Below are 72,089 nucleotides of genomic sequence, written 5' to 3' on the forward strand. Positions count from 1 at the left end.
AATGCCTGTACTGCCATTGTATCTAGGAAATAACTAGCTTGCTTTTGATTTTACAGGCTCATAGGTGGAAGGGATTTGCCTTGTCTCAGATGAGACTTTGGACTGTGGGCTTTTGAGTTAATGCTGGAATGAGTTAAGACTTTGGGGAACTGTTGGGAAGGCATGATTGGTTTTGAAATGTGAGGACATGATATGTGGGAGGGGCCAGGGGCAGAATGATATGGTTTGGCTGTGTCCCCACCCAAATCTCATCTTGAATTGTAGCTCCCATAATCCCCATGTGTCATGGGAGGGACCCAGTGTGAAGTAATTGAATCATGGGGGCAGATGTTTCCCATGCTGTTCTCTTGATAGTGAAATGGTTTCATAAAGGGCAGTTACCCTCCACGCACTCTCTTGCCTGCCTCCATGTAAGATGTGTCTTTGTTCCTTCTCTGCCTTCTGCCATGATTGTAAGGCCTTGCCAGCCATGTGGAACTGTAAGTCCATTAAACCTCTTTTTCTTTATAAATTACCTAGTCTCAGGTATGTCTTTGTTAGCAGCATGAGAATGGACTAATAGCCCAAACAAAGACAGCTAACATGGTTTTTATGTGTCTGACTAATTGAGGTATAATGAAACCAACTCATTGTGTTATTAGTATACTTGAGGAAGATTCTTGGGCACACAGCCAGTACAGGTAAATTAAAATCCTCAACATTAACTTGGAAGTTTTTATTTGTAGGAATCAGTACTGGCCTCAAAACCATTTTTATATCAGATTCTGTATGTCAAAGCCACCAAATTTAGTAGTCTTCCTTAAAATACCACTCACTTTTCTCTCCTACTTAAAAATTGGATACATTTTTCTTCTCATTTTAGGGGTGTGAGGGGGGATGGAGGGTTATCAGATGGTAAGTGGCTTATGATCAAAAGAAATGATACCTGTGAAAATCTGTCAGAGTTTTCCTTCAGTCATATTGTCTTGAGTTGCAGGTGTTTGAATGAGAGAAGAAATAACTATCAAAGACTAAAGAGCATATCTTCAGTTTTATTGTTGGGAATCTACAATTGCAAAGTGGTTCAAAGTCATTTCTTATACCACTGCACAATACACACACACATTTAGGGAACTTAAAAAAAGTTATTTAAAAAATTCTGATAAGATTTACCTTTTTTTACTGGCCAAGCATAAAAAGTAAACCCTAAATGTACCTTTCTCTAATTTTCCTTGTACAATCTTACTGACATTTTTTATAGCTAATCCATATATGCATAGAACTGAGGCTATTATTTTACTGCAACAACTTTTATAAAAAGATTATGAGGTTTAAAAGTATGTTTTGTATCAAAAGTACTTAATATTTGTAAACACTAAGAAACAAACATACTCCCTATCCAAACCTCTAGCTGCCATTTGCACACTTTAAGGTGAAGCTTCCCGTTTCTTGAATTACTTAATGCAGAGCTGAGCAGGCTCATATTGTTCCACTCCCATCTTAAGTATTTGTTCTTTGGGCCTAAGTCATTTCATCAGCATGGGTATTTGCTGACCACCCACTCAGAGGAGTTCTCATATCTGGACTTAAGAATGATTTACAGTGACTGTTCAGATTTGGAGACAGAGTGACTTCAAAAATGTATACCTCTTCCTAAAGTCATGTCTTCGAGAACTCTGGACATTCCATAACTAGGTGTGTGTGGTATGAATAGAATGAGTGCAGTGCTGGCATCTTGCTGGAGAGGGAAAGGTGTAGGTTTAGAATTACAGCTTATCTTAGAAGGTTCTTCTCATGATACCTTCATGTTAGGAAGAAGAAAGGGGACAGAGGCAGAGCTGATAGAATCTCATAAAATAACAGTTAATGCCATGCATCGGGCACTTTGCTTAACAAAATACCTGTTTAACATGTAAATGCTCTTTATCTCTTGCTCTTTTATAATATAAACAAGTCCTGGTGTCCTATTCTTCCCTTTCCTTTCTCCCCGTCCTTTGACTGTCTTTTGCAGCCTCTGGCCTTTCTCATTATCTACTACAGCTTGCTACCTGACTCATCAAAGGCACATGGGTGTTGCAAGACAGAATGGTATCCTGTGTTTATATTATTAAACTTGCTATTATAACAGGAGCTAAACAGTGAAAAAATAGACACAAGAAATAAAGCAGAAATTTGTCATCCATGAGCTTGGGGCTATTGATAATTATGAAGAGAGGAGATATTAAGTATCATTCTGAACAGTAACTTGATATAGTTGAGAGTGCTGGACTTGAGTTCAAAAGACCTAGGTTTAGGTCTTGGATCTGTCAGCATTAGCTGTATGGCCAAGTCAACCCTTTCTGAGCTTCAGTTTTTTCATCTGGTAAGTGGGAAAAACATCTCTTTCCTACCAAAAGCAAGTTGTGGATATCAAATGAGACAATGTACTTAAAACTCCTTGTGAATGATAAAATTTTATGTAAACATAAGCTTTTTGATGGATTAGAAGTGGATCTGAGGAAGAAAAATATGGTTTAAAATTGTTAGTACAATTTTATTAAAATTTGGACATATAAACTAAATATAGTTGGCTTTCTCCTTATAGGGCCCTATGTTAATTTTTTTTCTAACTCACTAGGTTGCTGACCCTGAGTAATCATGTCAGTCTGTTCATTTTATAATGCTCTAACCTTCAGCTTCTAGGAGCCTGTAAAGATGGTTTTTGCTGTCACAAAGCCAGGTCCTAAAAGGCAGATTTGAATCTCACTTGAAAAAATGCAGTTTCACACATTAAAGGCAAGGAGAATTTTTGGCTATTGGTATAAAACAAAGATCACTGCACAAAATGAAAGAAATATTAAAGAAAAGCTTCCATGGCAATGACTTCCTGTGGAAAACTTGATCCGACCTTCAACTGCTGGATAAATTACTTTCATTTTTGAGATATATGTAGAAACCACATTGATATCTTGATCACCTAGAAAAACATATACATTATTTTAACTACAGAAAAGGTAATTGTCAATCAATAGTAAGGTAGTCCTTTGTAATTATAAAAGGGAAGCTATTTCATAAGCAGGGGTAAAGTGTCACAGAAGACAGGAACGCTGGTGATCATAAGTACAAAGAATTTGATTGCTTTTTCATGCTCCCGATGTAAAATGTGTCTGTTGTTCAATATTGGGTAATTGGGGGAAGTAGAGTTGCCTCAGCTATGAGATTACCAGAAAGAGGTCATTGACATCATAGTCTTTGAACCACTCCAGAACAAGGGTGGCTTCCTTTTGTTTGCCTCCCCAATAATTATTTTCACGTAATTGATGATGATGATGGGACTTAGGGGGGTTTCCTTTACCAAAGAGAGGAGAGGATAAATGCTAATTGCCTATAGCTACAACAAACCCATGGGGGACCCAACAGAATTTAATTTTAAAAATATCACTCCGGTACTTAAGAACCCTTCTCTCTTCAGTGATTTTCACCTCTGGGTATACACTAGAATCACTGAAAAAGAGTTTAGCCCCAATCCAATTAACTTGGAATCTCTTAAGAGATGCGGCTGAGCCATTGGTATTTAATTTAAAATGCTCCTGAAGTGATTCTAATGTATAACCAGTGTTGAGAACCCTTAGGTCCAGGGCTTCCTTATCCTTCTGCATGAGCTCCTCTTTCTAACATCCATCAGTCTAGGCTTGAGTGGTGGACAGCTGATGACTATCAACCTCTTTGTCTCATAGGGCTTTTACGCTTGCCCTTCCATCTTCTGTCACGGAAGGGACAGAAGAAGCCAGCACCTTCCCTCCCAGAAAGGGCTGCCTCCTTTGGTCTGGTCCTGCCCTCCACCCTCCTTGGAATAAGTAGCTAAAATGACAGGTCCAGCATGATAAGACTGAAGAAGATCCTGGTGGAACTTCCCAGAAATGCCAAGAAGCTACCTGTGTGTCTTGTAAGCATGCTGGTCTCTGCCCTAGGAAAAAGAAGGGGAAGTGTGTTCTATGTCAGTGGTCTGTATGCACATAATGTGACTCAACAGGATTTCTAAAAGTGAGACTGGCATATAATGTCCCTCAATGCTGCCAGAAATACCAACTGACATCAAGTATGGTTATTCCTATGATTTGTACCACCAACCCACTGTGCTGAAAGGGAGGTGCTTACCCCATCCATTTCTACCTGACCGATTCACACAGAAAGCTTCTTCAAGAAAGAAAATTTAAATGATTTAATGTGATGGTTTTCTGTATTCTAAAATTCCAGAGGTGTGATTTTTCTGTAAATGCAAAACTCATTTATATTTCACAATTTAAATAGGTGCTTAGATGTGGTTAAAAGGATTTGAAAACATTTTCGATTTACAAATGGTTTCTCTCTGGGGTTGGATGAAGGCATGTTTGTGCTCGGGGAGTGACAGGGTACATATTCCTCTCTGCTGTGCTGTGCTGCTGCTTTCCAACAAGCAAAGCAGGAGGGAGTCAGCAAAACAGGGAGTCACTTTGCCCTCCTGGCACCACTAGTAGCTCCCCTTCATGGCCCAATTTTGTTGTTCTTTAGAGAAAGGAAGAGACACTCATGCTTACCAGAGTCATGTCTTAATAATTCATCTTTTATCATCTGGAATCCATCTCCACCATTGGCCAGGAAGTTTGGGAGGATCACCTTATATATCTCATCCATTTTGAGAGGGTCATAACTGGGCACTCGACACTTGGTGCAAAGAACATCTAATTTGACTACTCTGTCTCCAGGTTTTCGGGAAAGATCATATACCACATGGATTCCTAGAAAAGAAATTAGTCTGTTTTCACCAGATCCAAAGGGAGATTTCTGTTTCCTAAGGAATTTTGGTCAAACTCTAGAATTGGGGCATGGGGCTGTGGTTTTTCCTTTGGCTTAAACTTGAGTGAAATTTTATCAAGAGAATTGTGACATTGCAGCTACCCTTTATCATGAGTCCTTCCAGGACATAGGAGAACCACTGGAAGGAAAACCAGCTTTGGACCAGAATGGGTAAAGGGTGACTCTACATGGAGAAACCACATCTTTTTCTGTTTTTCCCTTAAAATGCTGAATTGGCCTACTAAATTGATTCAATGGCCTTAGAAAGTGAAAAGCAGATCAGAGGCACAGAGCATTTTACAATGTTGAAGACCATTAAATGGTAATCACTTGGGATTGGGTGACTTTCACAAGGCATAGAGCTATGCAGTGCTTTGCTAGAGCATCAGAAAACTGCTTTTCCCTCAACTCCCTTCTGGGAAAATGGAGGATGTTTGGGTTGCCCCATAGGCAGTAGGATAGGGCCCCACTGCCTTCTGTAGCCCTTCAATCTCAACAGCAATGTGTTCTGCAGAGGGAGAACTCAGCAAAGCAATTCTATCTATCAAGCGGGACCACAACCTAAGGTTAAAAAAATGAAGCCAGATTATGGTTTCCAGGTAAACTAAGATTACTTTTAAAGGATTAATTCACTGGACTGTGGAATTATTAACAAAAGTGTTTCAGAAGCCCTTGGCAATTTAGGAAACACTTATTTCCGTTCAACTTTCACTACAGCCCATGAGATAAACAGGAAAGGTTTTCTCCCTGTGCCCAGAGGGGTTGAGAACTTGCCCCAGGTCACAGTGGGACTAGAACCAGGCGTTAAGGTGTGTCTGTGCAGTAGGCTGCTCCTTCCAGGAATCATCCTGGTTAATACAGATTGGACAGCATTCCTTTAAATCTTGGCATAGTTCCAGGCAACCATGAGTAGAACAAAGGAGAGGACTTTTTTTTTTTTTTTTAAGAATATTGAATGCTTAAATAACTAAGATTTTATTAGAAACTAGACCTCAAAGCAGCTGACCTGCTTAGAGGACCCATCTGATGTCCAAATCAGACTTGGCAAATACTGCTTATTGTCAGGGCTTTGGGGCTTTGACCCCAATCTAATCTCAGTGGCTCTGAGAGTCCACAGCCACTAAGGGATGAGGTATTGGTGTTGGAAAAATCCAAACCAACCTGACCACATGAATTTTGGTGAGGGGGAAGCTGAGCCAACCAGCAGGAAATCCCATGTCACTTTGGATGGGCCAGCCCTACAGGATGGGTGACTTACCGCCCACCTGCAGGAACTCTCCAGTGGACTGGCCATAGCGGTGCACGCTGTGCTCAAAGGCCTTCTTCAGGGTGGAACCTTTTAACTGGACCAGGTCAAATGTACCTCCAAAGGGCAATACAGCAGCCAGGTTCTCCCAGGTAATTGTGCCTGAGGGTAGTCACAGATGAGGCAAGAAGGAAAATAGCTTGAGAAAATGCTAACACCATGACCAGTTTCCCTCAGCACTGGGGGAAGAAATGAAGGGGACATGGGGAGGCTTATAGAGCATCATCAGCTATGTCTAAGTGGTTCCTGACACTTAGGGAGGGAATGAGTTTAGGAGGCCTCTGACCCTGCACTCCACCACTGGGCAAGGTGGCAGGAGCTCACAAATGACTGTGCCTCAGAAGGTCACCATGCTCAGTCTTAGATCTGCTAGCTTGGGGCTGGATCTCCAGTAGTTTGTTTTGCAGAGTTCAGTTCCTCCAGACAAACAGTGTGTCCCTGCAACCTGTCCCTGTTGTCTGACAATGGGATGCGTTTGGGGCCTTATACTGATAACCGATTGGTTTTCACAGTAAATCAGGGAGGACTACAAGAGTGTCTTGAGTATTTGTGTAGTTGATTTGTTTTGCCATATGATATAATCTTGGATAGCTGTAAATATACTAAGGTAACATTTTAATCCAGTGGTATGTCTTTTTCAGGACAGAAGACTGGTGATTTTTGTCTCTTTTCAGATGCCAAGGTGGAGACTGTTGATATTTTGCATAAATCAGAAACAACTAGTATAGCTTTGTAAATCAGAAGTTCAGACCAAGCTTGAGTTCCACCAACAGCTGCAGCTTCTGTGTGTGAATACATGTAAGCTTGTATGTGTCCTTCGGGCTAGGATGGCTAACCCTAACTTAAAGGAATGACATTCTGGTACATGGCTGGCAGCAGAGATGAACTGAGGCTGCACATGGGTGTGTTCAAGGCAAGAACCACAGCAGAAAAAGATCAGAGAGAGAACATGACACACTGAGGAGCTGGGCCTGGGAGCATACCATTGTTGCGCTCATCAATGGGCGACCGGATACCACCTCCATTTAAAATGCACATGGATACATGGTTCCAGAACATTTCATCAGCGTGTCTGAGATTGTTGTTAATCTGAAACAATAGCACAGATTTACACTAGTTACTCTGGTTCTTCTTCCTTAGGATCAGCTCCAGGAATCTGGTTAGCTCTCCTGAGGAAATAAAGCTACTTTTCCCCTGCTACTGTGTTCCCAGGAATTTCTCAACTATAATTAGAATTAGTTTTACACTCCCAGAAATAAAAATACACTGTTACCAGTCCATGTCAAACTCTTAGTTCCCCCTCCTGAAACTCCCATACTGTCAGGCCAGGTGGCCTTAGCAAAATGGTCTCTCGGTTGTAGTCCTGGTGTCGGGACTGGGCCTCCCATGCAAGGTGGCCTTCAGAGCCGCTCCTGCACAGGCTTCTCCAGGGCAGGCCATGCCCTCTGCCTGATTCTGAGGGCTTGGCCTAGAGCCTGCTCAACACCAGATCTCATGCCAAAGAGAACCTGGCCTCCATGTCTATGTCTCCAGCTGATTCCCAAGTTGGCAATTTTGGAAAGACAGGGACAGCCTTTTAAAACTGGGGAGAATCACATCCATTCTTTTCTTTTATAAAATATATGTTTAGCTATTAGAAATAAAATGAATACATTCTCATTTAGGAGGAAAAAAAAAAAAGCCAGGCGTGGTGGCTCACACCTGTAATCCCAGCACTTTGAGAGGCTGAGGCAGGTGGATCACCTAAGGTCAGGAGTTCGAGACCAGCTAGCCAACATGGTGAAACCCCATCTCTACTAAAAATACAAAAATTAGCTGGGCATGGTAGTGGACACCTCTAATCCCAGCAAGTTGGGAGGCTGAAGCAGAAGAATTGCTTGAACCCGAGAGAAGGAGGTTGCAGTGAGCTGAGATCATATCACTGCACTCCAGCCTGGGCGACAGAGCAAGACTCCGTCTCAATAAATAAATAAATAAATAAATAAATAAATAAATAAATAGCAAAAGCTCTCCTTTGTTCTAGCCTCTTTAACAGAGGGATAAGCACTGCCAACAGCCTGGGTTGTTTCCCTTCAGACTTCTCTTAACATTTATATACCAGCTTCTCCTTAACTACTTCTCTGGCATTGACTGCATGATGCTGAGGAGACACCAGCAGTCTGGTCTTGGCATGAGCATGATTGTTGTCATTTACATGGCAAACATTTATTGAGTGCAGTTGTATCCTGGGCACTGGGCAATGCATGCCAAGCACTGACAGAAATGACTTCCCTGGGTCCAGGCTGTGAGCCCGTGAAAGTGGTAGTCCGACATAGGAGACCTTGGCTCAGTAAGGCCCCCAGAAAGCTACCATGGCCATTCTGCCTGCAGACAAGTAGACAGGGGCTTGTTCTTCATAGGTGATCTTGCTCAGCCATGGGACTTGTTATTACCATTAAAACTGTGTGTTGACTTTCTGTGCCTGTGAAAGAAGTTCCTGTCACACAAGGCCAGGGTTCTCTGGAGTCAAGTGAACTGATGAGGGAAAAACAGTCTGGCCAAGTTGGATCCAAGCAGATATGCTTTTATCTATTATGTTGATATCTCCAGGGTAGCAGAGTTTGTGCATTTGCATCATCTTACAAAAGGAAAGCAACATCCAAAATTCAGACATCTAAGAACACCTTAAAATAAAGGTTTTAGTTCTTGTAAAGCAGTATGTTGGTTGTTACCTGATCTCCTTCCAACACCTTAAGAAGGTACTGAGTATGAAGCTACAAACATCAGACCTTTGTTTAGGCACTAATGTTTTATATATTTTTCATATTTATTTAATTTTAGAGACAGAGTCTCGCTCTGTTGTCCAGGCTGGAGTGCAGTGGTGCAATTATAGCTCACTGCAGCCTCCTGGGCTCAAGCCATCCTCCCACCCAAGCCTCCTGAGTAGCTGGGACTATAGGCACATGCCACCACCCTGGCCAAAAATGTTTTGAAATCCCTCATTCTGTAGCTATCAGTCTATCCCTTCTCACATCCTTGCTTCCTCTTCCCTCTTCCCTCTTCCTTCCTAGCATATGTCCACTCCTGCAGATGACTTACCATAGCATCACAAATCAGGTTGCCCATGTTGCATTCTCTAAAGCGGCACGATTGAGAGGAGCCATCCAGATAGACAATTGTTTTCCCCAATTCCTGGGTAGAATAATTGTCCAATTTTATTCTCCATTTGTTAATGTCTGCTTTTATGCTTGGATCTAGAAGAAAGAAAAGAAGGTAGCCTACAATTAAAGCAAATCTCACACTGGGCTAAATTCTGGAAAAGGAATGAAACATCATCTATGTTACTTGCTGTGAGAACATATTTCTTTACCATATTTGTGTGCATTTTGGTTTTGACCATGAAATTTCCTTAGAAACTTCATTTTGTTTCCTGGTAATAAGACCTGGAATGCATCTTAATTTAAGAATATGCTGAACATCTACCAACTCACCACAGCTGTATGAGCTACCCATTGGCCCACCTGGGACAGCGTTAGTGGTGGTGGTAGGAGCTCTGAAAGGCCCAGGGGCAGTTATAAAGGGCCTGCTGAGGTGCAGCTGGGCTATCGCTGTCAGCGTCGTCCTGGGCCCCTTTCCCATCTGGCTACTGAGAGGCTTGTGTTGTGACTACAGGCTCCCCTGGGTGCTATGCACCGCACCTTCCTGATGTGATCATAGTCAACAGAAAAGGGAAGGTGAGAAACAAGCACAGAAGTGTGTTCTGGATACATACAAAAATCAATGATAGAAAAATGTACTTTTATTCTGAGACGCAGACATAAAAATAAGGTACTCCCTCATTTGATAAAGAAACTGATGCCCATGAGATTGGGCAACTTGCCCAAGGCACGCTGCCTCTAGTTGGGGGGCCAGGACTTGAGCTCTGCTCTGCCCAATTTGAACCCCTTTACTTCAGTTATCATCTCTCCTGTAAACACAAGCTGAGAGTGGCTTTTGCATGTCAGGATCAAGATTTTAAAAGGCAGAGGAAGCAGTGATGCATGTAATCTGATGCTGAGAAGACTTGAAGAAGCAAGTGGGGCTTTTGGCATTTGGGTGTGTTTTAAATCTATCCATGAAGAGGGCAAACTCAAGGAAGAAGATAAATTCTTCAACAGTATTATAGTCTTTTCCTGAAACATTAAAGGAAAGAATGAGAAGGACAAAAATATCCGCTATCTAAATTTTAGATTGGTGGAACATTCCCCTGAACTTCACTTACCTTCAGGAATGCTGCTGTTTAGAAGAATGGGATTTCCATGGGAAGAGATGACGTTTCCTCTTTCATCAAACTCGATCTTCAGATAGCCTAGGTATTTGCCAAAAGCATAGGCCTGGACTACAGGAACCTTCCGCCCATCATCAGAAGTGACTATGAATGGGTACTTCCCAGCAGGCACCTCTTTGGAAGGTGGATTGCCTGAAATAAAAGAGCCACAGCTGATCAAGTCAGCCCTTGTACATACATGGCTGGCTGTAGGCCAGCAGGCCACTGGCTGGATGACAGAGTTTTAAACTGATGATTCGCCATCTGTTGTTCTACATAGCTAGTCTTTCAGGGCCCTGTCTGGGCATTTGCCCATTTCCGAATGCCTTTTTGGTATATGAATCCTACCATTCTCAACTCAGCAAGCTCTTCCTCAGACTCGGGCATTGTGCCTGTGCTGTGGGGCACACAAAGATGAAACACTGTTAAGAGTATCCTCCAGGCTCACTGTGGCTCCATTCTCACTAGCCAGGTGGATTAGCCAAGCCGCTTTACCATACTGTACTTCAGTTTCCTTGCCTATAAAGTGGGAGAAATTCATTTGAAATGAAATCCATTTTAAACAATCCCTATTTTACAGGGGTGTTGAGAGGATTAAATATCTAAACTCCCTAGCTGGGTGCCTGGCATATTGTAGGTGCTCAATAAATATACAATAAGAGTGCATTTTTTCCCCTTATAAGGAAATAGCAATCTCTAGAAACCCCAGACATATACTTCAGAGCTTAAAATCTTTAGTAGAAGATGCAGAGATGACAAAGAGCTGTTTTGGGGATTTGCTGCTAAATTTTGCATCCCTTCAGGTGTCTTTTAGAAGAGCCACATTCACCCTGAGGGCCAACCAGCATGCACACTTCTGATCCCAGCCAGCCATCACACTGGTCAGGTTCTGCAGGCCTCTGTCTCAAAGGGGAGATGTGGGAGCTGCTCATCACCCAGAGGCTAGAAGGCCCACCACTGCCTGGAGTAGTGGAGAGTATGCAGGAGGGTGGAGAGTGTCACCATACAGGGAGCAGGCAGCCCAGCCTTTAATCACTTGGCACATTTAAGTTCCCTAACTGTAGACATGCTTCAGGAACTCTGTGGCTTACATCTTACCTCCAGGGAGACTATGGCACAGTTCAGCTGTTTCAAATTAGAGACTATGGGATGGATTCAGTTGACCACATTACTGTTTCTATCATCTCCCTCTTCATACCCATGGCTAGTCATTCCTATTAGATATTCACAGAGGGTCCAGAGAACTTCAGCAAATGTTGATTACACACAAGGACCTGTTATGAGAATCAGCCATGAGTCAGGCCCTGGGCTTAATCTCATTTAGTCCTCCAAGCTTCCCATGGTACAGGTCCTCTATTATCTGTACACTGCAGACAAGAAAATGGATTGTCCTAGACAGAGTACCCAAGGTCACACAGCTGGTACGTGATGAGGGTTCGGAGGAGGCAGACTGAAAACCCAGGCTGTGAGGTATTGGAGCTTACGTTTTCTCCACTACCCACAAGCCTACCATGTATTTTTTTTTTTTTTCCTAAAGTCTGCAAGCTGGTTGTGAAAGGCCACTTACCAAATCAAATGCAAACCCAGGATTTGCATATTTGTGTTCCAAGCTCTTTCTGGGCTTCTCTTTTCACATAAGACAAGTTGGGTAACATGTTATGAAGAACCCAATCCTGCCATGCTCCTGTGCCAAGAGCGGCCCCCCTTTCAGCTCAATAACCACAGGGCAGAAGCACTGCAAATACTAATGCTTCACAAGCAGGAAATAGTTGTTGCCAATATTAACGTCCAGTTTTCTTGCTCTCACTGGGAAAAAAAAGAATAAGGTCTTGGAACTTTACTTTTACAGAAGCACGCAACTTGAGATCCAGTGAAAGCCTTTGTTCCATCTCCATCTGTAGTGGATGTAGATGTTGTCTGTGACAGTGGCAGATAACGTGATGCATGGAAGACCAGCATGTAAGGTTAACATCCTACTCAGCCTCATTCTGCTCTGTGCTGGTCCTCCTTTGGGCAAGCCTGGTGCCTGGTCTTTACTTCAGGGGACCAGGTGGTTATATAAGGCAGCCTCTGTCAGTTCGTCCTCTGATCATAGACGCTTGGGACTGTGCAGTTCCCCAAATGTCCACAAGGTGGCGGAGAACAACCCGCCCAGGGAGAGAAGGCACTAGTTGCAGGTATCAGGAGTCTGTCAGTTTCCTGGAAACCCAAGAGCTAGGAAAGCCTGATCTTTTTTGGCCTTTATCTTTCTGCCTTTCGTAGAAATATCTGAGCTTAGAAAGAATGTGAAAGTTAGGAATCCAGTAATCCGGTTAGATGCCTCAGCATGCACTCTGCAAATAGGAGCCAGCAATCTCAGCTCCAGAAAACATTCACTCATTTGGAAAGACCTTCATGATCCTTTTGTCATTGGCATATTAAATGGGCTTAATCAGGAACAAGGAAAAAGGAAGATGCTAACCATGCAGCTGGTCTGGTTTGGCTAATCTCTGCCTCCTCCACAGCTGAGCTCTTTCTGCTCCCCTTCAACTCAGCAATCCCAGGAAACCACTGACACAGAAACCAGTCCAGGGTTTCACATTTTCTACGCCATTCCGTGCTGTTCAGCTGAAGATATTCGTGCCCAGAATATTTTTCCCACAAAGAGCTACACATCTGACTTGTCATCTTGGTAGGAAGGAAGATGTTCACCAGAACTCTGTTCCAGTCATCTAGCCGAGAATTCATCCAGGAACCAAATCCAAAGGGGCTGTGGAGTTGTGGACTGGCATCTGGAGTTTATAAAGGCTTCATTTCCCAGCATGGTGTGGGTGCTTGAAAGAGCCTCAAAGGACTCTGTTCTGGGAGCCAAGGAATGTGGTGAACCTAAGTGTGGGTCTGGACAATTGCCCTCCTGCTGTCACATGGTAATAAACAGAAGGGCCAGGGAGCAGCCTTTTCTTTCTCTTTCTCTCTCTCTTTTTTTTCTTCCTTCCACCTTCCCTCCCTCCCTCTTTTCCTTTTCTCCCTCCTCCCTTCCTCTTTTTTCTCTCTTCCTTTTCTTTCTTTCAACAGGGTCTCATTCTGTTGCCAGGCTAGAGTTCAGTGGTCTCCAATTCCTGGGCTCAAGCAATCCTCTCGCCTTGGCCTCCAAAAGTGTTGGGTTTATAGGCATGAGTCACCCACCTGGCCTGATGTGGTTTTCAATGGACTGAAGTATAGAATGTTGTAAGGCAGCCATGCTATGATTTTAACACAAGAACTGGTTTAAGAATTCCTGAACTGGGACCACATAAGGGGACTGGATAAAAAGGATTGGTTATTAGGTTATTTAACATGATTGCTTCTAAGGGACTTGACTCTTTTAAATTACTTGGAAGTGCACACTCCAAACTTAAATATGATCGTGCACTTCCTGGTTTTAGATATTTCAAAAACATTAACAGTTTTAACATGAATATCCTAACCTATAAGACCTACATCATGTGGCCCTTATCGCACCAGCTTCATCTAGAACATTCAGCCTGCCCTTCAGCATTCTTAGCCTCTTCCCATTCCTAGATCACACCCATGTGCCCAGGAACCTTATGGGGTAAAGAGCTTCTGAAGCCAGAGGGCTACATGTGAATTAGCTACATCTTTTTACTTCTTGTTTATTCATCTGTAAAGTGGAAAAAAAGTAAAAGCACCTATCTTACAGAGTTATTGTGGGGATTAAGGAAGTTAATGCAGCAAGTGAAGCCTGACTCGACTCAAGGGAAATTCTTAATAAAGATTAACAATGATTATTGACCAAGTTAACTCCTGGACATCTTTCTGATCTTGGCCCTAATGTTAGTCTATCAGGGAAACACTCACTGATGATCCTCTAGACTTGGCCAAGTCCTCCTTTTATATGCTCTTACAGCATCTTGTACTTTTCCTTTTATACCATACTTTGTAATTATATATAATATGATTTATTTGCATAATTATGTATTTTTAAAAAATCAGATCAGGGTCAGTATCTCTTTCAAGACATTTAGTTCTATGAGGGCAGAGGCAGCTGTGTCTCTAGGATTTGTCTAGCATGTGGTAGGTGCTAGATAGATATTTGTTGAATGACAACTTAAGGAGTTTAGCAATCACTTTTCTATGGATCATACATGGTTAAGATGCTTTCCCTGTGGTGGAATCATGTAGAAGCCAGCGATGCCTGAGTGCCAACCCTCTACCCCAGGTTCCCTCAATTCAATGTCCTCAACTATGCAGCTGGGTGGCAGCTAGTGAAGAGGAACCTGAACTGGGAGTTGGGATACAGGAGAATGGGTTTTGCTACTAGCTCAGTTTCAGTCTGGTTTCTGGACTATGGGAGAGACATTTAGTCCCTGGGGCCTAATTTTATTTTCTAAATTTGTAAAACAAAAGATTTGATTAGTGGTTTAAATTAGTAGTTTTTTGGTTTTTGGTTTTAAGCTATTCGTATCTTTAACACACAAGAAATCCTTTGTGGCAAGGCAAGCCAATAAAGCAGGAAAGCTGAGTTCCTCAGGCTGCACCCTGGTAGAGCTGGAACCCAGGACTAGGTTCCTGCCACCAGAGCCCCTCAGAGCACAACACAGAGACTGCTGGCCTAGAAGTCCCCTGCACCCAGTCCCTCCAGCTCTCCAGTCAGGCCCAGCTGCTGCCTCTGCTTCTGCTAGTCTAGGAGCACCTTCAGGTGAACAGGACAGAGCGTGCTCTCTAGTCATCACAGCCCATTCAAGAGGTGTCCAGCAACCAGAGGAGCAACCACTGTCTCTTCAGTCATCTCTGTACCAAACCATGATGCACAAGCTGTCATGTCAACTTTAGGGAATTTGAGGGGTCAGGTACTGTTATCTATGCCCAGACTATGTCACTCTGCACATGCTTCGATTTACTGCTCAAATTCTTTCCTCTGGCCTTTCAGTGATGACCCAGGAAGTCTAAAAGAGATTATGCATCTTCCGGTAGTATCCAGAGTGGGCACAAAGCCCTCATGAAATCCAATCCAGGCTATCTGCTCATACCCAAGCCTGACAGGCTAGGCAAAGCAGGGAACCCTGTAAGTAGGGAACAGTTCACCACACATTTTGTCACTCATTCAACAGATCTTCACAGAGCTCCAGTGAGTGCCCATTGTTTTGGATCTCCACTGCCTAGCAGGGCCAGGCCCATGGTCTGGTGCATCATCTTTTGGAATGGGTGCTCCATGAATACAAAGTAGGGAAAGTGAGCAAATCCTTAGCTTTCTGCTAGTCTCTTCTCTTCACATGGAATCTGGCCATCTCCATGGCTCAGCATCATTCCAGATACTAGGATTCCCATTCACTTCTTACATTATAAAACAGGCTTCTATACAACAATGTTTAAAAATAAGAAAACAAAAATTATTGAAACACAGCTACCTTCTGGTTCTGTCACTATGGCCTGTAAAAATGCAGTGGCCAAAAGAATGGGGTGGAGAGAGAGATTAATTTTCATTTTGGCATGCCCATGTAGTTCCATTTACTAACGGTGTTCTTTTCAGAAGTAACAACTTTGTGTCTTGAGGTTAAAAAGGAGGTAACTGTGACCATACATTGATATAGTCCTGATATATAAGCATTTGGCCAGAGGTCTTCCTACAGTGGTTGTCAGCTGCTGTGTGAAAGGCTGTGTGTCGTTGGTGAGTGGTCTGAATGAACAGTTCCCTTGAGTCATTCCTTCCCATCATGCTGGTGTGCAATGCAGTGTGGAGTACTTCAGATAAAGCTTAGAACCTGGAGGTCATCTGGAATGGATGGCCAAAGCTCTGGTTCCAAATCATGACAGAGTACTTGGAGAGTGTCTTACAGATGAGCAGTCATAATTCCTAGACATAAATGTTTCTTGGCCTGGGGGAAACATATACTGAGGACAAGAGAAATGAGTGAAGAATACCTACGCTGCTTGGGTTAAACCATTGAATTCCTGGTTTCTTATCTTCTAAAAGTAAGAAGATACATTTAGTCATTTGTGAATTTAGCTTAGATTCTCAAATTTAGGATTTTTTTTTTTATTTAACAAAAATATGTATTACAGTTCAAGTTTAGGACTAGTGGCTAATTTTATAGGGTTTAGAGGGACTTTAAAAATCTGTTATAAAAGTAAAACTAGCATCACAGAATATTTGGCAAATGCAGAAGAAAAAAATTATTCATAGTCCTACCGCCTTATGACTAATATAATTTCTGTGAATTAATATGTATGAGAAGCAAGGAGGGGAAATTGGAAATTGGTGTCAGAATACATTTTAAGGAGAAACTATTTTGTTCAGTGAAATACCTGTATTAGAATTCTTCAGATAGGATATATCCTACTGGTTTCTATTTCTCTAGCTCTCTCTTTCTCTCTCTCAATACTATATATAGAGAGAGATAATACATGAGCAAAACTGGGCCCTAGAACATAGTAGGTCTAAGATAAATATGTCAGTTTTCTAATATTCTCTCTCTCTCTCTCTCTATATATAAAATATATATTTAACAGATCAAATATGTCTATTATAGACATATTTATATATTCTGTTCATATATTATCTCACTTAATCCCCACAACTCTCTAAGGTAGCCATATCACTGTCACCATTTTAAAAAAAGAAAGCTGATGCTCAGAGTGGTTGAGTAACTTGTCCAAAGTCAGACAGCTAGTGGTGTCTGAGCCTGAGAGGAAACCAGTTCTTAGAGTTTAAAGCACTTTTCAAAACCCCATGCCACTTCCAGTGAAAGTTGGAGAAATTATATCCTTTGCAGAAGACCATCAAGCAGCAAAGTTAAGGAAACACAAACTTCAGGCCTGGTAAGAGATTCGTACCTATGAGTAGGCTTAAGACTTCACAGTAGCTGGCCATCACCTTTCCTTATAATTCAACCTTGCCAAATGACCTTGGACTGCCATTTGTTCTGTAGTCATTCTTTTTAGATTTTGGTTTTGGATAGTCTCACTTCATCTTGGAAAACAGTTTCCTGAGATAGCTAAAATGGATCAGTGTTATGTGGCTGCAAAAATTACAAACCAGAAGGTTCTGGCTTTGCTCTGTAAAGGAAGCAGGTGCTCAGGCTGGGCCATGGCCAGAAGTTTACTGAAAGGACCCAAGAGGGTGACCACCAGTACAAGTAAGTCCTTGTGCTTACCACATTCAAAAAGACCAGGAAAGCAAAGTCCTTTTTTTTTTTTTTTTTTTTTTTTTTGAGACAAGGTCTCTCTCTGTCACCCAGGCTGGAGTGCAGTGGCATAATCACAGCTCACTGTAGCCTCAAAATCCTGGGTTCAAGTGACGCTCCTGCCTCAGCCTCCTAAAGCACTGGAATTGCAAACACTGGGATTGCCAACATGCCCAACCACACTCAGTCACGAAATTATCTCTGAAGCTACCACCCACACCTCTGCCCCTTCGCTGATTCTCCCCCATCACTTAATAAACACAGATGTCAGCAGTTCTTACCAAATGCCCAAAGGACATGGTTCCTTGTCGATGAGTGTTTCCCTGTCTTGTGAATGTTGTAAGTAATAACATTGTTTTCTTGTTCTAAAAGGCAAGATTATCTAAACTGCAAGGATGAAAATTAATGGAGAGATGAATAATGATTGTAAACACCAACAACAGTCTTCCACCCTCTTTACTTATTCTTATTACAACAGGGATGCATCCATCCCATCAGACTATGCACCAGCCTGACGGCAGCATAAAGAAAACGCAGCAGGTGCTTGTCATCTGTCTTAGTTAAATTACACTATAGGCTCCATTTGTTTTAAGAGCAAAATTCTGTGGTCATTAAAATTATTTCTTTAGATACATGAAAAGTTTTGAATTTTATATTCAATATGTGTGCCTAAATCCAGAAGCAATGGAAATTAGATAATTTTTAAAAACCTGATCAATCAAATAAAGAAATCTTACTTTTTAAAGAAGTTGCACTTGTTAACATCCATTTAACAGTACTGGACACCTGCCTTCCAGTGTCAGCCTCGACACAGTCAAGGGTATAATGGACACTTCCAGGCTAGCAAGGAGAGAAGCAAAGCCTGCTGGACTGGGAGGGAAAGACGAATTCAAAAGACTTGAGGTTTCATAAGGCTGAAGGTGAGCTCTAAAAAACTACGGGAGTGAGAAAGCTTTATGGATAGGAGGCCTGTGATAAGAGAGTTGGAGAGTGGAGGCAGGGAAATATTAGGTAGAAAAGGGTGGGGTCCCTGGCAATGGCTCCACCCTCAAGCCTGGACCCATGGCCCAAAGTGAGAACTTTATATCCCCATTTTTCTGCCCGAATGTTGCCTTTTCCAAATCACCCTGGCCTGCCCTGTCCCCCATCCTGTCCTCATAAAAACCCCAGGCTCCACTGGCAGTGGAACGGCAGAGAAGGAGATAAGAGAAGAAGCAGCTTGACATTGGTGAAAAGCAGCTTGACTTCAGAGGGATGGCTTGACGGTAGGACCTTGGAGAAGAGTACAGCTGGGGATGGCCTAATGCCAGGAGGAGACAACTTCCCACACCATACCCTTTCCAGTTCCCCATCCCACTGAGAGCCATTTTCATCATCAATAAAATTCTCCACATTCACTATCTTCAATTTGTTCTTGCAAGCTGATTCTTCCTGGATGCTGAACAAGAGTTCAGGATACAGAGGGCTGTCACACTTAACTGTTAAACACTTAAACTGTCCACAGACAGCAAAGCTAAAAGGGCACACTGTAACACACGCCCTCTGGGGCTCCAGGGGTCACAGATACTCACTTAGATGCTGCCGCAGGGCTACACAGAGTTCTACTCCTGCCAGCACCCAGAAGCACTTGTCCCAGCCTCTGCACCTGCTCACCTACGTGCTCTCCCTCCCGTGAGGAGTTGAGAGCTGCAGGATGAGTAAACAAGACAACCCTTTCATGAGTCCCATGAAGGGGTCAAGGGAACGATCCCATTTCAGTTTTGGACATGGAGAAATTGCGGAGATAATCAAGTCTCCGCCTGTGGCCCCAGAAGTGAAGTTGCTGAAATGGAGTGGAGCTGTCAGTCACTGGGTTGAGGAGATCAAGGGACTCTGAACTTTGGGTATTGGATCAACTACCCACATGGATACTCTGCCAGGTGAAGGCAGGAGCTGGAGTGGAGAAGAAGATAGGAAATTGGGTACTAAATTCTCAGTGATGCGGGACATTGCTTGGAGGTGATTAGATGAGAGTGATAAGGGGGATAGATGATCTGAGCCTCAAAGGAGTTAGAGGAATAAAGTTCATATCAGTAGCCTAACAACAGTATAAGGTATTCTACCAAATTTTTTTTATTTCCCCAAATCCTGAAAAGTAAGCTTTCAGGCTGTATGTATGGATGACTTTCTATATAACAGGATGTTAGAATGGGAAGGATGACAGAATTAACAATTCGAATCCCTTTACCTGGAGGCTATGGAAACTGGTGCTTATATTCACCCAAGGCCACAGCTAGCCAGATTGATTTGCAGAATCCAAAACTCAGTTAAAATATTGGGACGCAAAGAGAGAAACAGCATCTTTGGAGTCCCTTCAAGGACAGCACAGAGAATAGAGTGCCCTGGTGTACCTGCTACAGGTACTTTTTACTCCTTTTTTCTCTGAAGGAAGTAACATGGACTAGTTCGTGACTCTAGGATTTAACTTCTTTAGAGAAAGCATTTGCATTTTAGCTCTTATCTTTGTAGCTTTATCATTTTGTAAGCCTCCTAGAGGGAAGTTCATTTCTCTTCACTCTGATGTTAGACTGGTCAGCCAGTGCTGGGGTTACCTGTATATGCATGGTAGTTGGAAAGGAAAGAAACTGGAATAACTTTCAACATTTGGGAGGGATCCATTCATGCACTGTTTTAGTCATGCCTTATTTGAAGCTGAGTTTTAAAAAAATATGAGCAAGCTACAATACAACAAAATTAATGTAATGGGTGGTAACCAGCATTTAAAAAATCAAATAACAGAACAGAAAATATGAGGGTGCAATCCACGAGCTTTGGAAAGGTTTACTTCCATGTGTGTTTCTGTATTGGATACGGTGTGTGCAGAAATGGTTCTCAGTAAGATTTAAAATTCCAAGGGATGTATTATTTTAACTGTATTTTTATTAACTAATCATATTTACCATATTCATTATTTTAATGTCATTCTAATTTCATAAAATTATTCAGCAGAGTTGTTTTCTTAAGGCCAGGAAAGTTTATTTAAACAGGCAAACATGCCTCATCCCTATTGTGTCCTGGAATTACCTTTAATGTTTTTGTTGTTGCTGTTGTTGAAACAGGGTTTCACTCTGTCATTCAGACTGGAGTTCAGTGGAGCAATCATAGCTCATTGCATCCTCAACCTCCCAGATTCAAGCAATTCTCCCACCTCGACCTCCTGGGTAGGTGGGACTACAGGCATATACTCCCACACTTGGCTAATTTTTAAAAAATTTTTTTGTAGATATGAGGTCTCCCTATCTTGCCCAGGCTGGTCTCGAACTCCTGGGCTCAAGCAATTCTTCTGCTTCAGCCTCCCAAAATTCTGGGATTGTAGGCATGAGCTGCTGTGCCTAGCCACCTTTAATTGTTATGTTCACTCATCAAAACGATGAGTATGAAAGTGGAGATTTTCATCAGAACAAGTTTAATCTTGGTAAGCAATCATGAAATGTGAAGTAAATGACTAAGTCTTGGTTATCTCAGTTTTCTCAGAGAGTGTAATTATTTACTTCAAGATTTACAGATAAGCAAACTCTAATTTTTATCCTCAAATCTTTCTTTCATCCAGTCCTTCATCATTAACTAAATTTATCTACTTAGCAAAGGCACATACAGTTGGCTGTCTCTCTGTGGGTTCTGCATCGTTGGATTCAGCCAACCATGAACAAAAAATGTTTTCTAAAAAAGGATGGTTTTATCTGTACTGAACATATACAGATATTTTCTATTGTCATTACTCCCTAAACAATAGAGTATAACAACTATTTTCATATCATTTACATTGTATCAAGTATTATAAGTAACCTAGAGATGACTTAAAGTATATGCGAAGATGTGCACAGGTCATATGCAAATACTACACCATTTATGTAAGGGACTTGAGCATCCATGGATTTGGGTATCCACAGGGAGTCCTAGAATCAATCCCCCACAGATACTAAGTCATGACTGTACTGTTATGGGAACAAAGGATAGGCTACAGAAATGATGGGAATCTGGGCATGGTCACCCAATCTTTTCAGGTCTCTCAGGGCACACTCATTGATGGACACGCACCACAGGCCATGAATGATCAGTTGTTGCTGTAAGACAGCATTGATTAAGATGGAGTAAAGACAAGTCAAGGGGAACACAGGAATGTTCATATCTGAATGAAGGGGTGAAACTCCTTTGAGTGTTCATGCGTTATTTTGGTCATGTCTCATTTAAAGCTGAGGTTTTAGAAACATGGATTAGCTACAGTACAAGAAAATCAATTTAATGAGTGATAACTGGCATTAAATGAATAAAACAGTAAAACAGAAAAGTCGGGGTGCATTCCAGGTGCTTTGTGAAAGTTTTCTTTCACTTGTATGTGTGTGTACTTTTGTGCATTTGTATGTGAATGCACACACACATATACGTTTGTGTGTTTTGGCTCCCTGTCTAAAATGTTCTTCTTACTATGGGTCAGAGTTTAAACATTTTGAAACCATTATTCTAAAGGAAGAAGGGGGAGGAGACATATCTAGCTCCCACTGTGTGTCCAAGGGTGCTGACACTGCCTCAGAGAAAAGCTAAAGGTTTGGGTTTTCACAGGTCTTATCCAGTGAGCCAGCACATAAGTAAAATAAGAACAGCTAACATACTAGGCCCTGTGCTAAGGCCATTTACCTATACATTCATTACACATATTAAATCACAGTGATCCTTTATAATAGGTACTCTTGTTACCACCTTCATTCCACAGATGAGGGTAATTAGGCATTGAAAGGACCCCATCATTAGTGGTAGAGTCAGAAGGACTTCATTGAGTCTTCACCCCTACCCGGTGCTTCCCAATGACCTGCTGCAATTATTTCCTAGTCTTGACTCTCTTAGTTCATTTAACCCTCATGGAGTTGTTGAAGCTGTTTGATTGCAATGTTATTCATGCTAACGATGTCCAGTGCTAGGTGTCATCCTCATCACATTTATGGATTGTCTGCTATGTGCCTGGGGCCGTTCTCGACATCTTATGGACATCTTTTCCCATGGAACAATATTTACCATTCTTATGAGTAATGTAAGTGCCTAATCCTTTTTAGTCTTATCTGTCAAAAACAAAAAAGCCCTATTACTGGTCATAACCCATAAATTGATTTCACCACCTCTCAGTTTAACTCAATTTGAAATTATTCCTTAGCCTGTGTTTACCAAGAAGTAAAATATCTGTGAAGGAATTCAGTTAGCACACATTCATACTGGTATTTTCTTAAGTGAAGGCCAACTTTAGTTTGTGAGTTATGATTTTGATTGACATATTTTTATGAGCAAGCAACCTCCACGACACTGCATACCAGAATATAGCTGTTTATAGTTTATAAACTGCTGTCATATATTTTTACATCTCATATAATTTTCATAGTAACATGGAACTTTGAGCATGATCATCCCCTATTTTGAAGCTAAGCTAGCAGATTCAGAGAGGCTAAGTGACCTGCTCAAAGTCGTTCAAGTGAATTAGGAATGGGGACTTTTCACCCAATACTGTGTTTCTTTCCTTTTTATAATTTATGTCTTGCTTTCTGATTGCAAAAGTAACATGCATTCATTATTGGAAAATACTCCAAAGTACTAGAAAGAAAATAAAAATTACTTTCTTAGTGATAATTCCTTTTAATGTTTTTGGGTATTTCCTACTTATTGTTTGGGGTACTTTGAGTTTTGCTTTTTATCAAAATAGCATGGCCTTTGACAACCCACATAAGGATGGTAGAAGCAGGAACCTCTTCAAAGGGAGGGCTGTTCCCACACCAAAGCCTTTCTTGCGAATGCTGATAGACAGAAGAGCTGTTTATCAGCCTCTTCTTCCTTCCCTTGGGCATACTTCAAAGATCTATGCAGTGCAAGGTGGGGGAAGTGGGAAAGGTGGAACCAGATTCAAAAGTTTTGGGACATTATAAGTTTAAAGTGGAAAACTCATAAAAGAGTTATTCTAATGAAAAGTACTTAACAACAATCTGAGAGAGAAAAAAAGAGAGTGGTGGGGGTAGTCAGATAGTGGGTAGGAAGAGTGCATGCTCTCCTGAGGACCCAGGGTCATGTGGCTTCCAGGATACTTATATTCCTAGTCTGCAAGCAGAGTTAGGACTCACACTCAGAGTTCCAGCTTCTGCTACCTGTGCAACTTACAAATCAAATCCACCTTGAGTTATAAAGGCCCTTATTTACATTATTTTGTTTATGCTTAAAGTTTTTTATATGACATGTTGCTTTTTGATAAGAATCTATCATAAATGACTTGGTTGGGGCTCAATAGTCTTTTTGTTTTACATATGTATGGTATATATATGTTTTATACATATTTTATGTCATATTTATTATATACATAAATATATGGAATTGACTTATCATGAAATCAATAAATTTCTTAGTAATGTTTGTGAGTAAGATTTACACATTCCCATTTAATGTATATTACATATATAATATATTATAGATCATATAATATACATTACATATTAAATAGCAGTAAAAGGAATAATAACAGTTACAAAGGCAAAAGAGACAAAATACTTATCTGGACATCCTGGCTCGTGCAATCCTTTTGAAACAATTACCTGTGTAAAGAAATGTGTTGGAGTGTCCTCCCACCACGACGTCCACACCCCTCACTTTCTGAGCGATGAGTTTATCCGTTTCAAAACCCGAATGTCCCAGTGCAATAATTTTGTTCACATTTAGAGTTTTTAACTTATCTACTTCAGGTTGTAATGCAGTGATTTCATCTTCAAACACTAAATTTGTTCCTAAGGAACAAAATAAATAAAATGGATATTTATTAACAATTTTTATTATATTACTTATTATACATATTAACATGCAAAGGTTAAACACCTTAATTTACTAAAGTTCAAAAGTTAGTAAAACCAAAACATATTTATTCATTAAATACAAAACCCCTAAGAAGTAAATAAAAATTCAAATCAATATCCTTGTTACATTCACTTGATGTTGTATTAGTTTAAGGTTATGGATATTGTTTTGCTCGAACTTGGTTGCAAACTGTGAGGAGGCTTCAGATATTGTTTTATATGTTTGTACATCTCAACTTCCACAATACCAATGCAGAAAATGCCTGAGCATGTAAGCATGATATACAAAATAGTATTAGCAACTCCAAGATGTTGGTTGGAAACTTGGAATAATCAGTGTTCAAATTTAAAACTGTCAAGAAGGTAGTCCTTGAATGCCTATTTTAATATGGCAGTTGATAAGTTTGTCTTGTTCTCTTTAATGCCAGCAGGCCAGGCACAGCGGCTCACACTTGTAATCTCAGTACTTTGGGAGGCTGAAGCAGGCAGATCACTTGATGCCAGGAGTTTGAGACCAGCCCAGGCAAAATGGCAAAACCCTGTCTCTACTAAAAATACAAAAATTAGTCAGGTGTGGAGGCACATGCCAGCTACTTGGGAGGCTGAGACAGGAGAATGTCTTGAACCTACCAGGCGGAGGCTGCAATGAGCAGAGACCATATCACTTCACTCCAGCCTGGGCAACAAGAGTGAGACTCTGTCTCAAAAAATAAATAAATAAATAAATAAATAAATAAATAAATAAATAATGCCAGCATTGGAGCATTATTGAGCTCTGCGTTAATAATGGGGGCCTCATCTAAATGTTGCTGGCACTGGGATTGTGTACATTCTTCTCTGGGTGCTTATTACTGCGCATAGTGGTAACAAACGATAGCCTTTTGGTACCCACTGTCAAGCATGGCTCTCATTGCGCAACCCGGGTGCTCTGTGTGCAGCAAGACAACTGGTTCCTCCCACTGGCTCTGCAGCCACACTTGAGCAAGCTTTGAGGTTTTATGGCTATGACTGGCATGAAGGTGACTGCAAATACAGGCATACTGCCCTGAAGTCGTGTCTGGTACTCTGTGACAAGGGAGTCCTCCAGTAGATCCAGACTCTCTTATGCTGATTTCTAAGAACCAGCACTAAACAAGGAGGGGAGGGTGGGAGAATGACATCTCATTAAAAACTTTCAAAATGCAGGAGTCTGCAATCTCCAGTTTGAAAAGCACTAATCCAAAGAGTAACAAGATTATTAGAAATGCATCCCTTGTTCCACTGTGATGTTTAGGAATGTCTGTGTGCTTCAGCAGGGGAACTCCTGAGTCCTTAAGATTAGCCAACTCCGCAAGTGCAAGTTATCATGGAAGATAATTCATGGCTGACATCATAGCCAGGGAGGCCCCAGAATTACAGCCTCATAATTAGCAGCTCACAGATGTGTTGGACTGGCAAGGCTGCCAGTAACTCATAGGCAATCTTGACAAATCAAGAGTTGTAGTTTTGCCACCATTGTCTATCATGAGAACATCAAGGACAATCAGCCTCCTGTTGGTCGCCCCGAGAAACCCAGGGCTCCCCGTTGCCCCTCAGTGCTATGTTGCTTTCTATGTGAGCCTTTCCTTGAGCATCTCTTTGAAACAACAAGGTGCACCTTCCCCCATGCTGCACTTGTCATTCCCCTCCTGCTTAATTCTTCTCCACAGCCTTACCACCTTCTGACACACCAAACCATTTACTCATTTATTGATTCCCCTGCTAAACATGTAAGCTCCAGTGGGCAACTTTTTTTTTTTTTTTTTTTTTGGTCAGTGTCCCTGGTGCCTAAAACAGTGCCTGGCACATAGACAGGTGCCCAGGGGAATGACTGAATGTCAAGAGTATGCTACCATCTTTTGCTTAAGGTTTGGCTGCCAAGAAGGAAAAAAAAAATTCAGAGAAATGCCTCTGAAGACAAAGGAATGTATTCTTCTATTGTATCAGAAATCTCACAGGACCAGGCATCCCCTATATACAAAGCATGGGTTATATTTCAAGACGTCACGAGAAGAGTTGTATTACAGGTATTTCATGATCTAGCTAAAATAAATTAGATTAAATGTGCTAGAAATACAAGTTATACCCCTGTGGGTGCCCAGTCCACTAGGACTGGGAGAACTGGGCTTGATTAGGGCCAAAGAACTATAGGAAGAATCCACACCAGGCTGCTGGGCCTGTGGACTTGGAAGAAGCAGTGCTCCTGGAAACATTCTATTCCACGCCATCCCTTTCTTGCACATTGGGCCCTATAAAATGCAGCCCTCTCTTCCAGAAGCTGCTGGAAACAGCATTGTCGCTTTGGATCCCCTCTCTGTTACAGCCTGGTAAAGGGCTGGCCAGAGTCCCAGCTGGGGCAGTTTGATTTCTGGAGGCGCTGTGCCTTTCCACCAAGAGCCCCACCTCCTACCTCCTTATGGGTGCCTTTTAAAGAAGAGACAATGCTTTCCTCTGAATCACACCTGAACTCCTTAGCCCTACAATCAAGCCCTGACCCAAATTTCTAGCTTTTCCTAGTCAGAACCCATGCTCCAAGAAATGGAACTACCTGCTATTCTGTGACTGTGGCCCCTATACCTTCCTGCTCTCATGTATTCATCCCAGCAATGCTTCCTGAGGACTTACCATATGCCAGGCATTGTGCACAGTCCACTGGGCAATAGTGAGACAGCAGAGGTTGCTACCCTCATGGAGCCTGCATCCTAGCATACGACCCTGACCTCACTTCTGGAATGTCCTGTGCCCCAGGGATGTTTTACACAGCTCTCAAGGGGACCAAGGAGGTCAAGTGAACGTGACCCCAGGGTGGGGTTGGGGGGTTCTTTAGCAAGTCCTCTCACTCTTCTCACTGACCACTCCAGCCCCAGGCGCTCCATTCTGCCTCCATCTCTGCCTCCATCTCTGCCTCTCTGCCAGCTGCAGGACCCGCTCGCTGCTCTCAGCAAACACAGCTAACTTTTCTATTGTTGTTTCCAATGGCCTGGACTTATTTTATAATAACAACAATAAATATATATTTTTGAATTGTCAATTATATGATCTTTATCAGTTATTTCTTAATGAAAACTCATGTTTCTAGATAACCCTAGCTCCTAGTTTCCCTTTTCTTCTTCAAATATGGAAAGACATTTAATTTGGATAATTTAAAGAAAATGTCATTTTTGTGCTCATTGCCAAAGTGTTTCAAAAAGTGTTCTTATAAAAGTGCCTCAAAATAGTTTCTTGAAGGGTCTTAAGATTATATATGTGTGTGTGTGTGTGTCTTATGTGTATGTATCATATATGTATGTGTGCGTATGTCTTAAGATTATATATATTATATGTACATGTGTGTATATATGTCTATAAATGTATATACATACACTTATATATGTACATGTATATCATAAGATCACTATATATATTTCTGGGAAAGTCAGATACAAGAATGTCATTAAAACGAGATAAATAATGAAAAGCGAGAAAGGTGAGTTAGCTAGACATGTAATAATCATCCTAGAAAAGGAGCGATAAGGTAAATTGAGGTAAAACCCCAGCTCTGGGCTCATGGCTCCACAGGAGAAGGGCAGTGAGTTTTGAGGCTCTCATTCTCTAGTAAATGAATCTGTACTGTTTAGCACTGGCTATAAATTGTCTCCTCTTTCCATTTTGAAAGCACTGAATTAGACAAAGATACTGTTTTTGTCAACAAAGAAGTTCACTGAGCAGAAGAGGACATCTCTTTAAGAAGTACCTTGGAACAACAGCATAGAATTTACCAGATTGCTTTTATCAGTATTATTCTAAGCGCACTATTTACCCAGTTGTTCCTACTTTTATCTACAGTCCATAAATATAATGCCAAGCTGTGATTTAGGGCATCTGTTTTCAAGCAATGAGTGCTATAAAAGGGGAAAATACCTGGATTTGAGAGAAAAGGGGTTTCTTTGGAAGTGTATCCAACGATTCCCACAACTTCATCACCAACAGGAAGAACTTTATATGGCAAATAAAGTCCTGATATTTGAGATGCTAGTGGCCCCTTTGCTTTAATGTTTGCACTCAGAATTGGAAATTTGGCCTCTTTGAGGAGTGGCTCAATCAGTCCTTCTACACCATTATCAAATTCATGATTTCCCAGTGCCTAGGTAAAACGGAAAAGAGAAAAAGAGTTAGGTACTTTGGAATTTTCAATGAGAGAATACTTTAAAAACATTACATTTGCCCAGTATCTCCCAAAACTGACTAAGCTCTACGAGACATATTCCATGATTTTGTGTCCTCCTCACTTGGGTCAGGCCCAGGGACATTCAGATCATCATATTGGTTGAGAACTGCTACCCGGGTGTCACACCACCTAGGAAAGGTGGTTTGCCAATGTGCATACACAACACCTGGAGAGCTGACCAGGGGTCCACTGTCCCACCATCTCAGATCGGGGGCAGGTTCCAATGTTCACATTTACCAGCCTCGGCCCAATTTTTCCATGTCGTTTTTCTTTTATAAACCCACATCTCAGATCCCATCATTTAAGCTGCTATCTGCTGGAGAGAATGATTAACATCAGCAGGACGTTAGCAAAAGGCAACCTGAAAGGTACGCTTGGCAGAGACCAAAGGCCTCCTTCCTCATTTCATCTCCTTGGTCATCATTCACCTAGGTTCCCACAATTGCTTCTTCCCAAGCACTCTTGTGGGAAGATGAAGATCCTCAATAGCTGGCAGGAGCTAGCATCTCCATATATTCCAGTGTGGCTCTGGCTTCCTCCTCCAGTCAGCTCTGGGCACCATTTGCTCCAGTCCTAGCAGTTTCATATTTGGGGAAGAACTCCATGGTGAAATGATTATGCAACCTTCAGCGGGTTCTGAACCTGTTTCCAGCGGAGGACTTCAGGAGGAGCAGGGATGGTGACAAGCAATCCTTCTTAGCTCTCTCCCATTCCTCACTGGTTGAAGAGTGGCTGCTGGGTGCAAAACCACCCATTGTCTGTCACTGTGCAGCTCCCCATAGTGAGTCGGGGGCTGGGGTGGGGGGACTGGGGGGAATCCATGCAGTGGCCCCAATGACAAAGCATGACATGTCAGCTGGCTTCCCAGAAAACCTTCCTGTCCTTCCTCCATTGGCCTCCTGGATACACCCATCTCCTCTGGCCCCCTACCTACCTGCTTGGGCTGCCAAGGCTGGTTTGCTGACTTAGTACTTAAACCAGCAGATCTCAAACTTTCTAAATACCACATCCAGTTTCATTTCACTTTGTGGGTCGTCTAGGAACAGGCATGAAGTGCTGGTTGGTGACCCATCCATTTAAATGAGGGCCCCGTGCGCTCTCTTACAGCCTCACCCTCTTCCTTCCTTGCTCATTCCACACTCTGTAATGGCATATTAGCAGGGTCTTTCTTTTGTATCAGTCTCCTGACTATATGAGTGCTCCTGGGCCACTGGGCCCTGCCACCTCTCCTGCTCAGTGCTGTCCCCCTCTTTGGCACACAGGCATTCACTGAGTACCTGTGCCTCCAAGGGTTATGTATATATCCTCATGTGAATGTGCTTATGCAGAGAAAGCAGCACAATGTCTTTACATTCCTACATTCTTGTCTCCCCTATTAAATTCAGAAGTTTGAAATTTGCCTTTTCCCCCATCTCTGATGATCTACCCATTTTTACCTCTTCCTGTTATGTAATTAATTTTCCTCTTAAAAGCTGATCTGGTCTTACACCTTCTTGCAGGCTTGGGTAATTGTTATTTTTTCCTTCTATTCTCAGAATGTTATGATTTTTTCCTATGGTGAAATAAGTCTCCCTTGTTACAGTACAATAACTCTCTGGCTTAACTATAAAATTATTTTGTTTTTAATGAATGTTTCTACAGTTCTTCAAGAAAGACTATCCAACTTGTTAGCCACCTTGCAGTTTAACCGCAACATTATATTCCCAGCACTCGGCAATAGCTGAAGTTATAGTTTTCCTTTATTTGTTTGATGCCTTCTCCACCTCTCCATCCTAACTTGAGCCTAATCCCCCTGAAAGTAGTGACTTTGACTGTCTTTTCATCTCCCTTGCCCCATGGGGAGAGGAGTCCCTGATTCATGGTGCTCAATGTGGTGGGATGGACTGAGTAAATGATCTCATTCCTACTCATACCTTCAACTGTAAACTGAAAATCTCCAGCCCTGACTTTTCTCCTGATGTCTAGATCTGTATGTCAACTGCCATGTGTCATTTCCTCCCAATGTCTCAAATGTGCCCCAAGCTTACCAGGCTCAAAGCCCCTTCCCTGTGACTCACTGTCTTGGCCCAAGATGCTACCATATACCTAGTCAATAAAGCCAGAAACCCTGGGGCGGTGGAGTCCTGCCCTCTCCCCTCTCCTTCACCGTCACTTCCTCTGGCATCCCTCTCCCTTACCTAAATGCTCCAGTTTCCATTCACCTATTGTTGCTGCCTTAGTGTGCTCCTGGACTATCACAGCCTCCTAGTTGGGTTTCCAGCTATTCTTGTTTCTTTCGCTAAACTGTTCTTTATATTGCTGCCAGAAAAATCTTTCTCAAGTGCAAACCTGACCTTGGCAATCTCCACCTTAGGTCTCCACAGAGGCACAGCCTTTATGATAGAAGTAAACACCCTAAGCAGGGCCCATGGGGCTCTTAGGGATCTGGTTTTGCCTTCCCCTTCAGCCTCATTCCTGATACCTACCCCATAAAGTATGAGGAAACAAGGCAGGGGTAGCTCCCTCCCAGGCTCCTCCCGCTCCTCAGCAGTGACCCAGGGCACATCTCAGATGGGCAGTGAATGAATAAAATAAAAGCAGTTAAGGAAATGAGCCAGCATTGAGTCAGCACTTGCCACATGCCAGCGTCATGGAAAGTGAATATGTACAGAGTACAGAAAATCTGATTTCATGCTGTGAGGGTGGTACTCTTATTGCGCTCATTTTACTGATGAGAAAATCTGAGATCTAGAGAAGTTAAATGAATTGTTGCAGATCACACAATTTGTAAGAGGGAGCTGGGACTAGAACCACTTCTGTTTGATTCCAAAGTTCTTAACCTCTGTGCTTGGTTGTACATTTGCATAAAGCTTAGCACATACAAAACACTAAAAAAAAAAAAAAAAAAAAAAAAAATTCCTAACTACTTGCACAGCGAATGTATCCCTCGCACTACCACAGTGCAAGTAGTTAGTACCACCACGTCAGGGATTCACTGTTGAATGAATAAATGAATGAACGAAAGAATCACTAACAAGTTTCTTTCTTCTATACATAGCTAACTTTTCCACAGAAATTAATGCAGACAAATTCCTTTATAAATACTTATTTTCTTTAGAAACTCGTATTTTCATTTCCCACCTTGACTTCCTTCTACCAGTTTTTCTTCTATTGCACTTATGAGAACTCAGTGATTCCTAAGCTCTTCAGGATCATACTACTCACCTCAGTACACCAAGTTCTCACCACACCGAGGTATACTGCAGGCACTCAAAAAATCTTGTAAATACATTGATCTAGTTAATTCATTTCTGTTATTTTTGATTAATAACATGAAAACATCTCAGGAAAAGACTGCCTAAGAGAAGAACGTAGAGCAGTGAAATATAGGGGATCATAACAGAGCAGATAATCTTACGCTGCTTTCTTTGGTCCTCTTGAACATTCCCATGTAACTTTCCATATTTCCATTTTTTGTAGCTAAACTGTTACTTGCCACTTATTGTTTAACCATCAGTTTAGGCATTTGATTTCCATGACCCTAAATCATATCTTTTTTTTATTTGTATAAATGTATTTGTATAAATCATATCTTTTTTTATGTGTCTAAATCATGTTCTGATGCTCTTTCTCTCTTGTTCTGTTGCCTTCCAAACATTTCATTACTAAGATTGAGCTCATTCATTCATGAACCCTAGTCCTTCCTTAATTCTAGCCCTATGACATCCTGTACGTGTTTACTAAAAACATTAAACTTCACCAAATGCACTTTTCTGTAATTTAAGAGAGCAAAGCCCAGCGAAGTGATCTTTAGTATCTTCAACAGCAAAATCATAGAAACATAATGTGAGCATCTGGCCCACCCCCAGCTTCTCACCCCCACCACTTTCTTTATGTAGAAGAAAGCCTAAAACACTATTTTTTTAAAAAAGAATTGATGGTTTTACATCAAAGAAACTTTCCACACTCACACAGAACAATTAACAAACCCTCAAAAAAATTGTTTCATTCACAAACAAGTGCCAGTAAAATATTAGTAGAAATATAAAGGTAACTTATAAATTAAAACACAGAAATGAAAACAAGAAAACCTGGGCAATTGTCCAGAGAGTGCTACTGGAGTGCCAGGCTGTGAATTGTGAAGCTGTTTGGCTAAGCTTTTCACCTGTTTCCAAGCAATTTGGTTTCACTCACTTTACAACGAAGACATTGCTTAACTACTTTTTACCAAGTTTGTTTCAAATCCTGACTTCCAAAAAGTTTTAATGGTTCACACACCAAATCATACCAAAATGGAGCCCATTTAAAAGAAGCAGGTAGAGTGAGTAGTTTTATTAATCATTCAGTAAACATCTGCTGGGTACTGGTGCCAGAGCTCACCTGGTGTCACAGAGAACATAGAGTCAATCTGATGTGTGAACAGACAGCCACAGTGGACAGATGGTTAGAGATGTGTGTGCAAGGTACAGGTGATACACCAGAGACAGACGTCTGCAGTAGAAGTGTTATGGAGAGACCTCAAAGATGTCACACCTTGAACTGTGTCATAAGCGGCTCATGGCATCTGGCTGTTTTGGTGCTCCTGGAACTGAGGGCACCTGAAAATCCGGCAGAAAAAAAAAAATGATGCAGCTAAGAGCATCTCTGGGAGATCAGGGAGGGTCTGTATGGTGTCCAAGGAGTCAGGGCTCTCATTTTGAGGGAAGTGGGAAGCCTTGAAGAGAAAGTAGGGCTGGAGGCAGTCCGGGGTGCTTGGAAAGCTCAGTCTGGCGGCCTGCAGTGAATGGACGGGAGCTGTGTGAGCCTGGTGGTCAAGAGACTGGCAGGAAGACACCTCTCCCGCAGGGGTGAGGTGACACAGCAAGTGGGACAGTGGGAATGTGGTGGGGAGGTGACACTGAGGGGACAGTGCAGGAGTGGAAGCCACAGGAATTTTCAGCTGACTAGGCATGAGGGCATGGGCAGGCGAGAGGATGGGGCTTCTGGTGTTTCACTGTTCCTCCGTGCATTTCCAACAGGAACCATATGCATCCTCCCAAGCGTCTCACTCACAATGTCACTGGAGCTAAGCGCCCTTCTCTGCTGGTGGTTGGCCTGGCAGGATAGGGAGGAGTGGGGAACTAAGGGAAGATTGGGGGCAGAAGAAGCAGTTACCCCCAAATCTGTCTAGACCACTCCACAAAGCGTCTCTTGAAACAAGAGAAGAGAGAGGGGTGCCAGGCCTCTACCCCACCTGTCCCCTCCCATCTCCCAGTGTCTTAACCCACTTTGCCTGGTTTCAAGCTGGGTGGGACCGAAATGGGGGTAGGCTTTGGAAAAAGCCTAACTAACTGTTACTCTTGGAATAAAAATTCTGCTGCAGGTTGAGGCAAACTAACCAACGATGCTGTACCAGGGGCTTGTCAGAGCTGGGTCATGGTGATCTCCTCACAGCTTTATATATCTGGAGACACTCATTTCCCAGTTAAGAAAGCAGCCCCTGTCTCAGGTGCAACCTAACTGCCTCTTGGCCTGTCAGGTTTTTTCAGCCTTCAGGGCTTTGTGGCTTGCTTGCTTTTTGTGGCTCAATTTCCTGCTAAAGTTTTCACTGTGGCTGTTGTGTTCATTTGTCTGAGGCTTTCAAAACAGAGGTCTTTACTATTTTGGTACACCAGGACAGAAAGACTGTGTTTTGAAACCTTTTTTTTCCATTACAACACACATAGAAAATGACGAGACTTGTACAGAGTTCAAGGTCACATGGATGGGGCTGCCAGGGGCAACTGGACAAGGGGCTAAAGGACCAAAAACTCCAGCCTCAGGATTTAACTCTGTCTCTTTCCCCCTTCCCCCAATTATTTATTTGTTCATTCATTCAGTAAATATTTACCAAAGATTTCTCCTGTGTTAGATACATTTTAAATGGTTATAGGGATCAATTAACGCATATTATTTAATTCTTTAATAACAGGGAGACGGACTGCTTTGAGCAATCAATTCTAACTGGGGAGATCAGGAAGTGGGTGATTTCTCTATAAAAATAAACTGTTCCAGAATAATAAGAGGCCTTCATGGAAGACTGCTGGATGTCCACTGACCTCTGTGTTTCCTCCTGCAGACAATGTAGACCAAGGTCCTGCAGGCCAGGGTCAAGTCTGAGGCCTCCATCCTGGTTCCTGTGTTAGCCAACATCTCTGACCTGCTCTCACACTGTGTGTTTTCATTCCTCTTGCTCTCACCCCAGGAGTGTTCTCATTATTTCTTTCATTCACCTATTTACTCAATACCAACGGGAGCATTCATTTACAGGTGAAAAGAGTAAACGGAGAAGTGGCAGCTCTTCCTTGGAAGAGCTTTGGGAAAAAAACATAGAAGTTGGCACATGGCCTCAGGACAGTGTGGTCAGGCAGGGGAGTTTCAGTGTGGCTGCTAAATTCCGTTGCAGATTCCATCCACATTGTGTGTGGGTGAAATGTGATAAAGAGAAAAGTCAGAAGGATTCTTCCCTCTTTATTTAAAAGTATTACCTGTACCATTTGTTATTTGTTAAAGATATATTTTACTGTTGTGAAAAAACCAATAAACAAATTCCATGCTTATTATTAGTACAAGGATGGAAAATAATTTTTTTTTTTTGAGACGAAGTCTTGCTCTGTCGCCCAGACTGGAGTGCAGTGGCGTAATCTCGGCTCACTGCAAGCTCCGCCTCCCGGGTTCACGCCATTCTCCTGCCTCAGCCTCCCAAGCAGCTGGGACTACAGGGGCCCGCCACCACGCCTGGCTAATTTTTTGTATTTTTAGTAGAGATGGAGTTTCACCGTGTTAGCCAGGATGGTCTCAATCTCCTGACCTCGTGATCCACTTGCCTCAGCCTGGAAAATAATTTTATCTTGAGTGCCATCTCTAGTTGATTGACAGTAAGTCCTTGCAGTATGGGGATAAGGAGGACTCTGAGGCTCAGTCCAAACACAGTGGGAAAGGCTGACTAAATCAATTGTCTTCTCTCTTCTTAGGGACAAGTTTTTCTTAGCATCTGCCATGGACAGGGTAAGGGTAGGGGAGGGTCACATAATGATATCATGCATTTGTTTGCATTTCAACTTGGGTGAGTACCCATTTAATTTAGTTTCCAAGAGATGATAATTGAATGTTATTTTGAATTCTTTTTAGCATATGAATAGAGATATTATTACTTCATAATTACCTGAAGTAATTTCCAAATAAGGTCATCATATATCCCCAAAGGGAAGGTAGTTTTTGGCTTGTATAGAGAATTCATGTGAATTACAAGCCAGACTTTATACACAAACTTTCTCTCATGCCTAACTAATTGCAAGGTATTTTTAATAATCAAAACAAGAAACTTGGATTCAGAATATCTTCATTCTTCGATCTGTGATTCATATGACCTTCTGGGTCTTATTCTTAGTGAACACGGTTTACCCAAAGCCACTAGACTTTTATAAGCTATCCACATCAAATGTAAATATTGACAAATACCCCCAGAAGGTGTTAAAAATACCAGACTGTATCCCACAGGGTTCATTTAACAATAACAACAGGATTTTGAGTCACAGAAGAATAAAATCTCCTTTGGTTCGTCACATTTTCATTTGGTTTTGACTTTAAACATCAGGCAAAATTCCAGGTATTTGGGAGTCAAAAATACTGGGCTGGGCTAGGCTAGGGAATGGAAACCAGAGGGATGAGGCAGTAAAAATGTTCCGAGTGATGACAAGATGCTGAAACATGTCAGAAGGGAAACAAAGAAATGTTAGACGGTAAAAACAAAGGAAAGGGGAGTTTCTGTAAAAGCAGTGCAGGATGCATGATGCAGAAGAAAAGAATGTTTTTTTAATCCACATAAATACATTTTAATAATGTCAAAAAGCCATTTGTCAGAGGTGTGCAGCACATTTATTTAGCTAGTCACTTACACACTGGCTCATTTGTTAAGGGCTGAAGTTGCAGGAAGCCCTATAATTGAAGAGCTAAAGAGACAGCCTGAGCTAGGCATGGTGGTTCACGCCTGTAATCCCAGCGTTTTGGGAGACTGAGAAGGGATGATCACTTGAGCCCAGGAGTTTGAGACCAGCCTAGGCAACATTGGGAGACTCTCTCTCTCTCTCTCTTATTTTTTTTTTAATGAGACACACCTGATTTATTATACGACGGGGCTCAGTTGCCAATCACCAGCATCATCCAGGGAGGATTACAAATTACATTTGGTTTGGTTGATAGGTTTCTGGCATTGTTGCTCACTTCTGCTGTTGGATTGGCTTCCATCCCTGCAGTCCTGGGCCAGGGAATGTTGGCCACAGCAGGTGAATGCGGCATCCCACTGAATGGCAGGAAACACCCTGGGGCTCAACCCAGCTGCACCTAGCTTTGGTTGTTGAAAGAATGTATGAATAAGCAAGTACCGAATAGACAGCACTCTACTTGTATGGGGAGGGGGGATGTATAAACTCTCCATACATGCAAAATAGGCACATCAACATTCAGAATTAACTGCCCGACTAATTGAGGTCCAGGAAGGTTCAACTATATCTCTGAGGGGCTAGAGGGCTCCAGCTAATATTTGGATTATATATAGGACTAATTATTCAAGTGAGGGAAAAGAAGTGTCAAAAGAATATTCAAATTCTTGTTATGTGACTGAGGAAAATAAACACTGGAGAGTACAGAGCATTCAGATGTATTTGTGAGTGATGTACAGAAAGCTGCCAATATGATGTTGATTCATTTGGTTCTCTCCAATTTTCAGTTAAGAAAACAACAAATGCTATTAATAGTACAAGGACAAGATGAGCTGAGAAACTACCTTTGCTTCCTCCCTCCCGTGCCTGAGGCTGGTCATCCAGCCCCTCTCTGCTCTGGAGTTTAGGCTGGAAAAGAGGAAGCAGAGGCCTGAGGCCACATCCCCAGGATGGGAGTGGGGCTGTTCCTGTCTCTGAGGCTTGGGGATCCACAACCCCCTAGACATTCACAATTTCTGACACTTGAGCTTTAGGAATAATTACTTTTGTTGTTGTTATTGCCTTTTTAAAAGTGTCATTGCAAACAGGATCTCCTTTTCTTTTTTTTCTTTTTTTTTTTTTTTTTGAGACGGAGTCTTGCTCTGTCGCCCAGGCTGGAGTGCAGTGGCGCGATCTTGGCTCACTGCAAGCTCCGCCTCCCGGGTTTTTACGCCATTCTCCTGCCTCAGCCTCCCGAGTAGCTGGGACTACAGGCGCCCACAACCGCGCCCGGCTAATTTTTTGTATTTTTAGTAGAGACGGGGTTTCACCGTGGTCTCGATCTCCTGACCTTGTGATCCGCCCGCCTCGGCCTCCCAAAGTGCTGGGATTACAGGCGTGAGCCACCGCGCCCGGCCCAGGATCTCTTTTTCAAGCTTCCCAAACTAGTATTGCTAATTTGTCTTCCCCAAGAAAGGCTTCCTGATCGAAGATAAAGTAATTCTGACAGTTTCCTTTAACATGAGAGTCCTTGTAAGCACTTGCCTTTCTCCTTAGAGACAAGTTTTTAGGGGAGGAGGAGAAACATGCTCACTGCTGATTTAGGCATAGATGCTAAATATGAGGGTCTGATGTGTCTTCTTCTATAGACCAGATCTTTAGCTCAAGAATTCCCATGCATGGGTGTTAGAATTTCAGTCATTTTTGCTTTTCTCTGTTTAACCTCTCTCCTTTATAGATCTTACCCAGCCCCTCTATGTGGTTAAGAGGAACTTGAATGGCCATTACCCACTCTGCTATCTTCTGAACAGTAATTTTCACCCTAGCAGGTCCTGACTGCTATCCTCAGCACTTAGCAGAGAGCCTGGCATGTGGTAATGCTGAATGAAGATTTGCGGATTGAATGAATAAATGAGCCCCGAAGACTCAGGCTCAAAACTGGGCTCATGCTCCTCCCATTCCCCAGGCCATCATTTCTGTTACTACCAGAGTAACATCCCGCGAGCATCCTGGAAACCTCTTCACCTGTAAAACGGTGGCCAACTGGAAGCACCTGAAAGACCTATGCTATCTCTCCACAAGGAAATAGCTGCCAATAAATAAATAAATAACTGTGAAGGAGAAATTAGAGAGTTGTCATGCAAACTTAGACTTGTCCAGAGACAACCAAGTAATGTGGGCAGATTAGAAGCAAGAGAGAGGAGTGGGGAGGAGCTGAGATGCTGAGAAGTAACATGTGATAGACCACCCTCTCCAATTCCCCCACTTTATAGATAAGGAAACCACTGCCAAACTCACACAGCTAATAAGTGGAAGAGCCAAGAAGTAAAACCTGGGTGTTCTGACGTCCCATACAAATCTCTTTCCACTGCTCCTGTCTGCTGCAGCCTTATACAGTCCAATGGTGCCCAGTAAGTCCAGGAAAAGTCTTCAGATTGCATTTCAGGGCTTGCGATAGCAAGCCTTAGCTGTCAGTGGCAAGCCGAAGTAGAAGAATCCAGCCCCTGTGTAGGAGCATTAAAACCTGCTGACTGTCCCATTGCCTGGTGCTTGAACCCTCATAATCATCTTTTGATTACACCCTCTCTTGAGCCACCCCTGCCAAGAGAAGGTGAGTACAGCCAGCACTTACTGTGGACTGGCCCTGTGCTAAGCATATTATATGCACTACTATCTCTTCTAAACCCCACAGCACCCTAGGTGTGGAGACATCAATCACATACCTCACACATGTGGAAATGGAGGCTTCATGAGATTAAATAATCTGCTCCCAGTCCATAGATTCTAAGTGGTAGGAAGGGGACTTGATCCCAGTCTCACCCCCACGTTTACTCCTTAGCCCTATACCTACCAGACAGCCTGCCTTTTGCAACTGGTTCCTGTGGATTTGGCCTCCCCAATTACCAGAGTTCAGGCGTTATCATCTCACACTTGGACTGCTGCCTGGCCTTTTTCCTCACCCTCTTCTCTCCTGTCTTCTCCCTCCCATCAATTTCTACTCATCTTCCAAAACTGTGATTTGCCTGCATAGCTGGGAGGGTTTTTCCTCACATCAACCAATTCCCTAGTTCTGTGTGGACACCAGCTTGGTGTCCAACAATTCAAATGGATTCTGACACTCTCTACCTGGACTTAGCATCAGATCCCACAAGTGAGAAGGCTCAAATGCACAAGACTGCCCCCACTTCAGACACCAGTCGAGAGTCCTGGGCCACCTGTATTCCCAACCGACTAGTTATAAATTGGAGGTTGCCATGACCCTATCCTTAGGATTGATAATTGGCTAGAACAATTCACAGAACTTGGAAAGCACTTTACTCACCATTACTGGCTTATTACAAAGCATACGACTAGGGAACAAGCAAGTGAAGAGATGCACAGGGCAAGAGATGGGAGTGGATGTGTGGAGCTTCCATGCCCACTCGTGCGCATCACCTTCCCAGCACCTCAATATGTTCACCAACTTGGAAGCTCTCTGAATCTGGTTGTTTAGGGGTCTTCATGAAAGTTTATCATGAAGGCATGATTGATTAATTCATTGACCATTGGAGACTGAACTCGATCTCTAGCCCATCTCCTCCCTCTAGAGGTCAGGGAGGCCGGGCTGAAAGTTCTAACCCTCTAGTCATAAATTAGTCTTTCTGGTGACCAGCTCCCTTCCTGAAGCTATCTAGGGGTCCCCAGTCATCGATCATCTCATTAGCATACAAAAGCGCGCGCACACACACACACACACACACACAAACTGCTTTTTCTACTGTCACACTTAACACAGAACACTTCTGTGACCAGATGTGTGTGGGATTTCCCCCACACACCAAGCAATTCTCCAGAAAACACAAACTGAGAGTCCTATAATTGAATTCAATTCTGATACTGTCTCAAGACACTGTCAGATCCCATAGGTTAAGGGCTCAGTTCTACAAGACTGTCCTGACTTCAGGCTGATCACAAGCCTGAGGTTGTGCTTCTGGCTGAATGGCTATAAATCGGGGATTTCCATTGATCCCTCCGTGGCTTCAATTAACTTGCTAGGACAGCTCACAGAACTCACTCATTAGTTTATTATAAAGGCTACTACAAAGGATATAGATGAACAGCCAAGTGAAGAATGGATAGACCAAGGTATGGGAGCAACGTGGAGCTTTCATGCCCTCCCTGGGTGTGCACCCTCCAGGAACCTCCACGTGCTCAGCAACCAAAAAGCTCCTCACATCTTGTTCAAGAGTCTTTGTAGAGCTGAATCTCCTGTCCCACCCTCCTTTCCTGGACTTTGGTGGGTGGGACTGAAAGTTCCAATTATTTGATCCCCTAATCCCTTGAACTTGCTGGTGAGTGGCTCCATCTTGAAGCTATCTAGGGACCTCACCCTAAGTCTGCAGGAGTATAAAACCAAATATTACCATGGGGTTATTATGAATCACAAAGGACATTTCTATTACTTAGGAAATTTCTAGGGTTTTAGGAGCTATGCGACAGGTACTGGGTACAAGGACCAAATATTTATTTTTTATTATACCACAGTTGTCTTCTACTCAGAAACCACATGGTTGCCCGTGGCAACATAGCTCAAACTTCTCAGGTGGTCATTAGAGTTTACACGACCTCTTCTGCCATGATTCCTGCTACCTTACTTTGGTCCGACCTGGTCCATTGTGTAGATTCCTGCCTCTACACCTTTGCCCCATCCTCCTGTCCCTTCACTGAATCAAAACATTTCACTGTAGGTCTCCAGTTGTTCAGATATGTATGGGACCTCAGAGGTAAGCTGGTTCAAACTTCTATTTTATAGATGAGGAACTGGTGATGCTGAGAAGTGAATTGCATAGCCACAGATTGTAGATTTATCTCTTAAAATGCAGAAAGAACCGTAGTGATCTCTGAATTTCCAGTGAGGAGGGTTAAAGGTGATAAGCTTTAAATTAGCAAACTATTAAGTGAACTTTCAAAACACAAATCACAAGGAAAAAAAGATTAATTCAATTACAACAAATGAAGAATTTCTATTCAATGAAAGATACCATGGACAAAATTAATAGACCTAACATCATCATAATATGTTTGCAGTCTTGAAAATTGATCACAGATCAAAACCTATAACTCCTGAAAGTCAAAAAATATAAAACTAACCCAATTTTAAAAATACCAAAGAATATGAATAAGCAATTAGGGAAGAAGAAACTTAAAAAGTTAACAAACATGTAAAAAAAAGTCCAAACTCACTAGTTATTAGAAAAGTACATAATAAAGCAGCAATGTGTATTTTACACCTACAATAAAGCTGGATACTGCCATGACATATAGGAAAAATACAGAAATTTACATGTCCTGTTTGGGAATGGGAGCAGGTGGAAGAGAATGGAGGGTGCCAGTCATTGAGGAAAGCAGTCTGGTAGTACTCAAAGTATGCCCTGTGGCCAGCAATTCTGCTCCTGGTTAGAAATCCTCTGGTGAGACCACCCAGGAAGATATTTGGAGCAGCATTATTTGTGGAGGCAGGGTGTTAGGTGCCATCTCCAAACCCATCGGCCAGGGAGCACATGTGTAAAGTACGTGGAGATGAGTAAAATACACAGAGCACAATTCACAGTGGTGTGTAGGTACAAGTGCATCTAGGGCAACATGGACAAATCATAAAAACAACAAGTTCAGGACAAAAGAAAGAAACAGAAAGGGTTAAATAACAGGACTAGGTATGCAATTATAAAATATAAGCACATAAAGGTTTTGCAAGTGCATGTAGAAACAAAACTATATGCAGTCATCAAACACATTAGAATGTTGTCTATGTGGGAGGTGGAGGGTAGTGAACAAAGGGCCATTCTATCTGACTAACCTGTCCCCTGGGTGAGTTAAAGGCAGGGGCCATGGTTCCCACCCTGGCTGTTGCCTCCCCCATTTAGGAGCAATTGGCTAGGGTTAAGGCTGCAGTCTTATGGGCAGGAAGCGGGTTCAGCAGCCAGGGCCTCAGAAGCAGGAGCCAAGTGGAGAAAAGGCACACTTCTAGGGGACCCTAGAGACCTGCTCAAAGCTACCTTCCCCACAGCCTGTCTTGATGGTGAGAATCTCACCTCTGCAGGTGGATACCTTCAGTTTTGTGCTGTGGGGAGATTTCATAAGTCTGCTCAATGAGTAAATATAACAAAAATAGTTTAGGCAATGATACTTAGGTAAGATGGTAGAGGGGAGGCAGGCGGTAGACTGTGCCAGGCTGTGAGAACCAGATAAGCTGATGCACAACCCAAACCTTCCCTTCCTCACAATTCCCCTCCTCCCCATCCAGGGCACATGAAACTAACTTTCAGTGAGCACTTACTATTAATATAAGTCAGCAGGGGTTATCTCATGCATTCCTCACAAACCTCTGCAAGTTGGGGGTTATCACTGCTGTTTTACAGCTAAGGAACATGAAGTTCAGAGAAAGTAACCAGGCCAAGCGCATACTGTCAGTGCTTCCACGCTGTCTTCCTCGTGCCTCAGGGGACAACAGTCCTTCCACTGAGACAGCTACACTAACTGGTGAGTTTTGCTATCCTCTTCCCAGTTTTCTGCCTAGTAGTGGGTCCAGGGGGTCTCCAGGATTGCCCTGGGGCCTCTACAGCAATCAGGATTACTCCAGTAGTTCTAGAAAGTGTACACCTCCTTGGAAGTTCCTGCTCGAGGGGACTCCTGTGTTTTAGCTGGATTCTAGGAAATTCCTCTTTGTCCTCCATATGCTTCAGTCCTTTTATGTGGCTCCTTTGAACTAGTTCCAGTCTCCAGGAAACTGGAGATGCCCCTCCACAACTGTTTTCCACCCTGATTTGAATCCCCAGTGTCCTAGGAATCAATATGCGGTGAGTGGTTATGGTGGAGGAACGTTTATACCACAATAGCAATAAATTCTCTGAGGGTTAGTATAATATAAACAATGGACGGTGAAATGTCTGTGCAATACAGGAGGACAGCAGAGCTTTAGCACATGCTTCAGCACTACAGAACTAGGATTTTATGCCGGTCAAATCATGTCTGACAAACCCCCAAACTGCACAGAGTAAGTCCTGAGGACACAGCCATCTAACCTTGCCATTTGATCTGCTCCCAATCTTTACCCCCTGCCAACATTATGTAAGTAGCCTATTTTTCCTCAGAACCCAATTCAATTATCTTGAGCAAAATTTGAAAGAAAGTAATTTCATGCAACAAAAAGGATTTTGAACATCCACAGAAGAGATAGGCTATAACTTACAGCAGTTTATTCAGGCCTCACGTAGATGTCCTGTCATAAACATTTGATACCATGATTAATATTGGGAGCTCAACTGGACTTACAAGAGGGAAATATTATTAGGGAAAACTAGAAATTCTTCATTCTTTTTTTTCCACTGAAAAGGGTTCACACAATTGTGGAGAAAAGAGTGTCACAAAAAGTAAAATCTACAAAGTCATGGTTTATGTGCAAAATAAAACAAACACATGTAAGTTTATTCTACCCTTCTGGGAGGAAGTGGAGACACAGGGTAGCAAAAATTCAATTCTATAAATATTTATTTTGTCATTACTGAGTGCAAAGTATCAGGGAAGCGTAGCTGTGGAATACCAATGCTTAAGAGACCACAGAGTTCTTGAAACCCACAATTCTTGTTCAAATCCAGATGCGGGTAAGCCCCACCTCATGAACTCTGAAGGCTGAAGGATCAGCGGGAATTTCTGCTGCTGAATGTCCCTGATAAGCTCAGAAGCATCAGAATGGAGGGAGCTTCCTCCCCTTCTCTCATCTCATGAAAATGAGCTTTCTGGTTGTGGCAGGTGGGGGAGGGACCTTTAAAACCATACAGTGGTGCCCTCTTATCATCTTTTCCTGTCCTCGTTTCTCCAAGCTTCCAGAGGGGAAAATAAAACCAAACAAATCCCTCAGCATTGTGCTCTCCTGACCCCTAAGCTCTTCTCATATGAAGTGTGCTGTTAGCTTTCTGTATCCCAGCCTGATCACACTTCCCTTTCCCTTCCACACTTGTGGACTTCACAGATTTCTCTGGACCTTTCTCTGGAGATTTCTCTGTTCTTCCTCTTCCAAAGCTCTTAAGTTTTCTTCTCCCAAGTTTCTCTACAGTCTTGCTGAATCCCTTTACTCAAGGCTTTTACACAGGGTTAAATTTGGGTGGTGGTTTGATTTTTTTTTTTTTTTAACCACCATATATACATCTTGGTTGTACTTATTTATTACTATGCAACCCCCTCTGCTCCTTTTCTAGAATTTAGTGCAAAAAAAGGCATTACCTTTAGCAGAACATTGGGGACTTTGAACTAAACTTTTACACATGTTTTAAGAGCCCATTATCTCTTAAGCTAGACTCTTCCTAAATCTCTGCTGTCAAACCTACTTTATTGAAATCCTTTGAAACCCAAGTGTTTCCACATTTTGGCTCTCTCTGAAGTTTCTTTATTTTCTTTCTTTTTTCTTTCTTTCTTTCCTTTTCTTAACCCTATATTATCATGTCTGGTAATAATAACATTTATAGACACCACACTATGTGTCTGGTAATAATATAAAGACCACACTATGTGCACTATGTACAATTATGATCCTTATTTTTATACAGGATAGAACTGAGGCAAGAAAGAGTAAATAACTTGCTCAAGGTCACATAGAAGGTAGTCAAACAGAGAATCTACCCCAAAGCTGTGAGCTTAATTATGCTCAAGCTCCAGGGTCAAAGGGATCTGGTGTCCATTCTTATCACGTCTCCCTTTTTGGGGGGATGGTGCCTGATAATTTATTCAGCTTCTTTGACGCTGTTTCCTTTTCAATAAGATTGAGATAAAGCATTTTTTGAAAGATCTAGATTGAGATAAAGCATTCTTATAAAGACCTAGCAGTAAATGAGAACTGCGTGAGGGACCTGATTCCGTCCCTAGCACTGGATAACTGTCAGTGCTTCTATGCACCCCACCTGAAGACCCTCGCAGGCAGGAGAGGGTCCTGCTCCTCTAAATATTCCCATCTCATAGTGGGGGCGCAATAACATCCGTTTAAGAAGAATCGTCCAAGGGACTTCTATGCATCCAGCTGGCACACTGGCCGGAGTCTCACTTTATCCCCACATCTCTCCGCGCCCTGGTCCTAGGCTTGCCACACTCTGCCATCCGCTGCTTCTCCAGCCCGGCTCCTCTCTCAGTCCGGGACTCTTACCCCGGGCGCGGGCTTGGGTCTTACCATGGCATCATAGCGTAGGGCGTTCATGAAGTGCGCCACCTCGGCACCCTTGTACACGGTGAACCAGATGGTGCCCTGGTACTGGTCGCCGGCGTCCAGCAGCAGCACGTTGGGTTCGGCGCGTCGGATCTGCTGCACCTTCGTGAAGAGCCGAGCCACACCACCCATGCAGCGGCTGGCGTTGACGCACTTGCTGGAGTCCTCGCTGGTCTGCTCCAGCCGGCTGTGCACGTCGTTGGTGTGCAGAATCGTGAGCTCCCAGGCGCCGGCCGCAGACCACAGCAGCGCGCCGACGGCGAGGAGTAGCGTCGCGGGCGCCCGCGCGGCTCGGGGACACATAGCTGTGGCGCGTGAACTGGGTGCGAAAGCGGGCGAGCGGGGCGAGTGCCGGCGAGTAGGGGTGAGCAGCTAGGGCCGGGGTTCTGCGCCCTGGCCGGAGGGGCGGGGCGCGGGTCAGGGCCGGGGCGTGTCCTTCTTCAGCCTGGAGGCCGGCTTGGCTGCCAGGCGCTAACTCGCTACGTCACCCGATCCGACCCTGGCACCCGGAGAGGCCCTGGCGCGGCTGTCGGCTGGCACCCGCTCCCAGCAGGAAGAGTGGGGAGGTTGTTCCCGGCGGCGAGCGGGCACCGGCCGCATCCCGGCCGAACCAGGGAGCCTGGGCGCGGGCAGTTCGGGCTGGTGCGCTGCTCATTCGGAGGCGAGAGGAAGGAATTGGAGGGTTCCACCCCGCGCGTGGGTCCTCGCTGAGTCTGGCCTCATTCGAGGCACGGGTTTTTCTACAAGAGAAATGTTATGGATTGTGTTGGGTTTGTGGTTGAGCGAGCTCATCACTTCAAAGAACCAAAGAGGGAAGAGAGAGGGGACGGGAAGAAAGATGAGCGAGCTGAGGGGCAGACAGGAGGAGTAAAGAAAGGCCGGGCAGAGGAGCTTCTTGCAGTTTTGGGCTGTGAGAGTTTCGGGCTCACTGAGATGTGACGCTTCCTATTGAGTTGAGAACTCACGAGGTCTACGATGCTTAGACAAAAAATCTCAGAAACTAAGAAATCATTCGAATCTAGTTCCTCGTTTATTCACGACTAAAACCTTAGTGATAAAACAGTGGCGACGCGTGGACAGCTCCTGGAAGCAAAAACACCATTGGGGTAAAATCCGACAGCTATCGGGACGGGAAGGGATGCTGCCCTTCGTTGCTTTTCTGGTCTTTTTTTTCTATTTGACTTATCTTTTTTTCTTTCTTTCTTTCATCGCGTGTGCTTTCGGTGTCCTAGTGAAGTCATAGCCAAATACAATGTTAGGAAGATTTCCCTCTATGTTTTCTCGTAAGAGTTTTATAATTTAAACTCTTAGACCTTTAATCCATTTTGTGTTAATTTTCATATATGGTATAAGAGTCCAAATTTATTCTTTTGTATGTGGATATCCCGTTTTTTTAGTACCATTTGTTGAAAAGACGTTCTGTGCCCGTTTTTAAGACACTGGCCTGAGGCTCGGAGATTGTAAATCATTTGCCAAGAAAGGCCATGCAGTTTGGGAGCAGCAGAGCCTGGGGCTACACAAGACCCTTGCTTCTGGGACACCCTCTAATGTCATGCTTTGCAAGGTTTTCCTCTGTCCCTCTTTGAGCACCTGCTAGAAGCAGGTAAAAGAACTGGTAGTTTTACTGTTTTAACTTAAAAAAAAATGATTTTAGATTTACAGAACAGTTGCAGAGGTAATAAAGAGAGTTCCCACATACCCATCACCCATATTGCCCTATATTAACAGCTTATATAACCAATGAAACTAAAAAGTTAACAGCGATACAAAACTATTAACTGCATTACTGATTTTATTTTAATTTCACCAACTGTTCCACTAATGTCATTTTTCTGTGCCAGGATCCAATCCAGGATACCATATTGCAGTTAGTTTTCATGTGTTCATAGCCTCCTCTAATCTGTGACAGTTTCTCAAGTCAGTTGTCTTCAAAAACCTTGACACTTTTGAACAGTACTGGTTTCTCTATACTGTCCCTCAGTTTGGGTTTGTCTCATGTTTTCTCATGATTGGACTGAATCTGTGGATGTTTAGGAAGAATGCTACAGAGATTATGTGCCTTTCTCATTGCCTGGTATCTGTGGGTACATGATATCAACATGACCTATCACTGATCACTGGGGAACTGATCATTTGTTGTTTCTTGTCTTTTAAACCTAAGCCACTGCAATAGGTTCTGAAATTCCTGTCCTGGGGATGCTACCAGATTTCTATTTCAATATCATTTCCATGTCATTTGTTTTCATGTAGGTCTAAAATGGCTTTGATTGTTTATTACACCAAGTTCAGGCTTCACAAACTGGCCTTTTGAAGTCTCATTTTATCCAGCCAACTTTACCTTCCACTGTTCCTCATACATTCCCTCCGTCCTAATTTTTTTCTCTCCAAACCACCATTCCCAGTCTGTCCTCAGGCCAAGGTCCAGGGTTCCTTCAATTTCTTGTTCAAGTCAACATGAAATTACTTTGACTCCTTCACACGGCAGTCAGTTTTTCTCTTTTCTAAATTTCTGGTCAGTTCCTTACAATCTCACTTTAATGTGGTTTTGCTTTTTTTTTCTCCAGGTGTTTAATGTGTGTTTTTAGTCTTCTCTCCAAGTGATGGAAACAGAGTTGCTGCTTCAGTGGTAGTAGTACTTGGAATTCAAGTAACACTAACCTAAAATCTACTGTAGACCCATTGGGCGATAGTATGAAAGAACCAAGAAGGATTTCGGCTGTCCTGGAGCTGATAATGCTGCAAACAAGGTGAGGGTGCATACACTAAGTAGCAGCAAAGCCATGAGGATCATAGAAAATTTCCCAAGTCCATGAGGAAAAAAAATATGCAGGCAAAAATCTACATACAAATCAGGGCTTTATTTATTGTTTCATCAGTTGATTAGACTTAAGCAAGTAATGAAGAAAATGTCAAAATAATGCAGAATAAACTTAAAAGTGTGTGGTACTAATATCCGTTTCATTGGGAATAGCCCCTTAAATTGAGGAAATATGATTTCAGTACATATTAGAAAACTATTATCTGATTCAGGAAAAATCTCACATCATTGATGAACAACATATCTAGTGCTAAAACTAGGTTCTAATTTAATGAGTATAGCCTGTACTACACTCATTATATAATATACACTCATTATATAATAGGGTGACAAATACTTTAATAATAGATTACATATTAGATCCAATGACAATATGTTATTGATTTATTAGAAAATAAATGGGTATATAACTCCATTTGTCAAATCACAGTTCAATCAGAACCATAGGTTGGCTATAGATTACAAAAGTTCTGCAAAAACCAATGAAAGCAGTCTGTAGGAACCAATAGTAAAATTTACAAATAGTAAATTGTGTGTAACAATCTTTTATATCAGAAAAATGTATAATAAATAATAAATATGTGTGTATATAAATGCATGCATTTTTCTTTAAGAGTCAGTTGTTGAACATTTACCAGCACACCGCTAGAGCTATCTAATGGATAATATATGTTTAAGTTTCTTTTGTAATGAGAACCTATTTTATGTCTTATCACAAAGTCTTTAATAAAATATCAATTTTTCTTTAAATTTGCTGAGATAGATTTATTTAGGTGGGCTGAATTAAAACTCCGAGACCTGCTTTGAGATGAATGCAGGGTGAAAACAGGGACCCGCCAGGCGCAGTGGCTCACGCCTGTAATTCCAGCACTTTGGGAGGCTGAGGCGGGTGGATCACCTGAGGTCAGGAGTTTGAAACCAGCCTGGCCAGTATGGTGAAACTCCATCTCTACTAAAAATATACAAAATTAGCCAGGTGTGGTGGCAGGCACCTGGAGTCCTAGTTACTCGGGAGGCTGAGGCAGGAGAATCTCTTGAACCCTTGGAGGCGGAGATTGCAGTAAGCCGAGATCGTGCCATTGCACTCCAGCCTGGGCAACCAGAGTGAAACTCCGTCTCAAAAAAAAAAGAAAAGAAAAGAAAACAGAGGGACCTTGTCATAGGCATCCTGGCACATTTGTATTATACTGTTAATGGGCTATTAATATTTCATCTTATTGGTAAGAAAACTTAATGTGACGTTTAACCTGGTTGAATAATTTGCTTAAGATCATTCACGTCCAAGTAAGTGGCAGGCAGGTTTTGAGCACAATTGAATTCCAATACTCAGGTTACATTGTTAAGTCTTCACAAAAGCATGAAGGGTAGCTATTATTATCTACTCCCCACCCCCACTTTTTCTGTGGTGAGAATGCTTAAAAATCTACTCACATAGGGATTTTCAAGTATACAATACATTGTTATTAACTATAGTCACCACATTATACAGTAGATCTCTTGAACTTTTTCTTCCTATCTAGCTGAAATTTTATATTCTTTGACCAGCCTCTCCAGTAACCCTTCAGGCAGCCCCTGGTAACCACCATTCTGCCCTCCACATTTTTTCTTTATCCATTCATTCATTGATGGACAGTTAGGTGGATTCCAAAGCTTGACCATTGTGATAATGTTGCGATATCATTCTCCTTTTATGGTTAATAAAATGGAACTTCAACATGTTAAATTTATTGCTCAAAGTTCCACAAGTGGACAGGGTTTTTTTTCTTTTTATATTTGTAACTCTATTTCACATAAAGGCCCTCTGTCCACTCAAAAGGTTTACTTACTGCTGTCTGCCACCTGTTATGCCCAAGGAGTAGTTCTTGGTCTGGGGACTTCTGAGAAGGCTACAAAAGCTCAGAATCCCTTCTTGCAACTTTGCTGTGGTCTCTTTGTGGCCATAGGAGGACCATCAATGTATATTGGCCTCTTTCATAAGCCACAAATAATAGAGTGGTTTAGATTCAAGTCAATCCAGGGCACAGAATGTATGTTTTCAGAGGCTGTACATAGGATGCATAGGGGATGAGGAAACTGGCCTCTTGCACAGTCACTGACTCTGACATCCAAGCTCAGACATGCCTCTTTCTCCAGCACTCGGACGACAGAGGTTCAGTGTGCTTCTTCTCAGTCACAATCTACTACTCAGCTGCTCACAGCAGAAGTAGAAGCAGAATTTTTCTCCCCTTCCCCATTAGACCTTGGTCCCTTCACGCAGTGGACTTCCTCCCTCCCACCAGCTTCCCAGAAGCAACATGGAGTCTGAGTCTCTCTCCTCAGTGTGGGATGCTTCTTTCCCATAGGCAGCAGGACCTGTGAGTTTCCTGGGGCAGACGCTGTCTGTCCCTGGGTAGATGACTTTTAAAATATCATTATTGCTTTCCAATCCGCTTCTGCCACTTTGTTGTGTAGTTCCATATTGCTGGATCCTGAGGCCAAAGGATTAAATTACATCACTCTGTTAGATGCCACCAAATCACCATTTTACACCAGAAGATCAATTCAAGAACTACTGTAATTCTTAAATGAAAAACTCTGGAAGCCTTGTCTTCTGATTATCAGAAAACAGCTTAAGAACTGCTTTTGCCCAGGAGTTTGTATTGACCATGAATCCTAGATATTTGTTTACTAGCTCGTCAGAGAAACTTTTATGATGTTTACTCTACTTTTTAATGAAATCCTCAGTGTGCTGAAGTGAAAATTAACTTTTGTTCCAAACTCTTGTGACATATGTTAGTGTCTGTTATCCAAGTATGCAGGCTGTCATGCTCTAGACTTAGGGCAGAATGGAAACAGAATGGTTAATATGCTTGAGTAACAAAAAAGTTGTATTCAGTGCTTTGCCTGCAGATGTACACAGTTCATCTATTATTTGATTTGAGGAAAGAGAATTAGGAGGGTCACCTATTTGTGACCTTTGTTCATTTATTCAGCAAGTATTTATTGAGCATTTGTATGTGCCAGGCATTCTGTAAAGCTCTGGAGCTTAGATGGACAACATGACAGACTTACTGTTCAGAGGAGGACAAAGTGTTATGGGTTCTGCTGTGTCTCACCAACAAGCACATTGAAGCCATAACCCCAGAATGAGACCTTACTTGCAAATAGTTCTATACAGAGGAAATCAAGTTAAAATGAGGTCCTTAGGCTATGCTCTAATCAAATGAGACTGGTGTCTTAAAAAAGGGGGAAATTTGGACACAGGGACAAACACATATAGAAGGAAGAAAATGTGAAAACACACACAGGAAAAATACCATGTGAACATGAAGGCAGATATCAAGGCAATGTATCCACAGGCAAAGCAAGGCCAAGGGTTTCCAGCAGACCGCTAGAAACTAGGGGAGATGCGTGAAAGATTCTCCTTCACAATTCTCAGAAGGAGATAACATCTTGGTCTTCTAGCCTCCAGAACTATAAGACAGTACATTTCTGTCATTTAAGTGGTCTTTGGTATTTTGTTATGAGCCCTAATAAACTAATTCATGAAGGCAAACAAAACAATTACAAAACAGTGTGATCTAAATGGGCCACGTGTGTGAGGCTGCAGGGGTGAGCAGAAGCCGAACCACACAGGGACATGTGGACCAACGTAGGGAGCTTAGATTTGCTGCTGGGCCAAAGGAGTGAAGATATTGAAAAGGCAAGACAGAAGGGCCATGCCAGCTGGCAGAAGGCACAAAGGACTTTTTATTTTTATATTTTTAATCTAGAGAAGAGGACACACTTCTCTTCTCCCCAACAGCTCAGAATTGGAGCAAAGCTCCAGGATCATTGGCAGCAGAGGGAAGATAAGGAGGAGGATATGAAAGTGACCCCCTATGGGGGTCTTACACTGAGGTCCTTGTGCGACCTGCCTCCAATCTGCATTGCTCCAGATGCTCCCCAGGCCACACCAAACTGCCGCAGAGAGAAGAACACAGACAGGGATGTATCGATTTCATGTTATGGCTGAGTTTTAGCCAGAATGTCTGAGAAAAAGTTACAGAAATTAAACTGTTTTTATACCAGTAATTTCTTTCTTTTCTTTTTTTTTTTCCCCCTAGTGGTGTTTTAAGGCCAAGAAGAAAAATTTATGTTTGGGTTGATATAAAGAAGCTAGCCAAGCCAAGGAATTGATACAAAAACTGGGCCGGCGACTAGGGTCTTAAAAATCTCTCAAAGGCAAAAACCTAGATTCTGAAAAGGAGCAGAGAATATGAGTCAATGCTTTTCTTAGTAATATGTTCATTTCTGAATGATTTTTTTTTTTTTTGCCAAAAATATTTTTTTCTAGACTTGGGGATTTTGTATTAAATGCCATTTAAATTTCAAAAGATGATTTTTTATTTTTATTTTTTGAGACAAAATCTTGCTCTGTAGCCCAGGCTGGAGTGCAGTGGTACAATCTCAGCTCACTGAAACCTCTACCTCCCGGGTTCAAGTGATTCTCCTGCCTCAGCCTCCTTAGTAGGTGTGATTACAGGTGCACACTACCACGCCTGGCTAATTTTTTTTGTATTTTTAGTAGAGAGGGAGTTTCACCTTGTTGCCCAGACTAGTCTCAAACTCCTGACCTCAGCTGATCCGCCCACCTTGGCCTCCCAAAGTGCTGGGATTATAGGTGTGAGTCACTGCACCTGGCTGAAAAGATGATTTTTAAAACTATTTATTAAATCATTATAGATAGGCCAGAAGTTGATGACAAATAAACCATATTGTGAAAACAGATCTGCTAGGATTTTTAAAATTATCTCAAAATAGAGGAGATTCTTTTATCAGTAGCTAATATCAGCTACCTTCTAAAACCAAGAGGAATTAAAGTTGATATTTCCATTGATACTGTATTTTTTAACTTAAATTGTGGGAAAAGGGTAAACAACTATATTATTTTCTTCAGGAAGAGGATTAGTAAAATATACTCAGTTCAAAGGAAGTTAAGAATTTTAGTAGAAGCATGGATCTGTTCCAACTAGATTGTAAATATCAATATAAACTACTTCCTTTATAAGAAAAATGGTTTAGGCTGGGCGCAGTGGCTCAAGCCTGTAATCCCAGCACTTTGGGAGGCCGAGACGGGCGGATCACGAGGTCAGGAGATGGAGACCATCCTGGCTAACACAGTGAAACCCCGTCTCTACTACAAAATGCAAAAAACTAGCCGGGCGAGGTGGCGGGCGCCTGTAGTCTCAGCTACTTGGGAGGCTGAGGCAGGAGAATGGCGTAAACCCGCGAGGCAGAGCTTGCAGTGAGCTGAGATCCGGCCACTGCACTCCAGCCGGGGCGACAGAGCCAGACTCCGTCCCCCCCCCAAAAAAAAAAAAAAAAGAAAAATGGTTTAGCTCTTCCACTGAAATAGCTCAAGAGCGGCTGGGCACAGTGGCTTATGCTTGTAACCCCAGCACTTTGAGAGGCTGAGGCAGGTGGATCACCTGAGGTCAGGAGTTTGAGACCAGCCTGACCAATATGGTGAAGCCCCATCTCTAGTAAAAATACAAAAACTAGCTGGGCATGGTGGTGGGCGCCTGTAATCCCAGCTATTTGGAGGCTGAGGTAGGGGGATTTGTTGAACCCAGGAGGCAGAGGTTGCAGTAAGCTGAGATCGCGCCACTGCACTCCAGCCTGGGCAACAGAGTAAGACTCCATCCCAAAAAGAAAAAAAAAAAAAGAAATAGCTCAAGAGCAATGTGACCCCATGACACATGTTAATGCTCACTACTATGGTAATATTATTTTCCACTAACGGGAACCAGGATCCTTAGAGAAATGTCTAATTTGATATTTGAGGTTACCTCCCATCAGGGTCACAAAAAAGAATGTAGGCAGCTTCCTGATTTAAATCACTGTTAATGAGATGAAGTCATCTGTTAAAAAACAAGCAGCAAGTGGTCTTCCAGTTGCTATGATGAGAAACTCAGATTGTAAGCAATCTCATGAGATTGCCCATGATAATTCCAACACTTGAAGGGCACATTGCTGTCACTTTCAAAGAATCACTCTATTCCAACTTCCTTTTCAGAAAAACTGTGAGTGGCCAGGCCATACTGTTTTCTACAATAACACATCCTTTTGAGCTCAGAGGTTCTTAGGTTTTCTGTGCAATGGCTCTTTTTACAATCCAGTGAAGCCTATGGGCCCTTTTTAGAATAATAGTCTTAAATGCATAAAATAAAATAAGTTGAATTACAAAGAAAGCTAAGTATAGTGAAATAAAGTTATCAAAATATTTTTAAAATTTGTGATATAGTAATATATGCATTCTTTATTAGTAAATTAAAAAACAAAAACTTTTAAAATTTTGCCTAAGGAAGCTAAATTTTATTTTTGAAAGACATTATTATGAAAGCAGTAGTTGCTTAGCCTGAATAAGAGGATTAAACTATGAGGTGGTCTTTGACAAAGCAGTATGTGTCATGTTGGCTATCTGATGAATTTTGATTTTTTTTTGGATGGCCACAAATGCTGATAATCCCAGGTCACAAACTATATTGTTGTGAATGGAATTAAAGTTTCAACAGCTCACTTTACAAGGCCAAGACTGGCATATTTCTTTCCAAGAATATCACAATTTTTTAGTTAAATTTCAGTTGTAGTGAAATTTTTATCCAAATATCAATGACTTCATCTTTGGCTAGGTCAGTATTTTCAACATAGGTAAAACCAATATTTTATTTCAATGTTTAGTGCTTTTTAGTTTAGTGTCTTGGTGACCTGGGATTTGCAAATATTTCATCAACAGAAGATCTCCAATATAGTGTTGGCTAGAAATTATAATAGGGCTGGGCGCAGTGGCTAACGCCTGTAATCCCAGCACTTTGTGAGGCTGAGGTAAGCAGATCATCTGAGGTCAGGAGTTCTAGACCAGTCTGGTCAACATGGTGAAACCCTGTCTGTACTAAAAATACAAAAATATTAGCCCGGCCTGGTGGCAGGTGCCTGTAATCCCAGCTACTTGGGAGGCTGATGCAGGAGAATCGCTTCAACTTGGGAGGCAGAGGTTGCAGTGAGCCCAGACTGCACTATTGCACTCCAGCCTGGGCAACAAGAACGAAACTCCATCTCAAAAAAAAAAAAAAAGAAAAAAAAAAAGATAGGGCTGGGTGCAGTGGCTCACGCCTGTAGTCCCAGCACTTTCGGAGGCTGAGGCGGATGAATCACAAGGTCAGGAGTTCGAGACCAGCCTGACCAACATAGTGAAACCCCGTCTCTACTAACAATACAAAAATTAGCCTGGTGTGGTGGTGCGCCCCTGTATTCCCAGCTACTCAGGAGGCTGAGGCAGGATAATCACTTGAACCTGGGAGGTGGAGGTTGCAGTGAGCCGAGATTGCGCCATTGCACTACAGCCTGGGTGACAGTGAGACTCTGTCTCAAAAAAAAGATAAAAAAGAAATTATATATTTATGTTATTCTCAAACTTACGTGAAAACTATTCACTATTTTCACCATTAATATGGTTTGGATATTTGTTCCCTACAAGTCTCATGTTGAAATGTAATCCCCAATGTTGTTGGAGGTGAGGCCTGGTGGGAGGTGATTGGCTTATGGGGGCAGATCCCTCATAAATGGGTTGGTGCTGTCCTCGCAATAACGAGTGTGTTTTCACTCTATGAGTTCACATAGATTTGGTTGTTTAAAAGTGTATGGAACCCTAACCTGCTGCTGCTCTCACCATGTGATGTGTCAGTTCCCACTTTGCCTTCTGCCTTGAGTAAAAACTCCTTGAGGCCTCACCAGAAGCTAAGCAGATGCTGATGTCATGCTTCCTGTATAGCCTGCAGGACCATGAGCCAATGAAGCCAGGTTTTAGGCAGAATTATAGTTAGGTATTGACCATGGTGCACTGGCACAATTTGATCCACTTCCTTGCAGCTGCTAACTAACTTGAGAGTCATGTAGCAAACTGACCACCTGCTACCCCATTGTTCCTATAGATAGAATCTCCCACACTGGACTTGTTGGTTTTTTGAGACGGAGTCTCACTCTGTCACCCAGGCTGGAGTGCAGTGGCGCAATCTCCACTCACTGCAATCTCTGCCTCCCGGGTTCAAGAGATTCTCCTGCCTCAGCCTCCCAAGTAGCTGGGATTACAGGTGCATGCCACCACGCCTGGCTCCTTTTTTGTATTTTTAACAGTGACAGGGTTTCACCATGTCAGCCAGGCTGGTCTCGAACTCCTGACCTCAGGTGATCTGCCTACCTTGGCCTCCCAAAGTGTTGAGTTTACAGGCCTGAGCCACCACGCCTGGCCGATACTGGACCTTTTAACCCAATAATTGCTTAAGGTGTTTTTTGAGAGCCTGAATTCCAGCAGAATGGCTGATGCCAGCTGGTCTGAAGACCCCCAGAGCAGAACTGACTCAGGACAGGAATGTAGTCTCTTAATCTACCTACACCATGACTTCACCTCTCACTTCTTGACCAATTAGCAATCACTACATTTTAGCCTGTCACCTGTTCAGGTCCTTTAAAAGTCCCATCTCCCAATCTTTTGGAGATGTGGATTTGATGTTCCCTCCTGTCTCCTTATTTGGCTGTTTTATGATGATTAAACTCTTTGCTGCAACTCCTGCTGTTTTGATATATTTTTCTGTCACTGTGCAATAAGCAGTTGAATGTAGTGGTCCTATAACATCTTTGCCAAATTAAGGAAGTTCTCTTCTATTTCCAGCTTGCTAAGAGGTTTTGATAATGTTTATTTTCTAGAAAAGAAAAATCTGAAAATACCCAGAAAACTTCAGAAGTCTATCAAAAGTTCTATCTGTCTAGATGACATTAAAATTGAACCATGGATTTACAATCATTTCCTTTCTGATATAAACTGTATTCTCTGGCATTGATTAGATAAAAGGATCAATAAAATATTAGCAAATTAAACAAATGTATAAAAAGAGTCATACTCTATGACTAAGTGAGATTTAGCACAGGTATTCAAGGCTGGTTCAACATTTATTCAAAAATCAATTAATGTACTCCATCATATCAACAAGCTAAAGAATACAAATTTTAATTTCATTTATATTAATTTTTCCTTTATCCTTATTTTCAGAGACTGTGTGCACAAAGAATAACAATTCATAACAATAGATACAGAAAAAGCATTTACCAAAACTGAATACCCACTCATAATAAATAATCTCAGTCAATTAGGAACAGAGAACTTCCCCAACTTGTTAAAACTATCTATATATAATTCCAGCACTTTGGGGGACAGAGACGGGTGGATCACTTGAGGTCAGCATTTTGAGACCAGCCTGACCAACATGGTGAAACCCCATCTCTACTAAAAAATACAAAAATTAGCTGGGCATGGTGGCGCATGCCTGTAATCCCAGATACTCGGGAGGCTGAGGCAGGAGAATTGCTTGAACCTGGGAGGCAGAGGTTGCAGTGAGTTGAGATCGTGCCATTGCACTCCAGCCTGGGCAACAAGAGCGAAACTCTTGTCTCCAGTAAAAAAAAAAAAAAAAATCTATAAAATAACCTACAGCTAACATCATACTTACTTGTGAGAAACTTGAAGCTTCCCCACTAAGATCAGAAACAAGGCAAAGATATTTCCTTTCACCATTGCTTTTCAACATTGTCACAAACAAGAATGTAGGTACTGTAAGTCCTAGCTCATTCAGTAAGACAAGAACAGGAAATAAAATGTATAATGATTGTGAAGGGAGAAATAAAACTGTCTTTATTCACAGATGACGTGATTGTCTATGTATAACATCCAAAAGAATTGACACAAACACTCCTGGAATTAGCAAGCAATTATAGCAGGGTTGTAGGATGGGATATAAAATTCATACACAAAATATCAATTACTTTTTTATATACCAGCAATGAACAAGTGGAATTTGAAATGAAAAACAGTGCCATTTACATTGACCCACCCAAAAAATAAAATACTTAGGTATAAATCTGAAAAAATGTGTACCAGATCTATATGAGAAAGCTAGAAAACCCTGATAAAAGAAATCAAAAAAGAATTAACTAAATAGATATGTCATATTCATGGATATGAAGACAATATTTTGAGGATGTCCGTTCTTCTCCACTCTTCCCCAAATTCAACACAATCCCCTAAAATTCTCAGCAAGTTATTTTGTGGAGGTTGACAAACTGATTCTAAAGGTTATATGGAGAGGCAAGAAGATCCAGAATAGCCAATGCAATATTGAATGAGAACAAAGTTAGAGAACTGATACTGCCTGACTTCAAGACTTACTATGAACTGCAGTAGTCAAGACAATGTGATACTGAAAAAAGAAAAGACAAATAGGTCAATACAATTAAATAGGGAGTCCAGAAATAAACCAAGATAAATATAGCCAACTGATTCTTGACAAATGAGCAAAGGCAGTACAATGGAGAAAAGGTAGTTTTTTCAGCAAATGGTGCTAGAACATCCACATGCAAAATAAAAAATAAAAAAATAAAAAGAATCTAGACACAGATCTTACAGATTTTATACCTTTCCCAACGATTAACTCAAAATTGATCATAGACCTAACTGTAAAAATAATACTATACAGCTCCTAGAAAATAATATAGGAGAATATGATCTTGAGTATAATGATGACATTTTAGATACAATGCCAAAGGCATGAACCATTAAATAAAGGATTGGAAAACTGGACTTCATTAAGGTTAAAACTACTGCTCTTCCAAGTACATTGTCAAGACAGTGAGTAGACAAGAAACAGACTAGGAGAAGATATTTCTGAATGACATATCTGATAAAGGACTATTACCCCAAATACACAAAGAACTCTTGAAACTCAACAGTAAGAAATCAAACAACCTGATTAAAAAATGGGCTAAAGATCTAACAGATACCTTACTAAAGAAGACATCCACATTGCAAATAAGCATATGAAAAGATACCCCACATCACATCATATGTCATCAGGGAAATGCAAATTAAAACAATGAGATACTGTTAATGGAAAGGGGTCCTGACCCAGACCCCAAGAGAGGGTTCTTGGATCCCACACAAGAAAGAATTCAGGGCGAGTCCATAGAGTAAAGTGAAAGCAAGTTTATTAAGAAAGTAAAACAAGGCCGGGCGCGGTGGCTCAAGCCTGTAATCCCAGCACTTTGGGAGGACAAGAGGGGCGGATCACTAGGTTGAGGAGATCGAGACCATCCTGGCTAACGCGGTGAAACCCCATCTCTACTAAAAAAATACAAAAAAAAAAAAAAAAAAGCTAGCCGGGCGAGGTGGCGGGAGCCTGTAGTCCCAGCTACTAGGGAGGCTGAGGCGGGAGAATGGCGTAAACCCGGGAGGCGGAGCTTGCAGTGAGCTGAGATCCGGCCACTGTACTCCAGCCTGGGCGACAGAGCGAGACTCCGTCTCAAAAAAAAAAAAAAAGAAAGTAAAAGAATAAAGAATGGCTACTCCATAGGCAGGGCAGCCGGGAGGGCTGCTGGTTGCCCATTTTTATGGTTATTTCTTGATTATATGCTAAACAAGGGGTGGATTATTCATGCCTCCCCTTTTTAGACCATATAGAGTAACTTCCTGACATTGCCATGGCATTTGTAAACTGTCATGGTGCTGGTGGGAGTGTAGTAGTGAGGATGACCAGAAGTCACTGTCATTGCCATCTTAGTTTTGGTGGGATTTGCCGGCTTCTTTACTGCACCTGTTTTATCAGAAAGGTTTTTATGACCTGTATCTCGTGCCTACCTCCTATCTCAAACTGTTACTTACAATGCCTAACTATTTGGCAATGCAACCCCGCGGGTCTTAGCCTTATTTTACCCAGCCTCTATTCACGATGGAGTTGCTCTGGTTCAAACGCCTCTGACAATACCACTACATACCTTTTAGAATGGTCGAAATCCAGAACACTGACAACACCAAATGCTGGTGAGGATGTAGAGCAACAGGTACTCTCATTCATTACTGGTGGGAATAAAAAATGATATAGCTATTCTGGAAGACAGTTTGGCATTTCTTAGAAAAATAAACATATCCTTACCATACAATCCAGCAACTGATCACCCTGGTATTTGCTCAAATATGTTAAAAACCTATGTCCACACAAAAACCTGTGGATGAACTGTTTAGAGCAGTTTTATTCATAATTGCCAAAACTTGGAAGCAAACAAGATGTCCTTTATTAGGTAAATGAATAAACTGTGGTCCATCCAGACAATGGTATATTGAAATATTATTTAGTGCTAAAAAGAAATGAGCTATCAAAAAATGAAAAGACATGGAAGAAACTTAAATGCATATTACTAGTGAAAGAAGCTAATCTGAAAAGGCTACCTACTGTATGATATATATGACATTCTGGAAAAGGCAAACTTGGAGACAGTAAAAGGATAAGTGTTTGCCAGGGGTTTGGAGCAAAGAAGGAACATGTGGAGCACAGATGATTTTTAGGGCTGTGAAACTACTTGTATGATACTGTTAGAGGAAAGGAGCCCTGATCCAGACCCCAAAAGAGGGTTCTTGGATTTCACACAAGAAAGAATCCAGGGAGAGTCTGTAAAGTGAAAGCAAGTTTATTAGGAAAGTAAAGGAATAAAAGAATGACTATTCCACAGACAGAGCAGTCCTGAGGGCTGCTATTTGCCTTTTTTATGGTTATTTCTTGATGATATGCTAAACAAGGGGTAGATTATTCCCCTTGCTTAAAAAATATAAAAGATTAATTTTTTTCATGTAATTATAAAAAGCTGACAGGATAATTTTTTTTCATAGTGAAACAAGAATGTTTTCTTTTTCTCTTAGAAAAAGTATACCTTCTACTTATAGTTTTTCTCTCTTTTAAGGTTTTCTCTCTTATAAGTGGTAGAGAAGCACTCTCCAAGATGTTCTCATTTTCTGACAAAATTTTTTCAAAATGCAGTAATTCAGAGATCTGCTTCTGATAAGGGTATTGACTCTATGGCTATGGAAAAAATTCAGGATACCAGGAGTCTTCCTTATCAGGGCTTGTCTGTGTAGGGAGCAATGAATGATAACGACCTGAGGAGGTTTTATTTTTTTATGAAAGTAACAAAACAGGATATGTGACAAACCTCACAAGTGCTCCATTTGCACAAAGTATTTCTTTCCAGGCAAAATTGCGTTTGGCATTTTTTTCTTCTTTGTTTCTTAAAAACCATTTTCAACTTAATTAAGGGGCACAAACATACGGTTAGATAGAAGTGGTACAGGACAGTGTTCCCAATCCATACCCCAAGAGAGGGTCCTTGGATCTTGTGCAAGAAAGAATTCAGGATGAGTCCACAGTGCAAAGTGAAAGCAAGTTTATTAAAAATTAAAGGAATAAATGAATGGCTACTCCATAGACAGAGCAGCCCCAAGGGCTGCTGGTTACCCATTTTTATGGTTATTTTTGATGATGTGCTAAACAGGGGTTGATTATTCATGCCTCCCCTTTTGAGTCCATATAGGATAACTTCCTGATGTTGCCACAGCATTTGTGTACTGTCATGGCGCTGGTGGGAGTGTAGCAGTGAGGGCCATCAGAGGTCACTCTTGTTGCCATTTTGATTTTGGTGGGTTTTGGCTCACTCTTTTACGTAACCTGTTTTATCAGCAAGGTCTTTATGACTTGTATTTTGTGCTGACCTCCTACCTCATCCTGTGACTTAGAATGCCTTAACCATCTGGGAATGCATCCCAGTAGTTTCAGCCTCATTTTACCCAGCTCCTATTAAAATGGAGTTGCTTTGGTTCAAATGCCTTGACAGAAGCTGTAAGTTATAGTATTCCATAGTACAGTAGGGAAATTATAGTTAATACTTTATTGTATATTTCAAAAAAACAAGAGGAGAAGACTTAAGTGTTCTCAACACAAGTACAATGTTTGAGGCGATGGCTGTTCCAATTACCCTGATTTGATCATTACAAACTGTACACAAGTATCAAAATATGACATGTACCCTCAAAATATGTATATATCAGTAAAAAAGGAAATAAAATTTCAAAATACTGACAGCATTTGTAATTTCCAAGAAGGACTAAAAAATACAAGAATTATTTTTTTATGTCAACAGCAAGAACATAGTGAAAAAAAACAAGGAGTTGGCTATTTAAGGAGATGGCCTGCAATTTCAATCAGTTGTGTAGTAAAGGGGAACCTCTACGTTGCCAATTTTTCAATGATATGCTTCAAAATGTTAAAAAGAAATATCATTTCTTCAGAGAAGACACACACAAGTGGAAAAATATCCCATGCTCATGGATAGGAAGAATCAATATCATTAAAATGGCCATACTGCCCAAAGCAATTTACAGATTCAATGCTATTCTTATCATTGAACTACATTCTTCACAGAACTAGAAAAAACTATTTTAAAATTCATATGGAACCAAAAAAAGAGCCCAAATAGACAAAGCAACCATAAGCAAAAATAACAAAGCAGGAGTCATCATGTTACTCAACTTCAAACTATATTACAAGGTTACAGTAACCAAAACAGGAAGGTACTAGTACAAAAACAGGCATATAGATCAATGGAACAGAATAGAGAGCCCAAAAATAAGGCCACACATCTGATATTCAACAAAGCTGACAAAAACAAGCAATGGGGAAAAGACTCCCTTTTTAATAAATGATGTTGGGATTACTGGCTACCCATAGGCAGAAGATTGAAGTGGGACCCATTCCTTACACCATATATAAAAATCAACTCAAGATGGATTAAAGACTCAAATGTAAAACCTAAAACTATAAAAACCCCGGAAGACAACCTAGGCAATACCACCCTGAGCATAGGAACAAAGATTTCATGACAAAGACACCAAAAGCAATGGAAACAAAAGTAAAAATTGACAAATGAGGTCTAATTAAACTTAAGAGCATCTGCACAGAAAAATAAAATATCAACAGAGTAAACAGAAACCTACAGAATGAGAGAAATTATTTGCAAACTATGCATCTGACAAAGATCTAATATCCAGCATTTATAAGGAACTTAAACAAATTTACAAGATAAAAACAAACAACCCTATTAAAAAGTGGGCAAGGGACATGAACAGACACTTTTCAAAAGAAGCCAACAAATACATGAATGCAAGCTCAATATCACTGTTCATTAGAGAAATGAAAATCAAAACCACAATGAGATACCCTCTCACACCAGTCCGAATGGCCATTATTAAAAACTCAAAAACTAACAGATGCTGGCTAGGTTGTGGAGAAAATGGAACACTTATACGCTGTTGGTGGTAGTGTAAATTAGTTCTAACATTGTGGAAAACAGTATGGTGATTCCTCAAAGAGCTAAAAGCAGAACTATCATTCTACCCACCAGTTCCATTACTGAGTATATACCCAGAGGAATATAAATCATTCTATCATAAAGATCCATGTAGGCAAATGTTCATTGCAGCACCATTCCCAATAGCAAAGACATGGAATCAAACTAAATGTCCATCAGTGACAGATTGGTTGAAGAAAATGTGGTATATATACATCATGGAATACTATGCAGCCATAAAAATGAATACAATAATGTCTTTTGTGGGAACATGGATGGAGCTTGAGACCATATCCTTAGCAAACTAACACAGGAACAGAAAACCAAATGTCCTCACTTATAAGTGGGAGATAAATGATGAACCCATGAACACAAAGAAGGGAACAACACACACTAGGGTTTACTTCAGGGTGGAAGGTGGGAGGAGGGAGATGATCAGGAAAAATAACTAACAGGTGCTAGGCTTAATACCTGGGTGATGAAATAACAAGTATAACACACCCCCATGACATGAGTTTACCTATATAGCAAACCTTCGCCTGTATCCCTGAACCTAAAAGTTAAAAAAATATTATTTCTTAAACTTATCACACAATTGGCAAAGAGTCATTTCTAGCCTTTTCCCCAATAGAAATAGGGGGATTTCAGAAACCTTACATCATTTTTCTGGTACGTTGTATGAGAGGTTAGAGGCCAAAGAATCACAGTGTGCTTTGTTATCCCAAGGATATATGTGGGCCGCACTGCCTAGCAAATTTAGAACTCATTATAATAGACTCAACAGTTATTTAAAAAGAAATTTACAGGTTAGCCTGCCCTAAAGCTGTTGCAGAAAAATGAGGATTTCACTTGTTCCGGAAACAATTATCAGAAGTATAGTGCTCCAAAGATGAAGCTTTTTTCTCACATTTGTATATTAATAATCATTAACAGTCCAATTCCCATTTGAAGCAAGCTACCTTTTATTCTGTAATGCCCCCCTTTTTCCATCAGAAAATTAGAAATTTGAAAGAATGTAACCACTTGTGGAAAAAACATAGTTATATATTTTTATCTACTACATTTTGAAGAAAATGTAACTGCCCCGTGAGTTCTTCCTGCCCACTGCAAAAACAAAACAAATTCACCGAGACCATGGCATTGCAATAGAGTTTAATTGACATGAGGCCGGCCATGCCACATGGGAGACAGAGTTGTTACCCAAATCAATCTCCCAGAAAATTTGAAGGCTACGGTTTTTCAAGGATAGTTTAGTGGGCCAGGGAGTCGGCTTCTGGGTGAGGCCACAGGACCAGCTGGCAGTAGTTGGTGGGTCCAAGTGGACACACAGGTCATCAGAAATACAAACACCTGAAAAGACATCTCAAAAGGCCAATCCTAGGGTCTACAATAGTGATGTTATCTGCAAGAGTAATGGGGGAAGTTACAAGTCTTGTGACCTCTCGGATAATGGCTGGTAATTGTTTATATCTACTCCTTAGCAGAATTTAGACCCCTCACACTCTAACCTGGTGGCCTTTCGTTAGCTTTACAAAGGCAGTTTAGTTTTGGGGAAGGGCTATTATCATCTAAACTATAAAGGTCTCCCAAAATTAGCTTGGTTGGTCTAAGCCCAAGAATGACCAAGAGCACTTTGGAGGTTAAAGGCAAGATGGGGGTTGGTTAGATTGGATCTCTTTCACTGTCATAATTTTCTCACTGTTATAATGTTTGCAAAGGCAGTTTCAAAAAGTATATATGTAACACATACTTTTTTAAGCTATAGGAAATATGAGGAGAGGTAAGCTCTATGGTCAACACTTTACTTTCATTGTTTTATTTAATTCTCACAGCAACCTTTTCAAAGTTGAGGACGCACAGAGAGAGAAAATCCTTTGCCTAGTTCAGCATATCCGGATCCATCTGGCTCTCTAATCTCGTTGAGTCAAACTTTAATACATTTTTATCTCTTTTGACTGGGAGGAAGCACGTATTAGAAACAGCACACTATCTGAGACCTTGGGCAAGAGTCTTGGTTCTTCTGTGGCATAATTCCTCATTCTATGTCAAAAGAGACAATATAATAATCTGCTCTCCCAAACTTGCAAAACAGTTTCCAAAGAGCTTGCTCTCTGGTGATACAGGAATGGATTAGGCAGGCCTGGAAAAGATGCTTCGTCGAATGACAGTGGGCAGGAGCTGGGTAGGCTGATGCATCTGTCCGTAGAATGATGGACCGGGAAGTACTGGAAGTAGTGGTAGGTACTAATTGCACTCAAGGAACATTTTTGTGGGGAGTTGAGCAGCCTGTTCTCTCCCATTAAAGGGAACCCAGCTGATATGTAAGGAAGACTGACATTACCATGCCTGAGTTTCCCCCTTCCCTCTGCAGAATAATTCACATATATCTTTTTTTTTTTTAAATACCTTAAGTTCTGGGTTACATGTGCAGAACGTACAGTTTTGTTACATAGGCATTCACGTGCCCTGGTGGTTTGCTGTACCCATCAACCCATCACCTACATTAGGTATTTCTCCTAATGTTATCCCTCCCCTAGCCCCCAATCCATGGACCGGCCCTGGTGTGTGATGTTCCCCTCCCTGTATCCATGTGTTCTCATTGTTCAACTCCTACTTGTGAGTGAGAACATATGGTGTTTGGTTTTCTGATCTCGTGATAATTTGCTGAGAATGATAGTTTCCAGCTTCATCCATGTCCCTGCAAAGGACGTGAACTCATCCTTTTTTATGGCTGCATAGTATTCCATGGTGTATATGTGCCACATTTTCTTAATCCAGTCTACCACTGATGGACATTTGGGTTGGTTCCAAGCTTTTACTATTGTGAATAGTGCTGCAATAAACATATGTGTGCATGAATTAACATATATCTTTAAGGGCAGCTAGCATCCATCATATCTTTTCCATGTGCCTGGCATTGTTTATCTATTAAATCTCATTTAATTATCTCAACAATATTATGAAGTACAGTAAGTACTTTTTAAATCTCTATTTTACAGAAGGTACAGTCAAAGATTTGAGTGTATGTCTTGCTAAAGTTCACAGAACTGGTAGATGAATAAATCACCTTGCTTTAATTATGAACCCATCTGTAGCACTTCCATAGGCTTCCGTGTATTTTTACAAAATTGTGGAGCCTTTGATTTCCCTTAGCTGAGAGAAGCTAAAGGACAAGCTTTAAAATAGACCAGCAACATAATCTCATTTTCATGAGAATTACTAATATAAGATTAACCTGATTTTATTGTCTCAGCCCTATAACCTTCAACCTGTCCCAGACCATTGTGCCTGAGAACCTGGGTCTTCAAAAGAGATAGAAAGGTTACTTAGCACGCAATGGTAACTCTATTTTTAAATAATAGTTTTATTGAAATGTAATTCAAATACTATAAAATTACCTTTTTTAAAGTGTACAATTCAGTTGTTTTTACTATATCCACAAAGATGTACAACTATCACCAAGTCAATTTTATAACATTTTTGTCACCCCCTAAAGAAACCCCCATTAGCAGCCACTCTACATTTCTCCCCATCTTCTCCAGACCTAGGAAATTAGCAATCTATTTTCTGTCTTTATGAATTTCCCTATTCCAGAAATTGAATATAAGTAGATTCATACTATATGCAGTTCTTTGTGACTAACTCCTTTCACTTAGCATAATATTTTCATGGTTCATCCAGGTTATAGTGTGTATCAGTACTGCATTCCTTCTTATGGGTGCATAATATTCCATTGTATGAATATAAAACATTGTATTTATTCATCCATCAATTGATTGACATTTGGATTCTTTTCACTTCTTGCCTGTTATGAATAATGCTATTATGAAATTCTAGGAAAGGTTTCTGTGTGAACATATGTTTTCAATTCTCTCTAGGAGCGGAATGACTGATTTATGTAGAAACTCAAGGTTTCTACATCCTAAGGAAAGGGTATTGCCAAATTGTTTTGCAAAGTATTAGTGGTTATGAAGTTATATCTCATTGGTTATAATTTGCGTTTCTCTAACAGCTAATTATTTTGAGCATCTTTTTATGTACTTATTAGCCATTTGTATATCTTAGTTGGAGAAATGGCTACTAAATCCTTTTTGTATTTCTAAAACTGAGTTATTTATGTTTTTGTCGTTGAGTTGTAAGAGTTGTTTATGTATTCTGGATACAAACTCCTTATAAGATACATGATTTGCGAATATTTTCTCTCATTATGTGGATTGTCTTTTCACTTTCTTGATAGTGTCCCTTAAGCACAAAAGCTTTTAATATTATAAAAAGTGGTTTCATATCCAGGAAACCATTGCTTGGTCCTAAGACATAAATATTTACTCCTATATTTTCTCCTGATAATTTCATCAATACTTGTTATTTTTCGTGTGTTTGATAATAGCCATTCTAATAGGTATGAGATGATGTATCATTGTGGTTTTAATTTGTATTTCTCTGATATTGAACATTTTTTCATATTCCTGTTGGCTGTTTGTATATCTTCTTTTGAAAAATGTCTATTTAAATTCTTGCCCATTTTTAATAGGGTTATTTCTATTTTTTTGCTATTGAGTTTGCTATTTTTTAAAATATGGGCATTTTGAGTAATAAATTTCCCTCTAAACACTGCCTTCAATGTATCCCATGAGTCATGTTTTTTTTTTTGTTTTTTTCATTTTCATTCATCTCAAAGTACTTTCTAATTTCCTTTGTGATTTCTTCTTTAATCCATTGGTTTTTGTTTGTTTGTTTGTTTGTTTTAGCAGTGTGTTGCTTAATTTCTACATATTTGTGAATTTCCTAAATTTTGTTCATTGGTTAATTTCTAATTTTATTCCATTGTAGTCGGAGGACATTCTTTACATGATGTAAATCCTTTTTAATTTATGGAGGCTGGTTTTGTGGTCTGACATGTCGTCTATCCTGAAGAATGTTCCATGTGCACTTGGAAAGACTGTATATTCTGTTGTTGAGTGTAGTGTTATTTAGATGTCTGCTGGGTTTACTTCAAGTGTTGTTTCAGCCTTTTATTTTCTTTTTGATCTTCTGTCTCCTTGTTATATCCATTATTAAAAGTGAGGTATTGAAGTTTCCGATTGTTGTTATTGAATTGAGTATTTTCTTTACAGTTCTGTCAGTTTTTACTTCGTGTATTTTTAGATTTTGTTGTCACATGTACACACATTTATAATTGTTTTTCTTATTTCTGATGAATTTATTCTTTTATCATTACAAAATGTTCTTCTTCTTAAAGTCTACTTTGTTCGATATTAATATAGAAACTCCAGCTCTCTTTTGGTTACCTTATGCATTATATCCCCTTTACCATCCTTTTATTTTCTTGCTTTGGTTTTTGAAATTGGTTTTTCTTTTCTGCCTCTCCCCGCTCCCTTGGAGCGCTGCTCAAGCTGCACCCCACTCACTCCTAGCTGTGGGCTCCTGCTAAGCTAGAGATGCCATCGTCTCCCTTCAGCCGCCATCATGATTTATCTACTGGGACTTCATCAGCCATGATGAGATGTTCTCCCACATTTACAAGATCTGGGAGACTGTGGATGGGCTCTGCCTGGAGGTGGAGGGAAGATGGTAAGTAGGACAGAAGGTAACATTGATGACTCGCTCATTGGTGGAAATGCCTCCGCCGAAGGCACTGAAAGCAAAGGTACCGAAAGCACAGTAATCACTGGTATGCATACTGTCATGAACCATCATCTGCAGGAAACAAGCTTCACAAAAGCAAGTCTACAAGAAGTATAATACACCAAAGATTATATGAAATCAACCAATGGCAAACTTGAAGAACAGAGACCAGAAAGGGTAAAACCTTTTATGACAGGGGCTGCAGAACAAATCAAGCACATCCTTGCTAATTTCAAAAGCTACTGGTTCTTTATGGGTGAAAACATGAATCCAGATGGCATGGTTGCTCCACAGGACTACCGTGAGGTTGGCGTAACCCATATGTGATTTCCTTTAAGGATGGCTTAGAGATGGAAAAAATATTAACAAATTTGGCAATTACTTTGGATCTATTACCTGTCATCATAACAGGCTTCTGCTTGTCAGCCACACAACACCAGGACTTAAGACAAATGGGACTGATGTCATCTTGAGCTCTTCATTTATTTTGACCGTGATTTGGAGTGGAGGCATTGTTTTTAAGAAAAACATGTCATGTAGGTGGTCTACAAAAAAAGCATTTATACTAAAAAAAAAAAAAAAAAAAAAAAAGAAAGAAACGTTTTTGAATCAAAAGTATGTGTTGACATTTTTGGCGGGTTCACTGCCATGCGTGCTCTCTAGTTCTCTGGGCTTTCTCCTTGCTTGCCTTCTTGCTCTGTCATAACCTGCTCTGAAGAAACACTCACCGCTTCCCCCAGCAAATTGACTGGCCTGTGGAGGAGAGGGGCATGCAGCTGTGCCTTGCCCAGCTCTCTGAGCATGCCATGGCTCCAACCTGAGGGTCTGTGAGAAGTGCAGGCTACAACCTGTACAATGCCCATGATTAGACAATACCACCTATGGAGAAAGCACTCATGAAAACAGACATTCAGATAGCTCTTCCTTCTCTGGGTGTTATGGAAGAGTAGTTCCATGGTCTGGCTTGGCTGCAAAACACTTTATTGATGTAGGAGCTGGTGTCATAGACGAAAATTATAGAGGAAATATTGGTGTTGTACTGTTTAATTTTGGCAAAGTTTGAAGTCAAAAACAGTGATCAAATTGCACAGTTCAGTTCTGAATGGATTTTTTTTTTTTTTTTTTAATCTAGAAACAGAAGAAGTTCAAGCTTTGGATGACACTGAAAGGGGTTTAGGAGGTTTTGGTTCCACTGGAAATAATTAAAATTTATGCCAAGAGTAGAAAATGAGAAATTATACATTTTTCTTAAAAATAGGCCGGGCTTGGTGGCTCATGCCTGTAATCCCAGCACTTTGGGAGGTCGAGGCGGGTGGATCACGAGGTCAGGAGTTCAAGACCAGCCTGACCAACATGCTGAAACCCCCGCGTCTACTAAAAACAAAAAAAAAAATTAGCCAGGCGTGGTGGCACGTGCCTGTAATCCCAGCTACTCAGAAGGCTTAGGCAGGAGAATTGCTTGAACCCAGGATGCGGGGGGTGCAGTGAGCAGAGATTGAGACACTGCACTGCAGCTTGGGTGACAGAGCGAAACCTCGTCTCAAAAAAATAATAGTAATAAAATAAAATAAATAATTTTTGCTTAAAATAATTATATATTTTGTAGACAGCATATGGCTGGATCATGTTTTTAAATCTATTTTCCAATCTCTGCCTTTTGATTGGATTTTTAATCCATTTTAATTTAATCCATTTACATTTAATGGATTATCAGTTATGATATGAAAATATTTATATCTGCCACTTTACGATTTGTGTTATATATTTCTCTTATGCCCTTTTTTGCTCCTCTAGCCTTTCATTATTGCCTTCTTTTTTGTTACATATATATTTTTTATTGTAACATTTTAGTTCCCCTTCTTTTTTTATTTTACTATATTTTTGACTTATTTTCTTAGTGGGTGCCCTGGAAATTATAATTAGCAATTATAACAAGCACTTTGGATTAATACCAATTTAATGTCAATAATATACAAAAACTCTGCCACTATATGTTTGTTCTATGGCCCCATTTTTATGTTACCATTGTTATATAAATTACATCTTTAAACATTATAGGCTTATCTAATTATTACTTTATGTAGTCATATTTTATTTTTATTGTCTTTATTTATTTTTATTTCCATTTTATTTTAGATTCAAGAGGTACATGTGTGGGTTTGTTACAAGGGTATATTGTATGATGCTGAGGCTTGCACTTCCACTGATCCCAACACTCAGATAGTGATCCCAACTTCCAATAGGAAGATTTTCACCACTCTACCTCTCTCTCCCTTATAGTAGTCCCTGGTGTTTATTGTTCCAAACTCTATGTCAAGATTTAGCTCCCACTTATGAGTGAGAACATGTGATACTTGCTTTTCTGTTCCTACATTAATTTGCTTAGGACAATGGCCTCCAGCTGCATTCATGTTGCTGCAAAGAACATGATTTCATTCTTTTTTATGGCTACATGGTATTCCGTAGTGTATATGCACTATACTTTCTTTGTCCAATCCACAGTTGGTGGGCACCTAGGTTGTTTTCATGTCCTTGCTATTTTGAATAGTGCTGTAAGGAACATAGAAGTATATGTTACTTTTTTGTAGAACAATTTGGTTATATACACAGGAATGGGATTTCTAGGTC

The 72,089-nt window shown here is 41.3% G+C and overlaps 1 protein-coding gene and 2 pseudogenes across 1 annotated transcript; 2 read left to right on the forward strand and 1 right to left on the reverse strand.

Annotated features, from left to right (window-relative positions):
* Positions 1-1,011: 1,011 nt before the first annotated feature.
* NT5E (5'-nucleotidase ecto) lies at positions 1,012-46,138 on the reverse strand. The gene is made up of 9 exons (XM_001086989.5): positions 45,743-46,138; positions 28,324-28,546; positions 24,151-24,339; positions 10,341-10,538; positions 9,179-9,333; positions 7,084-7,189; positions 6,053-6,202; positions 4,536-4,736; positions 1,012-2,935 (listed from the first exon to the last, which is right to left on the reverse strand). Exons 1-9 carry the CDS (start codon positions 46,079-46,081, stop codon positions 2,772-2,774), a joined length of 1,725 nt encoding a protein of 574 aa, XP_001086989.1. The 5' UTR covers positions 46,082-46,138; the 3' UTR covers positions 1,012-2,771.
* Positions 46,139-69,404: 23,266 nt separating this feature from the next.
* Positions 69,405-69,934, forward strand: LOC106998011 (translationally-controlled tumor protein-like; annotated as a pseudogene).
* Positions 69,935-70,169: 235 nt separating this feature from the next.
* Positions 70,170-70,667, forward strand: LOC696376 (deoxyuridine 5'-triphosphate nucleotidohydrolase, mitochondrial pseudogene; annotated as a pseudogene).
* Positions 70,668-72,089: the final 1,422 nt, after the last annotated feature.

Source organism: Macaca mulatta, chromosome 4 (assembly GCF_049350105.2).
Source record: "Macaca mulatta isolate MMU2019108-1 chromosome 4, T2T-MMU8v2.0, whole genome shotgun sequence".
In the NCBI taxonomy this organism is placed as follows: Eukaryota; Metazoa; Chordata; class Mammalia; order Primates; family Cercopithecidae; genus Macaca; species Macaca mulatta.

What these genes read in the sequence shown, in the direction of transcription:
- NT5E (XM_001086989.5), bottom strand. Translation starts at nt 46,081, where the DNA reads ATGTGTCCCCGAGCCGCGCGGGCGCCCGCGACGCTACTCCTCGCCGTC. An exon ending in CCCTACGCTATGATGCCATG is followed by an intron (nt 28,547 to 45,742) that starts GTAAGACCCAAG and finishes CGTTTTACCTAG; the next exon opens with GCACTGGGAAATCATGAATT. An exon ending in CAACACATTTCTTTACACAG is followed by an intron (nt 10,539 to 24,150) that starts GTAATTGTTTCA and finishes CTTTTATTTCAG; the next exon opens with GCAATCCACCTTCCAAAGAG.